The sequence below is a fragment of the Heterodontus francisci genome, chromosome 8 (genome assembly GCF_036365525.1).
Source record: "Heterodontus francisci isolate sHetFra1 chromosome 8, sHetFra1.hap1, whole genome shotgun sequence".
NCBI classification, from domain to species: Eukaryota; Metazoa; Chordata; class Chondrichthyes; order Heterodontiformes; family Heterodontidae; genus Heterodontus; species Heterodontus francisci.
In genome coordinates this window covers 17,403,403-17,475,491 of record NC_090378.1, presented here as the reverse complement: position 1 = coordinate 17,475,491, position 72,089 = coordinate 17,403,403, and the positions used below count along the sequence as shown (strand labels likewise).

At 43.6% G+C, this 72,089-nt stretch overlaps 1 protein-coding gene across 1 annotated transcript; it reads left to right on the top strand.

Annotated features, from left to right (window-relative positions):
- The first annotated feature begins 16,411 nt into the window (after window positions 1-16,411).
- LOC137372480 (calcium-activated chloride channel regulator 1-like) lies at window positions 16,412-54,391 on the top strand. Its single transcript, XM_068036351.1, has 14 exons — window positions 16,412-16,573; window positions 16,775-16,918; window positions 18,463-18,619; window positions 23,576-23,678; window positions 27,610-27,775; window positions 29,769-29,990; window positions 30,375-30,599; window positions 30,675-30,852; window positions 38,456-38,562; window positions 38,659-38,880; window positions 39,491-39,752; window positions 43,316-43,483; window positions 49,483-49,710; window positions 53,638-54,391. The coding sequence occupies exons 1-14, from the start codon at window positions 16,412-16,414 to the stop codon at window positions 54,027-54,029; spliced, it is 2,736 nt and encodes a 911-aa protein (XP_067892452.1). The 3' UTR covers window positions 54,030-54,391.
- Window positions 54,392-72,089: the final 17,698 nt, after the last annotated feature.

Sequence of the window (72,089 nt, the reverse complement as noted above, 5' to 3'; positions counted from 1 at the left end):
AGGACTCGGGTCAATATCAAAACTCCTAAGCAAACCTTTCAGAGTTTTGGCTTTCTGATTTTGGCTTAGACTGTCTGAATGCTCACTTGGTGTGTACCCTGCTAAGAGAGAAGCCAACCAGCTCATCCTTTTCCACCTGTTTTGAAAATCTTCTGAGAATCCAGTGTGATAGCTGAAACCACTAATGCAGTAATTCTCCCGAAAAGTCTGCAAGACTACTCCTCAATGTCTTTCAACACACCATTAACATATTGTTTGCCTTTGCTGCATGAATACCAAGGAGCACAGAATACTGGGGGAGATAGATAGCATGAGAGTAGGGAATAGTAAGTTATTAGGTGGGGTCACAGTAAGGGACAAAGTAATAAAGTCTAAATCAGAGTTAATGTGCATGTATATGAATGCATGGAGTGTGGTTAATAAGACTGGTGCAATAATAACAGGTGCAGATTGCCATGTGGAAATATGATGTTGCGACTATAACAGAGACCTGGTCCAAAGAAGAGCAGGACTGGGTGTTAAATATTCCCGGATACAAGGTGTTAAGGAAAGATAGGAAAGGGAAAAAAGGGGGAGGGGTGGTGGTATTGATTAAGGAGAGCATTGCAGTGCTGGAGAAAAAGGATGTCCCAGAGAGGTTGAGGACAGAATCAATTTGGCTAGAGCTAAGGAACAAAAAAGGTATGGTTACATTGCTCGGTGTTGTCTATAGGCCACCAGCTAGTGGGAAGGATGTGGAGGAACAAATTTGCAAGCAAATTGCAGAGAGGTGCAAAAAGTATAGGGTAGTTATAATGGGGGACTTTAATTATACAAACATAGACTGAGATAATAGTAGTGTAAAGGGCAGTGAGGGACAAGAATTCCTAGAGTGTGTTCAGGAAAATTTTCTACAGCAGCATGTTGCTAGTCCAGCAAGAAAAGAGGCATTTCTAGACTTGGTTCTTGGGAATGAGATGGGTCAAGTGGATCAAATATCGGTAGAAGAGCATTTGGGGGATAGTGATTATTGTATCATAATCTTTAGGCTGACTATGGAAAAGTATAAAGAGCAATCCAGGTTAAGAATAATTAACTGGGGAAGGGCCAACTTCAATGGGGTAAGAATGGAGCTGGGGCAAATAAATTGGAGTCAAAAACTGGCAGGAAAACCGGTAAATGAACAACCTCCAAAGAAGAGATAGTTTGGGCACAGTCAAGGTATGCTCCCTTGAAGGGGAAAAGTAGGGCAAACAAATCCAGAGCTCCCTGGATGACAAAAGAGGTACAGATTAAGATAAAGAAGAATAAATGTGCTTATGACAAATGCCAGGCAGAAAATACTATTGAGAACCAGGCTGAATATAGAAGGTCCAGAGGGGAAGTGGAAAAGCAAATAAGAGAAGCAAAGAGAGAGCATGAGAAGAGACTGGCAGCAAGCATTAAAGGAAATTCCAAAGTTTTCTATTGGCATATAAATAGTAAAAGGGTGGTAAAAGGATGAGTAGGGCCGATTAGGGACTAGAAATGGAAGCAGAGGGCATAGCTGAGTTATTAAATGAATACTTTGCATCTGTCTTTACCAAGGAAGAAGATGTAACCCAGGCAATGTTGAAAGAGGAGGTAAGTCTGACACCAGAGGGGCTTGAAATTGATAAAGCGGAAGTATTAGATAGGGTGTCTAATTAAAATGGATAAAACACCAGGGCCGGATGAGATGCATCCAAGGATTCTGAAGGAAGTGGGGGTGGACATCGCAGAGGCACTGGCCATAATTTTTCAGTCTTCCTTAGACTTGAGGGTGGTGCCAATGGACTGGAGAATTACAAATATGGCACTCTTGTTCAAAAAAGAGTGTAAAGATAAACCCAGCAACTACAGGCCAGTCAGTTTAACTTGGGTGGTGGGAAAACTTCTAGAAAAAGTAATTTGGGACAAAATCAATAGTCACATGGATAAATATGAATTAATTAAGGAAAGCCAGCTTGGATTTCTTAAGGGAAAATCATGTTTAACTAACTTGTTGGAGTTTTTTGAGGAGGTAACAGAGAGGGTTGATGAGGACAATGCTGTTGATGTGGTGTAAATGGACTTTCAAAAGGTGTTTGATATAGCGCCACACAACAGACTGGTGAGAAAACGTGTAGCTCATGGATTAAAACGGACAATAGCAACATGAATACGAAATTCACTGAGTGATAGGAAACAAAGAGTAGTGGTTAACGGATGTTTTTTGGGCTGGATGAAGGTTTGTAGTGGAGTTCCCCAGGGATCAGTGTTGGGACCCTTGCTTTTCCTGATATATCTTAATGTACAGGGCACAATTTCAAAGTTTGCAGATGATATCAAACTTGGAAGCATTGTGAACCATGAGGAGGATAGAGTAGAACTTCAAAAGGACATAGACAAGTTGGTGGAATGGGCAGACATGTGGCAGATGAAGTTCAATGTGAAGAAATGTGAAGTGATTCAGTTTGGTAGGAAGAACATGGAGAGCCAATACAATAAAGGGTACAATTCTAAAGGGGGTGCAGGAGCAGAGGGACCTAGGTGTATATGTGCATAAGTCATTGAAGGTGGCAGGACAGATTCACAGAGCGGTTAATAAAGCATACAGTATCCTGGGCTTTATTAATAGGGGCATAGAGTACAAGAGCAAAGAAGTTATGTTGTATAAGACACGAGTTCGGCCTCAGCTGGAGTATTGAGTCCAATTCTGGGCGCTGCACTTGAGGAAAGATGTGAGGGCATTGGAGAGAGTACAGAAAAGATTCACGAGAATGGTTCCAGGGATGAGGAATTTCAGCTATGAAGAGAGATTGGAGAAGTTAGGACTGTTTTCCTTGGAGAAGAGAAGGCTGAGAGGAGATTTGATGGAGGTATTCAAAATCATGAGGGGCCTGGACAGAGTAGATAGAGAGAAACTGTTCCCACTCGTGAAAGGATCGAGATTGAGAGGGCACAGATTTAAAGTATTTGGTAAGAGATGCAAAAGTGACATGAGGAAAAACTTTTTTACACAGTGAGTGGTTAAGGTCTGGAATACGCTGCCTGAGAATGTGTTGGAGGCAGGTTCAATTGAAGTATTCAAAAGGGAATTAGACAGTTATATGAAAAGGAAGAACGTGCAGGGGTACGGGGAGAAGGCAGGGGAATGGAACTAAGGGAGTTGCTCTTTCAGAGAGCCAGTGCGGACATGATGGGCTGAATGGCCTCCTTCTGTGCTGTAGTGATTCTGTGATTCTGTGACTACCACAATGGCTACTTTTGATGTAAGTGCATTTGTGCAGCAGTCTGGGATAATTATGATTCTTTAAAGGCAATGTTCGCTGACGAGCTATTAAGTGTGGCAGAGCGCTTGAAGTTAAATATTAGACCCAAAGCTTGGAGACCTGAAATTCGGAAACTAGCTGGAAAGCTGAAGATTGAAGGGAAAGAGCCTGAGGGGTGAGTAGAATCAGAAGAAGACAAGGTAACATTAGCACAGATTCAGTTGGACAGGAAGAAGTTAGAGCTAGAATTTCAGAGTGAGGAAAAGGAGAGAGAAAGGGCATTTCAAAGTGAGCAAGCAGAGTGGCAGGAGAGAGAAAGGGCAAGGGAAAGAGATAAAGAAAGAGAAGATAAGGAGAGAGAAAGGGAATATCAGCATAAAAGGCTGGAATTAAAAGAAAAGGGTGGCCTTGACTCCAGGGAAAATTCTGATGAGGAATAATCTGACTCCAATCCAGGACCCAGTGGGGAGCTGTTTAAATTTGTGCAAGCTCTCCTGAAATTTAAGGAAAGGGGCTTTGAGGCATTTTTTATTTCTTTTGAAAAGATAGCTAAACAGATGAGGTGGCCGAAAGAAAACTGCTCGCTGCTCATGCAAAGTAGGTTGAAAGGCAGAGCTCATGAAGTTTATGTCATGGTTTCTGAAGAGGCTTCTGCAGATTATGAGATGGCAAAAAAGGCTATTCTCACTGCTTATGAGTTGGTCCCTGAAGCTTACAGGCAGAAATTTCAGAACCTCTGGAAACAGCCTGGGCAGACTGATATAGAATTTGAGAGGAAACACTTAGTCCTCTGGACCTCATTCCCACCCTCAACACTTTCCTTCTTTCCTTTTTTGCCTGAGGAGGAGATCCTGGTATGTTCCCAGCTGTTCCTTCTCATCCCTGGCCACTTGCCTCCCTTTCACCCTCCCACCTTCTATCCTTCTCAGGCTTGTGGGGGTGACGGAAAATGGGTTTGCACTTGTGGACAAGCTCACAATCGTCAGCCATCCCAGCTGCCTGTCTGGATGTTGAAACCTTCTGCTTCTCTACATGGATTCTTACTAATAGAGGGAGTGAATTTTCAAATTCCTCCAGGAGAACTATTTCCCTCAGGGTTGCATACGTGGCCTCTATCTTTAGTGCCTGCATCCAATGATCAAAGTTAATTTGCTTTACATTGCCACAAGGTAGCACATCTTCGTGCAGAATGCTGGAAGTTATGGGGTAAACCCATGAGACTTATAGGAGTGCAGAGAAAGGGGCCTTGACAGAGAGTACGACAGAGCAAGCTGTAGCTCTGTCTGCAGCTGTAAGGCCAAGCAAAAAAAACCTCTGTGAGTGCGAGGGATGTTAACAAGATATCTGAGAGCTATAGGGAATTCTTGTCAAAAGGAAAAGTAACTCCTTATTCCCCAAGTGAGGTAAACCTATACTTAGGGATACAGGAGCCACCCAAATGTTCTTGCTGGGAAAAGGCATGACATTTCCTCCAGAGAGCGCATTGAATGCCAAGGTTTTAGTTTTTAGTACCTTTGTATCGGGTGCACCTGAGTGTGACCTAATGTCTGGAACATAGGAGTTGTCCATAGTTTGCCTGTAGACTGAGTTGACCTACTCCTGGGGAATGATTTGGCAGGAGTGAAGATATTAGCTTCTCCAGTAGTGACAGAAATACCAAGTGAAGTCAAGAGTCAGATCAGTTGCAAGAAAAGGTTTGAGGAGTTTTTCCTTCATGTGTAGTAACACGAGCAATGGCGAGACAAGTTCCATCGTTGGAGGTCAAATTAGGACCTCAGACAGATAGTTGGCTATCTGAAACTTTTTTAGGGGATTTGTATAATATGAAAGAAATGTTCAGTAAGTCTTCTCTGATTGAGGCTCAGCATGCTGATCCAGAGTTAAGTAAAATGGCACAATCGGCTCAAACCGAAGCTGAGGCAAAGGGAGTTCCAGAATGCTAGAGTATTAAAAATGGGATTCTGATGAGGAAGTGGAGACCTCCTCATAGACCTGCGGACAGAAAATGAATGGTTATTCACCAGATAGTGGTACTGCCCAAGTATTGCCAGGAAATATTAAGGATAGCCCATGAAATTCCAATCGCGAGACATGTAGGGATCCAGAAGGCCCAATCACGTATAGGTCGCCATTTTTAGTGGCCAGGTCTTCACAGGGACATGGTGCAGTTTTGTAAAACTTGTCATACGTGCCAGACTGCGGGAAAGCCGCAAACCTCAATAAAACCAGCACTTCTAATTCCCATATCAGTTTTTGGGGAACCGTTTAGTAGGTTGTTGGTAGACTGTGCGGAACATTTACCGAAAACAAAAGCTGGACACCAATACATACTCACCATCATGGATATGGCTACTTGGTTCCCAGAGGCCATTCCCTTGAGAACAATTTTTGCTAAGGTAGTGGTAGAAAAGCTAACCTTCACTCAATATGTGCTACCGATTGAGATCCAGTTGGATCAGGGTTCCAATTTATTGCTTAAATTTTCCAGGAAGCCATGAGTAATCTGGGTATAACACAGTTAAAGGCCTCAATGTACCATCCACAGACACAAGGGGCTTTAGAACGGTGCCATCAGACCCTCAAAATGATGATCAGGGCATACTGTCATGAATATCCCCGTGATTGGGACAAAGGGCTGGAATTTCTTTTGTTTACCACCAGGGATTCACCTAATGAGTCTACCGGTTTTAGTCCTTTTGAATTAGTTTATGGACATGAGGTAAGAGGTCCTCTGAAACAAATCAAAAAAAAGTTTTTAGAACAGAGGGACGAATCTTCCATGTTAGATTATGTATCCGTGTTCCAGGAGCAGCTCACGAGAGCCTGCAGAATGGCTCAGGAACACCTTAAAGCTTCCCAAACTACCATGACAAAATGGGCAGACAAGCATGCCAAAACCCTAACATTTCAACCAGAGGATGAAGTATTAGTATTACTGTCTTTAGAGGGTGAACTAAGAACAGGGCACTGTGTATTCATATATGTAGCTTCCAGTATGTGCAAATGCGCCACACTGCAAGCCCTACTGACAATCTTAAATTGGTTGTCAGTGTAATTTTTAGCGTACTCTAGATTATTTAGTAAATATTGTTCAATCGTGGAATCACATCTAATGTTGGACACTGTGTTTTGAGTTTTGCAAGAAGGAATATGTACAAACATTGCGCTCGTTTCAGCTGAACAAAATAAGTAACAGCCATTTGCTGGTTCATTCCTCAGGGCAATGCCTTGACCAATCAGAGTCAAGCTGCCTGGTTTAAATTTCAAACAAAGCTTGGCAGTTAACTGTCAGTCACCGTAAACTGGTGCATTCTCAATGGCAACGCCTCTACTAATCAGACTTCACTTGCCAACCAATCAGCACTCCCTTCTCATGCAGCATAAGTTGTTGTTTTCCCTTACATTGGTTATTCTTGCAATTGTCCTGAGGAGTACAAGATGAAAACTTTAACAACATGTCTCTATTTTCAGCAATACTCAAGTTCTGTACTACTAAACGACTATTCATAGCAACTGTTCTAATAACTAATATATGCATGATGCTCTCCCTTCCTGCTTTTTGCTATGAAATCACATTCTTTTGACCATTCTGGATTGAATAATATCTTTCTCTTTGACATTTTGAATTGGTGAATGGTGGAGGGAGCGGTGATGAGGATAATGCCAAGATTTTTTATCACAGGCACTTGCCGATCTGGAAATGATACTCAGTAATTGATATTGATATTAGCCAATGAGGCTGGTAGGACAGCATTGCATAACATTGAGTTCGGCATCATAATTATTCAGGACAGTCCAATAGGACATTGATTCACGGGCGCTCACTGACCTGGAAATAATTCCATGACCGACATTTAACCAACGACTTAGGTTGGGCCATTTTGGAACCACCCGGCATCTAATTAGTTGATTTTGATATCATTCATTTTAAATCATCTCCACATTGATCAGCGAGTGCCCACGAATGAACAGACCGTCCCCTCAGACTGGGCCGTGGCTTTGAGAACTTCAAAATACCGGACCTAAGGGTGTCCAGTACTGGAATGGGGTCAGATACGCTGACATTTGGACTGTCCGGTACAAAACCAGATGAATAGCCATCCTGACGAGTGGTAATGACCGGGAACTCATTCCCTACAAGGGTAATGGAAACAGAGATGATCAATGATTTCAAAAGAAAATTGGATGGGCATTTGAGGGAAATAAACTTGCTTCTATTCCCTTCAACGACCTTATTTGCTGATGTACAATTTCTGTTAAACTCTCTGTCCCTTCCTATCCCATTCTGCTTGTCTTTACCCACAATGTTATGCTGTTCCGATGCCTTGGCCTTTCTCTTTGGATTTCTAAACCTCACCTCTCCCGAACCCTCCCCCCCACTCTGTTAATTCACAACCTCTAGTCTGACCTACTGGCTCACTCCTGAGTTTGTATGCACTGTCCCTTCCTCTCACACCCTGATTATCATTATCCTTATTGCTATCTTGCTCTCGTGCCTTCTCCTCTCTCTTTAAATGATCACATCTTCCCTCACTTGATCTCTTGCCTCCACTATTTAGTTTAAAGCTCTCTCTACTGCCCTAGTTCTATGACTCGCCAGAACACTGGTCCCAGCACAGTTCAGGTGTAGACCTTCCCAACGGTACAGCTCCCATTTTCCCCAGCTCTGGTGCCAGTGCCCCATGAATCAAAACCCATTCTTCCACACCAGTCTTTGAGCCATGCATTTAACTGTCTAAACTTATTTGTCCTACATCAATTTGCTCGTGGTTCAGATAATAAGCCAGAGATTATTACCTTTGAGGTTCTGCTTTTTAATTCAGCCCTTAGCTGCTCATACTCCCTATGCAGAATCTCTTTCTTATCCTATCCGTGTCATTGGTACCCACATGGACCACGACAACTGGATCCTCCCCCTCCCACTGCAAGCTCCTCTTCAGCCCCGAGCAGATGTCCCAAACCCTGACACCGGGCAGGCAACACAGCCTTCTGGACTTCCGCTTTTGGCTTCAGAAAACTGTGTCTATCCCCTTGACTATACCATCCTCTACTACCACTGCATTCCTATTTACTCCCCCTACTTGAATGGCCATGGTTAGTTTGCTCATCCACCCTGCAGCCCTTGCTCTCATCCATACAAGCTGAAAGAACCTCAAACCTTTTGGACAATTGCAAGGGCTGAGTCTCCTCCACTTCTGCCTTCTCAGTCCCCTTACCTACCTCATTCACAGTTACACCCTCCTGTTCCTGACCACTGACCAAATCAGAAGACCCTATCTTATGGGGTGTAACTGCCTTCTGGAACAAAGTTTCCAGGTAGTTTTTACCCTCTCTGATGCATCGCAGTATCTGTAGCTGGGCCTCCAGCTCACTGACTATGAGCCGAATCTCCTTGAACCTTAGCTATTTAGTGCAGACATGTTTGCCGTGGATCACACTGGGGTCCATGAACACCCACATACTGCAGCTGCAACACATCGCCTGCCCTGCCATCCTGATTGTGGTTTAAATAGCTGATTAATTATTTACTTAATTAATTAATAGGAAATATTTACCAGCCAATCTATTAAGCTTTACTACTATTCGTAAATAAAACCTTACAATTAGTAAAATTATCCGAGTTTTGAAAGATAAGTCATAAAAAAACTCACCAACCAATCAACTACCTGTTTTACTGTGATCTTACACTATGAGTTTTTCTCTCTCCTCAGAACAAGGTCGGTCCACTCTGGTAGTCTAGATTGGCCCAGCCTAGACTGGATAGCTTTTACACTGCTCGCTGGTCCCGTTGTCTCTCACACTCTCTCGCTCTCTCTGTTTCCCACCGCTGCTCTTTTACACTGCTCGCTGGTCCCATCATCTCTCTTTCTCTCTCGCTGTCTCTGCTTCCCACCGTCACTCTTTTACACTGCTCGCTAGTCCTGCTCTCTCTTTCTCTCCTTCCTGCCGCCATTCTTTTACATTGCTCGCTGGTCTTGCTGTCTCTCTCTCTCTCTGGTTTCTCAGTGTCAGAAACATTTTTCAGCAGCAAGTATGAACTTTGTAGACCATTACAAATCCAGTTATGCCTCACACAACATGGTGCAACTTTTTCAAGGGTTTTTACAACATAAGTATTATTGTAAAAGGGCACGTTCTTGTCAGTTCAGTGATTTCTAATTGATTGCAGTCTGGGGGGGGGGTCTTCAACAGCTGAACCTGGCAAAGTGCAGAATCACTGACAGCATCATCTAGATTTCTGGGTTTAACTGAGCATGTGGGACTCCAAAAGTTGTTGTCAGCTTCAGAGGAGTATCTATCGCAAACACTGACAGTTTCTCCATCATTACCACTACAAAAGCTGGGCCATAGTTTCAATCATAATGATGTTTGTCTATTTCTTGGTGAAGGTGTATTTCATTGTTAAAGATTTAAATTGACATTTTAAACGATGGAAAAGCATTCTGTTTATGCACTGTAAAAGATTTTGGCATGTTTTAAGTTATCTCTTTCGCACATTAAATCCTATGTTTATCCTTTCAATAATGACCTGTAAATTACAGGCTTTTTATCCTGTTATGTAACAATTTTATTCTTGCCATCATCCTATTTTACATCATCCAATTACTATTTAAAAGATAAATGTGCCCATATCCCACAAATGGAAAAAAAAAATCAACACTGATTTTTCAAATCCGCTCCTCATTTATATAATAGACCTGCCTTGTGGAGAGGTCCAAGGTTTAATTTCTGGTCATTGTTTGTAGCTGTTCTGGGAACTGGGCCTGTCTGAAAATTCCCAGATGTCAACAACTGAATTGGCCTATATCTGGTGCTCATGGTATGGATATCCGGCTTAAGCATTAACAACCCTTGTGATGTTAAAATAACCTCATTTTTACTGCACTTGATGGTCAATTGTACTTATTGCAGCTTCACAGCTATTGTAAATCAAATGCAGACAAAAGCGGCTTGGATTTTTCTCAACCTGCCTCAATGCTGAGCCAGGAAGTAGCAAAGGTGATTGGAAAAAAAAAACTAGCAAATGTTTCTCGAGAAAATATCTGCATCATCAGCAACTTTCAAATGCTCTACAGAGCATATATCCACCAAACAATGGAACATTGTTTTCATGTTTGGAAGGCTGCCAAGAAAATTCATCTCTTGCTCAAGCAGTTGGCACAATTGAAAATTACACCGAACAATGGACTCCAACATCACCTTGTTCCTGCCACAGGCAACATGTAAACCAATTAAAATGAAATATAGGTCATTTCATTCAAAGCATTGATCATAGCTAAAAGTAAACATCTCCGCCCCCGTACCACTCCCTCTCCTTAAAGACACTCCTTAAAATCTACCTCTTTGACCACGCTTTTGATCGCCTGTCCCAATATCTCCTTATGTAGCATTGTGTCAAATTTTGTTTGATTACAGTCTTGTGAAGTGCCTTGAGATGGTTGGCGATATTAAAGGTGCTATATAAATGAAAACTGCTGTTCACTGAGCCCTCCCACTTGCAAATACAGCCCAGAAACAATTATAAACTTTGATGTCGAGCTGACCAGAGTTCTCAGTCGTTTACAATATTCTGACAGGTGTAGCATCACAAGGGTTGTTAATGCTTAAGCCGGATATCCATACCATGAGCACCAGATATAGGCCAATTCAGTTGTTGACATCTGGGAATTTTCAGACAGGCCCAGTTCCCAGAACAGCTACAAACAATGACCAGAAATTAAACCTTGGACCTTCTCCACAAGGCAGGTCTATTATATAAATGAGGAGCGGATTTGAAAAATCAGTGTTGAATTTTTTTTCCATTTGTGGGATATGGGCACCGCTGGCAAGGCCAGCATTTGTTGCCCATCCCTAATTGCCCTTCAGATGGTAATGGTGAGCCTCCTTCTTGAATTGCTGTAATCCATGTGGTCTAGGTACACCCACAGTGCTGATAGCAAGGGAATTCCAGGATTTCGTCCCAGCGACAATGAAGGAACATAAATATATTTTTGTGTCAGGATGGTGTGAGACTTGGAGGGAACTTACAGGCGGCAATGTCCCCATGCATCTGCTGCCCTTGTCCTTCTAGGTGGGTTTGAAAGGTGCTGTCGAAGTTGCTATAGTACATCTCATGGATGGTACACACTGCTGCCACTGTGTGGCGGTGGTGGAGGGAGTAAATGTGTAAGGTGATGGATGGGGTGCCAATCAAACAGGCTGCTTTGTCCTGGATGATGTTGAACCTTTTGAGCTTTTGTCAGAGCTGCAGTCATCCAGGCAAGTATTTTATCACACTGCTGCCCCCTGTGCCTTGTAGATGGTAGAGAATATTTGTGAAGTCAGGAGGTGAGCTACGAGCCAAAGAATACCCAATCTCTGACCTTCTCTAGTGGTCGTGACATTTCGGTGGCTGGACCAGTTAAGTTTCTGGTCAATAGTGATCCTCAGGATGTTGGTGCTGTGGAACCCAAGATGATAAGTTAAGGGGAAGTAATTATGCTGTCTCTTGGAGATGGTCATTGCCTGGCATGAATGTTAGTTGCCAATTAGCAGCCCGATCCTGAATGTTTTCCAGGTTTTGCTGCATGCAGGTACATGTTTCATTATCTTAGGAGTTTTGAATGGAACTGAACACTATGCAATAAGCAGCAAACAACCTTGCTTCTACCTAATATTGGAGGTAGGATCAGTGATGAAGCAGCTGAAGACGGATGAACCTAGGACACTGCCCTAAGATACTCCTGCAATGTTGTCCTGGGACTGAGATGATTGGCCTTCAACAACCACAGCCATCCTCTTTTGTCTAGGTATGACTCTAGCCAATGCAGATTTTTTCCCGATCTCCATTGAACTCAGGGCTACTTGGTGTTATACTTGGTCAAATGCTATCTTGATGTCAAGGGTAATCACTTTCAGCTTACTTCTGGTATGCAGCTCCTGGGCCCATATTTGGACCAGCAGCAAAGGTGTCTTGAGCCAAGTTGTCCTGATGGAGCCCAAACTGAGGATTGGTGAGCAGGTTATTGGTCAGTAAGTGCCACTTGCTAGCACAGTCGATGACACCTTCCATCACTTCACTGATGAATAGGCTCATGGGACAAAAATTGGTGAGGTGATTCAATTTGGTAGGAAGAATGAGGAGAGGCAATATAAATTAAAGAGTACAATTTTAAATGGAGTGCAGAAACAGAGGGACCTGGGCTATATATGCACAAATCATTGAAGGTTGCAGGGCAGGCTGTGAAAGAAGTTAATAAAGCATATGGGATCCTGGGCTTTATAAATGGGGGCATAGAGTACAAATGCGAGGGAGTTTATGAACCTGTATAAAGCACTGGTTTGGCCTCAACTGGAGCATTGTGTCTCGTTCTGGGCACCACTTGTCGGGAAGGATATGAAGGCATTAGAGAGGGTGCAGAAAAGATTCACAAGAATGGTTCCAGGGATGAGGAACTTCAGTTACATGGATAGATTGGAGAGGCTGTGTTGTTCTCCTGGGAGAAGAAAAGATTAAGAGGAGATTTGTTAGACATGTTCAAAATCATGAGGGGATTCCAGACAGAGTAGCTAGGGAGAAACTGTTCCCATTGGCAGAAGGATCCAGAACCAAAGGACACCGATTTAACGGTGTCATGAACACGTGCTGTGCCGAATGATGATTTTTTAAAATCCATTGGCTGGAAACCTGAATTAAATTTTTTTAAAAGGTTACTGCTAGCAGCTAAATTGGCCACCAAACCCCTGCCTGCTGGCTGTAACCACCTAAGCACATCACAGCAGCAGACAGAGACCATGTGAAGGAACCCCTCCACATTGCTGTTTTCCAAGAGGACCACTCAATCTGCTGGCCACATCTACAAACCGGAAGCCTCAGGATAACCAAGTTCATCTGGAAAAGAACCGAGTCACCGACTTCCACAGATTGTATACGCCTTTTTTATTGCTCTGGACTTTAATCTGAATAATCTATCCTTCCCTACTCTGTAGTGTGTGTGTGTGTGTGTGTGTGTGTGTGTGTGTGTGTGTGTGTGTGTGTGTGTGTGTGTGTGTGTGTGTGTGTGTGTGTGTGTGTGTGTGTGTGTGTGTGTGTGTGTGTGTGTGTGTGTGTGTGTGTGAGAAAGTTGGAGCATAGTTTATTATTTTACTTACGTCAGTTTAACTGCACTAAAATGAACCTCTTTCTTTGTTAAACTCAAGAAAACCTGTCTGATTAGTTATTTTATGATCATAGCACGTATATAGTGAAACACTCACTGAATGGGAAAGTGTATTCACTTTAAAAAAGAAATAAACCCTGTTGTGGTCAAATAAGGGAAGGGACAGGATGACCCCTCCTCACCTGATCGTAACAAGTGATTGGGAAAAAAAGCAATGCGGTATGAAAAAAAACTTTTTTACAGCGAATGGTTAGGCTCTGGAATGCACTGCCTGAGAGTGTGGTGGAGGCAGGTTCAGTGAGTGTTTAGGATCTGGAATGCACTGCCTGAGAGCGTGGTGGAGGCAGATTCAATTGAGTCCTTCAAAAGAGAATTGGATGATTACATGGAGAGAAAAAACGTTCATGGCTACAGGGAAAAGGCGGGAAATGGGACTAGGTGAGTTCCTCTTAGAGAGCAGCCACGGACATGACAAACTGAATGGGCTGTTTTTGTGCTGTAACCATTCGCAGCACAGCGGCGCAGTGGTTAGCACCGCAGCCTCACAGCTCCAGCGACCCGGGTTCAGTTCTGGGTACTGCCTGTGTGGAGCTTGCAAGTTCTCCCTGTGTCTGCGTGGGTTTTCTCCGGGTCCTCCGGTTTCCTCCCACATGCCAGAAGACTTGCAGGTTGATAGGTAAATTGGCCATTATAAATTGCCCCTAGTATAGGTAGGTGGTAGGAAAATATAGGGACAGGTGGGGATGTGGTAGGAATATGGAATTCGTGTAGGATTAGTGTAAATGGGTGGTTGATGGTCGGCACAGACTCGGTGGGCTGAAGGGCCTGTTTCAGTGCTGTATCTCTAAATAAAAAAAATAAAAATATTCTATGATAAATGTACAAGAAAGTCTGAGCAACATAATGATCTCAGTATGCTTCATGGTCTTGCATATAATTTCAATTAACATTTGTTTCTCTCGTCTTTAATATTGTTTGAGTTTCTAAATTGGAACTGGTTTTGTTTTTGGAACCTTGCCCATAATTATTGTTTTAATTGGGTCTCAATGCTGGAGAAGAGGGTCTGGTAAGTAGATCATTTCCAAAGCAACAACTGGTGTTTATGTGGTTCACCTTATATAAAAGAACATATACCTCACAACGTTCTAAAGGAGAGAGAGATATACACTGAGCAGGGAATTTGGGAACAACAGCATGGTGAAAGAGGCAAACTTTCTCGTGGCACTTCAAAGGCAGACATGTATGTAACTGGGGAAAATGGTTTTGGAAGAGAATTGCATAGTGCAGGGCATAATGACTGAAGAGTCTATATTCAATGGTGAAGTGAAAGAGTAGACAGGAATGGCCTGTTTCCCCTAGTGGAGAGATCAATTACCAGGGGGCACAGATTTAGGGTGATTGGTAGAAGGATTAGAGGGGACATGAGGAAAAACTTTTTCACCCAGAGGATGGTCTGGAATTCACTGCCTGGATTGGTGGTGGAGGCAGAAACCCTCAACTCATTTAAAAAGTACCCGGACCTGCACCTGAAGTGCTGTAACCTGCAAGGCTATGGACCAGGTGCTGGAAGGTGGGATTAGACTAGGCGGCTAGTTTTTTTTCAGCCAGTGCAGACACGATGGGCTGAATGGCCTCCTCCTGTGCCATAACTTTTCTGTGGCTCTATGGTAGGGTTGGGAATGAGCAATAATTCAGGATCAGAAAGGCAATGAAAGGAAACAATGAACTGGCAGTATCTCCAGGGAATTAGCATCATAAAAATTGTTCCAGCTGCACTTTGTCTAAATATCATCACCCACAGAAGGATCTAGGTTATCAATCCAGTCTTCCCTTTCTGTACTTGATTTGACATTGAAATCACCCACTCTAATTTACACTTCCTTCTCAGTCCTTGTGCACTCCTTCTCTCTGATCAGTTCAAGAGATACAGTTGCTCGCCCTGTTCACTCAGGTGTCAGATGCCCATTTTAACTCACTGCACTGCTTTCCATTTGCATTTCCAGCAACTTTCCAAGCAATAAAATTAAAAAACCTAAATGGGAAGGGCAAGTCTAACTAAGAGCAGGCAATAGTAGAAGCCCTGTCACAGCAAATTATGGCCCAATAGAACACAAGCTACTCAGAGGGCTGTGGACGCTTGTTCATTGAGCAGATCCAATATGGAGGTCGATAGATTTTTGGGCACTAATGGAATCAACAGAAAAGGGAATAGGTCGGGAAAGTAGAGTTGAGGCCGCAGATCAGCCGTGATCTTATCGCATGGTGGAGCAGGCTCAAGGGGCTCTAAGGCCTACTTCTGCTCCTTTTTCATATGTTCTTATGTACATGGTTGAAATTGGTATCAAAACACATCTTGTCATCTGAAACAATAGCTCCAAAATAATTGCATGCTTGTTTGTGTGTCTACTTGTGAGTGAGATGAAGAATACTTGATCGATCACTATTTTAAGCCAATGTATATTTATTTAGCAGGACTGAGCCAGCTGGCTGGGTTTTTTTCCCCAAGTTCCAAAGTAGAATGACAAGCTAAGGCAAAAAGCACTTTCCACATTGTTGCTCCATTGCAGTATTGTTGTGCAGAGCATGTGAAGGTTGAAGGTTTTGGTTATCATTATCCAGTTATCACTTTATCTGAGGTCCATAAACCTTGGTGAGCAAGACTTTGACCTTGATGAGACTGAAATCATAAATCAAGTTAATCCCACTTGACTCAATTTGTCCCTCAAAATAGCACTTTGCATGCCCTTGTATGGACTTAATACAGGAATAGACTTACTTTTTCTTGCCGATCTGGTAGCTTTAGTTTTATTCCCGATCCAACTCTCTGTCATTTAAGCCTTGCAAATTCTAAGCATTTGGAATAGGCTGGAACCTCTGGTGCAATTTCACACCCTTTTCTTAGTACATGTACAACCCTCCATTAATTCTTTTTAATTCATTCTCAGTATGTGGGCGGCACTGCCAATATGTTATTTGACATGCGGGAAGCATTCTTGAGCAGACCAAAGCCTGGGTGCAATGATGTTGTTCCAAAAACCCTTTGGCTTCGTGTTCAGCTGTTTCCTGTCTGCTTGTATTATAAACTGTTCTGAAGTAAAACTGGAGAATAATGGATATAGAGACATAGTTATTGCTATTAACCCTAGAATCCAATATAACGACAAGCTTATTGAAAATGTTCAGGTGAGGTATTGACCTGCTGTCTGAAGAGAACTAATAGCTGTTGCTTTGTGACATTGTATTTTATTCATGTTGTATTTTATTGTTTAGAATTCAGGATTTGGTGAGAGGAGGGAGAGTTAAAGCAATATGTTATACCATTTTCCCCCTCACATTTGATTAATGCAATGACATATTGATTTTAAACCTGTGTTTTCCTTACAGGAAATGGTGACTGAAGCCTCCTCCTACCTGTACCGAGCTACGAAAAAACAGGTTTATTTTTCAGATGTAAAAATCCTGCTGCCTCTTACATGGCCCATTAATTCTAGCCTGGTTCAGAGACCCACGACTCAATCCTATGAGAAGGTAAGAACTGAGCGGTGAACACTGACAATCTCCTTGAGTCTGTTCCCTTTCAGCCACTGTAACTCCTCCTGAAAACCCCATTCACACATGTAAGTGGGTTTTTATGCCAAACATCTACCAAAGGTTAAGCGGCGGAGCAGGAGCAGCTCCAAGGAAATTTCTGGTGGTCTCTGACATTTTCTAAAGATTTTCTTTACTGTGCATTTTACCCTGAAGATTATCTATGACTTAACAGCTCTCCCACAGAGAGGCTGGAATACTTATTTGACAACAAAAGAGGGAATTATACTTCGTGATAAACAATCATATTGCCAGAGTCAGTGGTGTCAGAATAAGGTCTGTTTTTAATACGTGGTATTGTAGAATTTGTGCTGCTTTCGGGTTTGAGTTCCACAATGTCTATTTTATCATGAAGTGTAGGTTTGAATAATGTTACATTTCCTTTATCGGTGTGTTAGATATTTCTCTCTTACCGATTTGAAAGTCTAGCATACATAGACTCACCAACGCTGGGGACTGGGTGGTGGGATCCTGGAGAAGTTACGGTGAGTTGGGTTTTAGTAGCATTGGGAAGTAGTTCTGGGGTTTTCCAGGACTGTAGAGGGTGTATCTATGGTTTGGTGAGATTGGGGGATGGAATGTTAGGTTGGCAGTAATGGTGGAAGGAAGGTATATGATATTTGGCAATAGTGGGAGGAGTGGGGGTTTCAGCTGATGGCAGCACTGGGGGGAATGGCAGTATTGGAGGAGGTTTTGAAAGTCGGCAGTATCTGGAGCAGGTGTCAGGCTCTGGCAGCATTGAGTGTGGGAGATACCAGGATCTGTCCATTTGCAGGCACGGTGTCCTGGGAATCATTATTACTAGGCAAAGAGTCTCAGTAGTACTGGGGGAGTGTGTAGTGTCTGGGAGCATTAAAAATGGAGCTTATGGCATAGGGGAGCATTGGAGTTGAGGGAGGTACTAGGAGCATTGAATTGGGGTTACCACAGGATCTTAGAACAGAGGGAATGTCAGAGACCTGGGGGGAGATCTGACATTAGGAAACTGGGGAAGGACTCAGAGGATTAGGGAATGAACTATTGGGCCCCAGGGGCATTGACAAAAAAATACTTGTGTCCAGGAGCATGAAGGGTTGGGGGCCTGAACAAGGATACAGGAATATTAAGAAGGTGGGATCTAACACCATTGGAGAGGGGAGCTTGAGTCAGGTAGTGTTGAGGGAGAGGAGGGACCCAGATGATCTAGATTGATCCTGGACTGTTCCAGGCCACCAGGCACTCCTGTACAAAGTTCTCAGACTATGATTAATGTCCAGCCGGATTATAGCTGCTGACTGTGCACTTATTCCATAAATAACACAGCTATAATTCATTAGAATATTTACATTTGGACATGACAGGCCAAAGTTATGGCAACAGATTGGGAGAATCCCCATCGAAATTCAACCCCAATTACTGCATTGCTGCTGTAGGCAGTGAACTCCTTTGTTGTGTGTGTTTATTGCTGAGATTCTCACATGGAAACATCAATTGTCTTTTCCTAGGCTGATGTTATCATTGCTGACCCATACCTTAAATATGGAGATGACCCGTACACTCTGCAGTATGGTGGATGTGGTGAGAAGGGGCGGTATATTCATTTCACCCCTAACTTTATATTAAACAACAGTCTGATTGCTGTTTATGGCTCAAAAGGTAAAAGTTAACACCATTGTAGCATGTGCTTTTCATGCAAACAGGAGTAGGCCATTGAGCCCCTCAATCCGGTTCTATAATTCAACGAGATGATTGCTGTTCTGTATCCTAACTTCATTTATCCACCTTGGCTCCATATTTCTTAATAGACTTGGCCAGCAAAAATCTATTGATCACATATTTAAAATTCTTAATTGAGCTAGCATCTTTTGCTTTTTGTAGGAGAGAGCTTGAAGAATTGTTACCAAAATTTTCTCCTGAATGCACAGAGTCTGATGTTAAGGTTATGCCCCTTTGTCCTAAAGTCCCCTACCAGGAGAAAAATTTTCTGTCTGAATACCCTATTAATTCCCTTCAAATGCCTAAAGAGTTCAATCAACTCACTTCTTAACCACCTGTATTCCAGAGAATATGAACTTAGTTTATCATAATTTAATCCTTGAAGCCCTGCTAACATTCTGGTGAATCCACACAGTACTCCTTCATAGGCCAATATGTCCTTTATAAGATGTGGTGCCCAGAACTATAAACAGTTCTCCAAGTGTAGGCTAACCAGAGCTTTGTATATCTTTAGCAAAGCTTCCTCCCCTTTATATTCTAGTTCTCTAAATATAAAGGTAAATATCTCACTAGCCATTTTGATTATTCTTTGTACCTGAGCAGTGCATTTTTTTGATTTGTGTGCAAGGATTCCTAAATCTCTTTGCAACTCCTGACTTCTCATAATTGTTACGACTAGGTGAGAAAGGTGTCTAGGGTTCCCTCTCAGCCTTCACCTGGTCTTACTGTAACAAGGTTTTATTTTAAACACACCGTGTTTTTAACTCCCCCTTGGTGAAACGTTGCTCACTGCTTTCCAATTATAAGGCAAAGAAACCAACACAAACAGGTTTTCTTAGGGTTAAAGAAGAAAGGTTGACATTTATTAAACTTAAACTTAAACTCTAATTCGGTTAACGCCTACAGATACACGACACGCCCATACTAGCATGCATACGCGATACACACATGTACATAGAGACAGAACAGAACAGAAGAAATAAAGTGGAAAAGTTTGAGACAATCTCTGAAGAGGGCTTTTGTTACGGATCTTCGAGCTCACTTTAGAGTCCTTGCTTGTAGGTAGATCTTGCTTTTCATTGGGGTCCAGTATTCTTCTTAAACCTTGTTCGCTGTTGGAGACTTTTCTCTCTTTTTGGGGTTCATGGGTCTTCAGTGGATTTGGAGTTCCGTGAGAAAGAGATGGGAGCAGAGAGGAGAGGCTGTGGTGAGCCAGTCAGGAGAGACCTTTTCAGTCCAGGAGCAAATAGACACCCACAGTTCAAACTGTTTATACAATTCTGAAAAACCACAGTTGCCAAGCAGGTTAGTCATGTGACTAGCTGGTCTGCCCACGTCTGTTTGTGGATTCTCTGGTCTAAGCCGACCCTGGAATGCCTCTTCTTACACACAGCACCTGGTGCTTAAAGTCCATGGTGGGTTAAATTGGAGCAGGGAATAGCCCCTTTGTCCTTCCAAGCACCGTCTGTTGGTATGCAAAAATGTTTTTCCAGCCAAGGGCCTGGTGATTTTTTTTAACAAGTCCTTTCTTCACTTCAGCAACACTTTGAAATCTAATGTCCATATGGCAAAATTAATATGCCTCATTCTTGGCAGGTTGGGGTTTAGCATGACACCATTCAAAAAATACTCACATGCATCCTTTATTGATCCAAAATGCACGACCTTACATTTAGCTGCATTGAAATCCATCTGACACTCACTTAATCTATCAATCTCTCTTTGTATTTACTATACAAATGATATTTGTGCCAGTGGCAAACTTAAATAAACTGCTCTCTTTTGTGTTATCTCAATCATTAATAAGCATAATGAATAGCTGAGGCCCCAAACACAGATCCTTATGAGACACCACTAATCAGTTCCTTCCACTACGAGTACATAACCATTATCCCTACTCTCTGTCTTCTCCCAACCAGGCCAATAATTTGCCTTCAATTCCATGAGCTTTAACTTTAGCTAACTGTCTCTTATGTCGCTCCTAGACTACATTGATAGATATTCCCTTACCTAATACTGTTTGATTTGTCCCACTGTTTGTACAACATCCAATATTGGATGAGGAGCAATTCCTCCAAATACATATTGGGAAGAGCAAAGCCATTGGCTTTGGTCCCTGCCACAAATTCATTCCCTAGCAATCAACACCATTCCTCTCCCTGCCCCTTATATGAGGCTGAAACAGACTATTTGCAACCTATTTGAAGCTGAGATATGCTTCTGACTCCATATCGCCTCCATCATCAAAACCGCCTACGTCCCCCTCCATACCATCGCTTGTCTCCGCCCTTGCATTAGCTTATCTGCTGCTGAAACACATTCATGAATTTATTACCTCTCGACTTGACTATTGCAATATTCTCCTGCTGGCCTCCCATCTTTTCTCGCCCCTGTTTCAAATCCCTCCACAGCCTCACCCCTCCCTACCTCTATAACCCCCTCTAGTCCTATCACCCTCTGAGATCTTTGCACTCCTCCAATTCTGGCCTCTTGAGCTTTTCCGATTTTAATTGTTCCACCATTGGCGACTGTGACATCACCTGCCTAGGACCTAAGCTTTGGAATTCCCTCCCGAAGCCTCTCTATTTCTCTCTCCTCCTTTAACTCGCTCCTTAAAATCTTCCTCTTTCACCAAACTTTCAGCCACTTATCCTAAAATCTCCATATCTGGCTCGGTATCAAATTTTGTTTAATTGCATTCATGTAAAGTCCCTTGGGACATTATGTGCTTTATAACTGCAAGTTATTGTTTTTTTGTTACTTCCTCAAAAATTTCAGTTAGGTTCGTTCGACATGACCAACCCTTTACAAAACCATGTTGGCTCTCTCAATTCAGCTCAAATTTCTCTAAATGCTAAATCACTCTGTCCTTAATTATAGATTCCAATAACCTCCCCACAATAGATATCAGACTAATAAGTTTATATTTTCCTGGTTTCATCTTGGGGGGAATTTTAACACCCAAGAACAGGAAATGAAAATAGAAGAAAATTGAAACGTGACCACAACACGGTCCAAACGCGCTGACCTCTCAGTTTAACTTTGGTGTGTTAGATCACATGAGTATCCTACTCGCCAGAGTCTGTGAGATCAATAGCGCAGGTGGGTGGGCAACTAGCACATCATTTAACAGCATAGTTACATGGAAATGAGGGATATTTCAATTTCCTGTAGCACAGGGATCCCAGGGCTCGGGGAACTCACTGGTGAAATGGAGGTGAGATTGAGGTGTGCTTCACGAGGGTCTTTAAAGTTCAGATTTCTCGATCTCAATCATGCTCTGTGCTTGCAACTGCTTTGTCTGGCAAACATTTAGCTGAGAGTTCTTGCTTTGAGAGGTTTTGTTTTGAGAGGTTTGGAGGCTTTCAAACAGACGCCAGCAGAATAGAAGGCACTATGGATACCTTCGCGACTACATCAGATAAGGAAGTCAGTCGCTATCTACACTAGAGATGATATGCTGTGCGAAGATCAGCACAAGAGAGAGACACATAGGAGAGAGGTGCACAGGAGGGAGGTACACGGGACAGAGGTGCAGAACAGCAGAGAAGAGACCAGTAGAGGTGCTGAGGTTGCAGAAGGGATTTACTACAGGAGTGGGTGTATGGACAGAGGCTCAGTTTCCTAGACCGACTTGAAGAGCAGAGCTTCTGCCCGCTCAGATTATCATGACAGGTTTGCTGAGATCTGTAGCCTACTACAGGAAGAGCTGCCCCCTGCTGGACCTGTGTCCACTCATTGTCCGTTGCTGTCAAAGTCACCATTACCCTCAATTTCTTTGCCACTGGCTCTTTCCAGTGCGCTACTGGAGACAACTCAATTGTCTCTCAATTGGCTGCCCACAAATGTACATGGCAGATCACAGTTGGGTTGTTTGCCAGGGTGTCGACTTATGTCACTTATGCCAGCTTTCCTTGGAACGACAATGGCCAAAATGAGTGGATACACACATCCACTTCTCCAGCTGGATTCCACAGGTACAAGGTGTCATCGATTGCACAAACATGGCAATTCAAGCAGCACCACAGCAAGCCAGGTCTTAAGCCTGCATCCTGGAACAAAAAGGTCTGGCATGTTGGATTGCCTCAGTATGAAAGCATCATGACAGCTCCCAGGGTATCTGGCACAGACCTGCATGATCCTGTCCATGTGGTCGCACACCAGCTGCAGATTGATGAACGAACATCCGTTGCGATTTACAAAAACTCTTGGCCTAAGGATTGGGGTGAATTGCAGTGGTGGATGGATAAATGAGGAGGTGAGGAAGTACCTAGAAAGTAAAGGATGGGCGGTGCTGAAACTAAGATGGGTCTGAGGAGTGATATGATGGAACACGAGAGTGAGGGCTTGGGGTTATACAACACAGGTTATAGGTGAATCAGCAAATGTACTCATTTTTCTTGACCTAGTTAGGTCATTAAACCGCTTCTGCACTGCATCTAAGACCGGGTCACAATGCGCCTGCTACTCAACTCTTCGACCTCCTCCAACCACACCTTCCTGGTGAGAGCAGCAGGTTTCTTCCCCCCATTTCTGGGAAAAAGTAGATGCCACCTCCTCCTGACTGCACCAAATAAAACAATACATTTCGAAGCTCCTCTTCTATCAGGTCATGGAGCACTAGAGTTTACAGCTAAATCTTTTGACACACTAATTATACTCCATACTCAGAGAAATTGCAGGCAGAAACCGGCACCACTGCTGACACATGGAAACAGAATATTGATTTTTTTGTGATGTCACAAAATAACTTCATGCCACTTAGTGTCTTTTACATACATGAGGGAACCATGCCAGTATTTGAACTTTCTGAAGTATCAGTACCACTTATATCTCACAGAGAGTGAAAGCATTTGGCTTCACGATTTTGAATAAAAAATACATCGCTTTTTACAGGTCGAGTACTTGTTCATGAATGGGCTCGTTTTCAGTGGGGTGTGTTTGAAGAATATAACAATCTGGTGCCTTTTTATATATCGGAGGATGGTGTCTCTGAAGCAACGAGGTAGGACAGTTCTAATTGAGTGACTTTGTTGTGAAAAAACTCTTTTGGGATTTCTAGGCAAAAGTACAATACCTGAAAGAAGAAAGGAAGACTTGCATTTAGATAGCACCTTTGCCGACCTCAGGACATTGCAAAGCAAACTACAGTCAATTAATTACTTTTTGAAGTGTAGTCACTGTTTTAATGCAGGAAACGTGGAAGAGAAATTTCTGCACAGCAAGATCCCACAGGCAGCAATTTGATAATGAACAGATAACTTTTTTTTTAGTGATGCTGATTGAGGAATACTTGTGCCCTTCTTTGAAATAGTGCCATGGGATCTGTTACCTTCACCTAAGAGGGTCTTGGGTGAACATCCCACTAACAGAGAAATGCCTTTCCATTGTGCAACCTGCTGCAGGAGATGTGTTGACGCAGTTAAGCCAACAAGTCGTTCAGGTAGCATGATGGTTTAGCATGTCATGGATGAGAAGGAATAGTGGATGTGGGTTCCATCTCCGAAGACCTGCCTCCAGCAGGTGTAGCACCGTTTTTCTGGGCAGCACTGCACCTCCAGCCATTTCTGGCACAGCCCATGTGGCGCATCCTCTTGAGAAGGCACCCCAGGGTCTTCCAGCAGGTCGTGAAGGAGCGTATCTGACGTCACACAGCCCAACTGGCTGGTGTAACGCCAGAATACCTAATTTGGACTCTGCAAACAACAAGCGCTAAGCAACAGGATGGGCCCCAGACCAGCATTCCTTAAATGACCAGATGCACAAATTGCAGGTAAGATCATTTTTAAGAATGTTTGCTATTGCTGAAACTGCTCTGGGGTATTCTTGGAGATGTTGTGGTGGATTCCTGGATCTGCCTGAGAGTGTAGTTAAATCCTCACAGAGAAGGCAGAAGAGTGGGTGAGCTGTCCACACAAAGGCTACAACAGGTATGAGGGCAGCAGTGGCGGTACCTCTGGGTCTGCAGCATGGAGCAGAGAAAAGAAAGATGTAAATTTATATAGCGTCTTTCACAACCACCAGTCGCCTGAAAGCACTTCATATCCAATGAAGTACTTTTGAAGTACAGTCACTGTTGTAATGTAGCAAACACAGCAGCCTCCCAAAACTGCACAGTGATAATGACCAGATAATCTGTTTTTGTGATGTTGATTGAGAGATAAATATTGGCCAGGAGACCAGAGATAATTCCCCTGCACTTCTTTGAAATAGCACCTTGGGATCTTTTATGTCCAGTTGAGAGGGTAGGCAGGACCTCAATATAACCTCTCATCCAAAAGATGACATCTCCAACAGTGCAACACTTGAGTGTGTCAACCTAGAGTTTTGTACTCAAGTCCTGGGGTGGGATTTGACCCCAGAAACTTGGGATTTAGAGGTGAAAGTGCTACCAACTGTGCCACAGCTAACACAAAGAGGCTGTGGAAATGGCACTGTCTATGTGATGCCCTCTGCCAAGTTAGAGCTGGACTCCCCTATGCCAGCCAATGCAGCCAGAATCGTGGAGTTCATGTCCATCAGCGTTCTCCTGTATGTCACCACATGTGCCTTTACAGCAGAACTCATCTGCAACCTCACCCTCCAGGGAGCTGCCAAAAAAATTATCCCTTCCCCCGGCCTGGCTGCAGCCCACTCGCATCAGAAGATTCACGATGTTCTGATTCCAACTCTATACCAGTATCTAAGGTATGTGCAGTGGTGGTATCCAAGTTGATGACTGCGAGTTTCAGATCAAGTGACAGGGCCTCTCCATCAGTGCTTTGCTGTTGCTTTCTCTCTTCCTCCTGGGGTTGCTGGGGTTGGGCAGGCGGCAGTTCTTGGGTGTCTGAAAGCAGTAACTCAAAAGGGGAAGGTTGGAGTGAGGGAAGGGGGATGGGCTGAGGAAGCAAGAAGTCCATGGTCACACCATCAGCAGCTTGCACATCATACCAGATAGCAGGATGATGGTGTGTTGGGGGTTGAGAGGGGGTATAAATCAGGAACATACCATCATCCTCAATGTTCTTAGCGACGTCGGATGCCAAGGGCTCTGTCGTAGCCAGTCCCATGATTCAGTGAACCATCATCTGCATAGGGCTCAGGAGATGCAGGCCCCACTAGTTCTCCTCTGCTCCCTAATATTGTGGGGCACCTTGTCCTGCAAGACAAGAATGCAAGAATGTCAATAACCATGTCACACTGTAGTTGGCTGATGTGCTTGTCATAGCTGAATAGCTGTAGGTATTTGGAGGCAGTGAGTGGTGGATGTGTGAGGGTGAGGTGGAGTATCTGGATGTTAGGCATGAGTCCTGAATGCCAGGGAGCAATTGGGGTATGATGCATTGTGCAGTGTGAGAGATTATTGGTATGGTGGGTAGGAGATGTCATGTAAAAGTGCATTGACTGATGTTGATCACCTACGTGAGGTCATTAGACTTCTTGTGGCACTGCTGCCAGGTCCTTGGGACCAGACTTTGGGAGTTGACTTCACAGGCCACCTGCTCCCACTCCCTTCTGAGGGTGGTCCTAGAGGCCTCCTGGCAGCACCCCTGTGGAACCATTGTTTCTCTGCTCCACTCCACCTCCACCACTGAGGCCTCCAGTGCCACATCCATCAACCTGCAACCCTCTCTCTGCCCTGGTGTTCTTTTTCCATGTTTTAAATTGCAGCAACATTATTCCATGCAGCTTCCCTTTAAGACGGACAGACTGCCTTTAAGAAGAGCAGGCTGTCTGAAACATGAACTCTCAACACATGCTGCTTGGTCCCTTATGGCGTGCAGAGGCAGCCAGCAGCACAGAACCCACTCAGTCCTGCACTACAATCATGGTGATGAGGTGGGAGCACCAAATTTGCGTGCTGCCCACCTCCAACAGAACTGGCATGGGCAGGTTGCAAATCCTGACACCTGGCCCAAAAAATGGAGCTGAAGACTTTTTAGTCCAAGGATTCTGGCAACAGCAGCCAACAAAGGTAGTGACATTCTTCCCAGCTAGTATAGAGGTGTTCAACTCTTTAGAGCAGGATTGGGAGTGGGAGTAGGAAGGGCTATAAATGATGAAAATGTGAAAATGGGCCTCAAAGGTTTTCCACTCCTTGATCTTTTCTAAATAAACACATTGGCCGGGATTTTATCCGGGTGATGGGCATCTCAATGTCTGGAAAAAGTGACGCTGAGATCCCTGCGTCGCCTCTTCTGTGGAAGGCCCACCGAATCTAATGCCAATTTAGGCAATTAACTGGACAGCGGCGTCACCACGGTGACAGAAATCCCGTCTTCTGAGAGCTGCCGGCCAATCAGAGGCTGGCAGCTCTTTAACTGAACAATGTCACTGCGGAGGTGATGGCTGCTGGTGGAGCACCTACCCAAGGTCCAGGAGTAGCGCTGGACCCAGGCCACAGATAGGTCAGGGAGGGAGGGGTCTCGTGGGGTGGGGGTCGCGTGGGAGAAGGGGGGTGTAGGAGGGGCCTGCAGCAAGGGCAGGGGGGTGGCTCTCCATGGCCCCCTTCCCCTTCCTGATGTTGGGTCCCTCATTCAGGCACCGTGCCTTTTAACGAGGTAACCCCCCCCCCCCCCACCCCACACCCTGAGCTGGCAAGCAGCCTGCATGGTTTTTCCCACCATGCTTCCCGTGCAGCGACAGGGCCACCCGCCGCACAGCTAATTGCAGTGGCAGTGATGGGATGAGGCCCTTAATTGGGCATTAATTGCTCAGTTAGGGGCCTCAATTGGTGGCAGGACGGGAAGGCCATTAATAGGCCTTCCCGCAACGGACTTCATTTTGGAGGAGGCACCCCTCCCCCGCAACCATCCCACCTGATTATATCCTCTCCCTGCCTTCAAACCCACTGCAGGGCAGGGCATGAAATTCCCCCTGTTTAATCTCATTAAATAGTCTCTTCTAATAAAAATGTTACTCAGAATAAAATACATTTCCTATTATCTGACTTTCAGATGTTCAACAGAAATAACAGGAATGACTGCTGATTGCACAGGCACCTCCTGCTCACCATGTGACATTGATCCGAACACAAGGTTGCCGATTGGTGATTGCACATTTTTCCCAGAGAAGGGTCAGAGTTCATCCTCTTCAATAATGTATCTACAGGGGCTGCCAAATGTAAGTGGTTACGAGAAGGTGCTTTTCTCAAATATTGTTAACAGTTTTGTTCCAGCAACTGTTACTCAGCTTATCGTATTAGCCCCAGATCATTGCTCCAGGATATCCTAAGGCCAACTAGGCCCAACTATCTTCAGCTGCTTCCTCAATAATCTTTCTTTTATTCTAAGGTCTGAAATGGAGTTGTTTGCTGTAATGTTTAGCTCAATTTGTAATTCCTCAAATAACAAAGCAGTCCTTGCCCACATGCAGCAAGACTTGGACAACTTTCAGGTTTGGGCTGATGAATGGCAAACAGCATTTGCATCACGCAATGACCATCTCCAACAAGAGATAATCTAACCATCTCCCCTTGACATTCAATGGTATTACGATTGCTGAATCCCCCACTATCAACATCCTGGGGGGGCAGTCACCATTGACCAGAAATCTAACTGGACCAGACACATAAATACTATGGCTATAAGAGCAGGTCAGAGATTGGTAATTTTGCAATGAATGGCTCACTTTGTTCTCGCCCAAAGGTCTCTCCATCACCTACAAGACACACGTTTTTTTTTATCCGTTCATGGGATGTGGGCGTCGCTGGCTAGGCCAGTATTTATTGTCCATCCCTAATTACCCTTGAGAGGTGGTGGTGAGCTGTCTTCTTGAATCGCTGCAGTCCTTGGGGTGTAGGCACACCCATAGTGCTGTTAGGAAGGGAGTTCCAGGATTTTGACCCAGCGACAGTGAAGGAATGGTGATACAGTCAGGAATGTGATGAAATACTCACCACTTGGAGGGGTACAGCAACAACACTCAAGAAACTTGATCCTTTCCAGAAGAAAGCAGCCTGCTTGTTTGGTAGCCTATCCACCACCTTACCATTCACTCCCTCCACCACCCGCCCACCAAGGCTGCAATGTATACCAGCTACAGGATGCACTGCAGCAACTTGCCAAGGCTTTTTCAATAACACCTCCCAATCCCATGACATCCTCCACCTGGGAAGGGGAAGCTGGTGCATGGGAACACCCTCCAAATCCCATACCATCCTGACTTGGAAATATGTCACTGTTCCTTCATCAGCTCTGGAGCAAATAGTGAACCTCCTGCCTAACTGCATTGTGATTCACAACATGGACTGCGGCTGTTCAAGAAGGCAGCTCACCACCACTTTCTCAGGGGCATTTAGGGATGGGCAATAAATGATGGCCTTGTCAGTGACACCCACATCCTAGGAATAAATATGAATATATATGAAACAATACATATATTTTCTTTAAATGGTGTCTTTGTATTGGTGATGTTGCTCTGGGACAGCTTCACTTTACTGGAGAACCGCAATCTCTGAGCATCACTGTCCCCTGTTCACTGCAGATTAGGAGTGACTGGTCTCCATTAGAAGGCCAGTAGAAAATCCCTGCAATTTCCATGCCTCCAGCTTCTTCTTTCAGGATGTGTGGAGTCGGGCCCTGGACAGTGTTAACAGAGTTTGCCACTTTTACATTATCAGATACCATTGGTTGGGGGAGGACAGTGTGCACCTGTTGTTGTGAGCAAGTTATTAACTATAACCAGGGATTTCATGAAAAGCATTTGTTTTGCTTGTTTACAAATACATATTCGAATGTTATCAACACATTATGGGGTAAGTTTTCAACTTTGCGCCCAGGTGTACACCAGGCATTGAGGAATCCTTCCTGTTCAAGAACCCACCTGATCTCCATTGAAATCAATGGGATGCCAATCCAGTGGGTTCTACAAGGGGTGGGTGATGGCTCTGACACATTAACCCCCAGGTGTAAAATGACCCCCGTTATGTGTCAGTTTGGTTCAATGGCAGCACTCGTGATTCTAAGTCAGGAGGTCAAAATTGAAGCCTCACTAAAATTTAATACATTGTAGATTGTTATGTCTCACAAGACTTTGCTTAGTATTTTTAAGCTGAGCTGTTTTTTCCCAGTTCTAGTCACAGCCCCTTTAACCCATCGTTTATTTTAATATCCAGGTGTTTGAATTCTGTAATGATCAGACTCACAATCCTGAAGCACCAAACATGCAAAACAAAATGTGCAATTACAGGAGCACTTGGGATGTGATCAGCAAGTCAGGAGATTTCAGAGACAATTCCCCACCCCATATTGGTTCAGTGTTGCCGACATTTACACTTCTACAGGCCAAAGACCGTGTGCTCTGCTTAGTCCTTGATGTTTCTGGAAGCATGAACTCGGTAAGTCCTTTTGTAAAGTTTATTTCACAGAAAGTGTTCATTTGGACTCCAGTCTGTGCTGTTGCATGGCTTCACACAGCAAACTAGAGGAGGTCAGAAGCTGGTTATTCTGTGGTGAGTGGTCACCTCCTGACTCCCAAATCCTCTCTGCATCGTACAAGGCACAAATCAGGAATGTTCTCCACTTTCCTGGATGAGTGCAGCTGAAACAACACTGAAGAAGAAGCTCGACATCATCCAGGGCAAAGCAGTCTGCTTAATCAACAATAACTTTAAATTAATTTTTACATACCTTATTTTTTTAAATACAGTCTATAAAGAAATCAAATAAATGGCTGTGTGCTAGACACAAAGCATTGCATTTGTCTTCTTTCTATTAAATAGGACAATCGTATTAACAGACTCCAACAAGCAGCTGAGATATTCTTACTGCAGATCATTGAAGCAGGATCACAAGTTGGAATTGTCTCTTTTAACAGTTATGCAACTCTTCATACAAGTTTGAAAGCAATTGTTGATGATGAGGTGAGGAATGAACTCGTACAACAGCTACCTACATCAGCTAATGGAGGAACAAATATCTGTGCAGGAGTTCGGTCTGGTTTTCAGGTAAGATCTGAAAAGCACAAGGACATTTTAATAATTGCATTTTTCCCAGGTTAATGATAACTAATTGCTTTGCAGGTACTTGGTGGTGATGACAATGCTACAAGTGGTGATGAAATTGTCTTGCTGACTGATGGGGAGGACAGTGGAATAAGCAATTGCTTCACAGAGGTGGAAGAAAGTGGTGCTGTTATCCACACTATAGCATTAGGACCAAGTGCAGCTGCAGAATTGGAACAGCTGTCAAATATGACAGGTAATTAGCACTGACGGCTAATTATGCCTTGGGAGACCAACATGAGAACACTTTATGGGCTGAATTTTACACCATCCCAGCGGGTGGGATGGTGGCATGGGGGTGGCGTAAAATTGAGCGGGAGGATCCGGGACGCCTACCCACCCCGCTCCTGCCTCCAGTCAATTTTACGGCAGTCGGGCGGGGGGTGGGAAACGGCCTGCCCGCCCACTTAACGGCTACTTAAGGGCCCTCATCCGCCTCCACGGGTATTTTACCCATGACAAGCGGGCGTGCTGGTGACATGAAAAGCCACCCAGTGATAGCTGCTGCCTTTCCATACGCCCTCGGGGGCCATGGCAGTCGGGCACAGGGTGCCCAATTGAGGGTTGCCTCCATTTACCAACCCACCCCTGGGACCATAGACGCCCCCTCCCCGCAAACGACCACTCCAGCCTCACCAGGGAAGGACCAATCTGCCTTGTGAGGTATGCCCAACTTACCTTGTCTCCTGGCTCCATCTGGTTGGCTGGGCTGCAGTCCCACCAGTGACCAGCACTCCCGGTGGCGCTGCTGCGACTAAGAGCTGCCGGCCCACTGATTGGCCAGCAGCTCAATGAGGCGGGACTTCTTCCCTCAAGCAGGTGGAAGTCCTGCCTCAGGACAATTAAAGCCCGGGAACCCGTAAAATGCGGGACGGATCCCCGGGCTAGGCGGAAGCGGGTTTGCCGCCGACTTTTACGTCGGTGGCGAATTCCCGTCCATCTAAGGTAAATTCCAGCCCTATGTCTTTGTTTCAAGTTCTTCCTCCTTTTATTGTGGTGGAAGCAGTAACAAGTTTCAAATAAATTGGCCAGAATCTCAACTAAAATAGCAGACAACGGAATTTCAGGTGAATGCATTCCGATTACTGGGCGGACTCCCATGGGAAGTTGGTGGGACTTTTTTCCCTAATTTTGGTCCTGATGCTGCCCCCTTTTAGCCACAAACACAGCTCACAAGAAGGAAATTGAGCCCAGTGTATTATTTAATTTATCAGAAGCAATGTTAATAAAGCATTATAAAACTAACACAATGGACAGCCTTCAGTCGAAATGTTCATATTACAGAAAGATTAGTGGTATAGTATTACACAGTATTTACAGCAAAGGAACAGTCCATTCAATCCCAACAGTTCTATATCAGTGTTTCTACTTCACATACGCCTCCTCCAACCTTCTTTATCTGACGCCAACAATATATCTTTCTATTCCTTTCTCTCTTGTGCTTATCTAGCTTTTCCTTAAATGGATCTAAGCTAGTCACCTCAACTATCCCTTGCAGCAGCGAGTTTCACATTTTCACCAGTTTCCCGGTAAAGAGGTTTCCCCGTTGGATTTATTAGGGACTGTCCAGGTTTTATGGCCCTTAGTTTTGGTCTCCGCTTCAAGTGGAAACATCAAGCTGAATTTTACAGATCCCCCCCCCCCCACCCGCGACATCAGGGGTCATGGCGTGGGGGGTAGCGGGGGGCGGGGGGTGGTGCTGGAGAGTTCCACCATGAACCACGACACCCGGCCCGGCCCAACATTGCCAGTGGCAGCGAGGCCTCATGGCGGCCCCCTGCCGCTTGGCGATGGGAGCCCAATTTAAATATGTAAATTAATTCACATAAATGAATTAATTACTGTCGCGCTCCCGCCGTCCGTCCTGGAGTGGTATTGGTGCTGGTGTTTGGCGCTCCCGCGCCACGGGGATCTGAAGTGCAACACTCTTGGGGAGGGGGGAGCAGCTAAGTTTTTCAGTGCAGGAATGGGTGTAGCGGGGTCAAACTCATTTCATTGGTGTAGAGGATGGTGGGAAGGGTTACAGTGCACATTTTATGAACTTTGTGGAGGGAAGGTCAGGTGCACAAACTAAGTATTTTGGTGGGGGAGAGGGCAAGGAATTAATTCTATGGTTATTAGAAGGGTGGCGAAGGTCAAGATCAATTTATTTAATTTTTTTAAAACAATCTAGCTTTAAATACTTAAATTGAAATGTAGGGCTCAAAGCCCTTTAAAAATGGCGTCAGCGTCTGCGCAAAGGAGGTTGATGCCATTGCCAGGGACGGACAGCATGCCCCTTCCACGTCATCGGGGTGGGTGATCCGCCCAGCTACTTAAATGAACTGCCGCAGCGGCTCCACAACATCGGGCCCACGCGGGCAGACTGCCATTGTTTACATCGATTAAGGTGACGGAAGTATAAATTTCAGCCCATCTTTTCTACATCTTAAAAAAATTCTTTATTAAATTCCTTTCATAATCTTAACTCTCAGTTTGGTTTCGAGAAAAATTTTCTTGTTTCGAGGAAAAGCCCCAGCCTTTCCTGATGGGTATAATCTCTCCAATCTGATATAATGCTAGTAATTCATTTTTACCTTCTCCAGTGTATCTATATCCTTTTGATAGTCTGGAGACCAGAACTGTTCACAGTACTCTGTGTGGTCTGGCCAAGGTTCTATACACGTTTAACATAACTTCTCTGCTTTTCAATCCGATCCCTCTGGAAATAAACCCCAGTGCTTTGTTTTTTAATGGTCCCATTAATCTGCATTGCTACTTTTAGTGATCTGCATGCCTGTACCTCCAGACCCATCTGGTCCTCTACGCCATTTCCAAAGAGTATGTGGCCTCCTTACTCTTCCTACTAAAATGTACCACCTCACTTAATTATATGGAAGTTTATTTGCCAATTACGTCCCCATTCTGCCAATTCATGAATGGCTTCCTGTATTTTGTCGCTGTCCTCCTCTGTATTAACTGTAGCATACAGATGTAAAAGGTTAATACCGAAGACAGTTAGAGAGACCCCTCTCACTGTATGAGTGATGATGTAACAATCACATGAGATAGGCTTGAGAAGAGGAAGGTATAGCAGCATGGAGGATGCTAACTTAGGTGGCTTGCTGAGAGCCTATATAGTACTCACAAGAAAAAGAACCAGGAGAGTTTTTGGGAGAAATCAGTAATCCAGACCAAGATTTCCAGACAGCAGACATCTACGTGAACGGACACCTCACGAATTTTAAGCTTGACTCAAGGGCTAGTGTCACGGTATTGATTGACCAAGAAGCTTAGGTGGAGATATTACCTGCAACCAACAGATAGACAGTTGCATAGTCCAGGCGGGATGCAACTGCGAGTAAAAGGCAAATTCCAAGTAACTCTGTAGCATAAAGGAAGACAACTGACAGAGACCTTATACAGATGTCTTACGCAATCAAGAATTTTCCTAACTGAGCAGGAATGCATGGTTGAAACTGCAGTTGATTATAAAGGTAGCCAAAGTCAAGCAAACAAAGGTAAACAATTCCTTATTATCACCAGCAAAGTTATTAATGGGAAGGAAGTTAAGAAACTACTTCTAGTATTGCCTCAACAATTAATGCCTGGATTAAAGAGTCACGAATATGAGAAAGTGCGAGAAAAAATAAAACTCCTACTGAAGGAAACAAATCAGGAATTACAAGAGGGCATTTCGAACAAGAAGCTTACCCAAATTAAACAATGGTCAAAACATTTGGATGTGTGACCTGTAACAAAAAGGTACAGTAATCCATAAACATGAGGACTATCAGCAATCGCATGTTATATGAACGAATGAAGGGAACATATGAAGGAATCGGAAGAATATCATTCCTATTCCACAAAAGCAACAGCTAGTAATCCATCTGCTAGTTCCAGATGAAGATGAACAAACCCAAACCAAATGAAATACTACAACCCATTGAAATGAAAAACCAAGACAGCAATCTTTGTACTTCTTTCAATTTAGTATACTGTATTCGCTGCTCACAATGTGGTCTCCTCTACACTGGGGGGACCAAATGTTGATTGGGTGACCGCTTTGCGGAACACCTCCGCTCAGTCTGTAAGCATGACCCCGAGCTTCCGGTTGCTGGCCATTTCAACACCCCCACCCACCCCATCCCACTCTCATGCCTACATATCTGTCCTGGGATTGCTGCAGTGTTCCAGCGAACATCAATGCAAGCTCGAGGAACAGCATCTCATTTACCGATTAGGCACGCTACAGCCAGCTGGACTGAACATTTAATTCAATCATTTCAGAGCATGACGGGGCCCCCCCCCCTTTTTATGTTTAGTTATTTTTTCTTTTTTTACTTTTTTCTTTTTTATTTGGTTATTTTATTTTAGCTTTTATTTTAGTTTGGTTAGTTTGTTTCTACTGTGCCTACCCACTGTCTGTTTGTTTTTATTTTAATGTTTGTGCTTGGAGTGCTTTGTGCTTTACAGTCAATTAACACTCTCTCTGTATTAACACTCTGTCTTTCAGAACACTATTAACATACCGTTTGCCTTTGTTCCATGACCTTTTGGTCAGTTATTCTCTGTGACCTGGTCCTATCAACAGCTCTTTTGTTATCTCTTTCCCCACCCCCCGCTTTACTTGCTTAAAACCTTTTACATTTCTAATATTTGTCAGTTCTGAAGAAGGGTCACTGACCTGAAACGTTAACTCTTCTTCTCTCTCCACAGATGCTGCCAGACCTGCTGAGTATTTCCAGCATTTCTTGTTTTTATTTCAGATTTCCAGCATCTGCAGTATTTTGCTTTTATTATACTGGTTGGTAGATGCTGTTTGGAGAGCAGAAGTAAGTTCTGTGGCAAGCAATAAACAATCTCCACCAAAGCATCCTGGTCTCAGTGTCTTCTTCACAAACAGGCTTGGAAGTTTCTCTAACATAAGGATGTAAAGGGTTAATACTGAAAACTGTGAAAGTGACACCTTGCACTGTATGAGTTATGATGTAACAGTCACATGAGATAGGCTTGAGAAGAAGGTATAGCAGCATGAAGGTGTCTTGCGGAGAGTGTATGTAATAACTGTAAATAATAAAGGGTTGTTAGTTAACCTTTACCAGAGTCTAAGACTTTCTCTGGAATGCCCTTTCTCTGGAATCCAACAACGCAACATTAACTATGCCCCCAATTTGTTGTCGTCTGCCTATTTTAAAATTGTACTTTCAATTCCTGAGTCCAAATTGTTTATGTAAATAGTGAGCAACAGTCCCAGCACTGATCCTTGTGGAACACCATGGGCTGCATTTGAAGACTAGCGGCGCATGTAAAAAAATGCGGCCAGTGCGCATGGGTCCCACGTTACAGAGCCCCTGCAATTTCAAACACGGCGGCTCATTTGCATGTCCATGGTGCCCGCCCTCCTTCAATGTACAGGCGCCGGTGTCATTTTTAAAGGGCTTACAGGCCTCAATGGACATTTAAAATTTAATGGGCCACGTAAGTTACACTGAAAAGAATTAAATGACCTTTCCATGCATTTTCCCACCCCACCCCCCCACTGGCATTTCAAAACATTCCTGCCCTTTCCCCCCCACCCCCATAATTCCTATACTGAGAATACTTTATCCCCCCGCCCCCCCCCCCAAAATTCGGCACCTTTGTCCTTTACCCCTTCTCATCACCACCCCACCCCGACCAATCTGCAGTGTTGTCATCCCGCTCCCCCCCTCCTGCGCAGAGAAAGAATCCTCCTCTCCCCTCCCCACAGGTGGCACGCCACGTTTCCCCGAATGGGGATCCAAAGGCATGGCACTGTCGGCCACCCGAATAAAGATTGGTGTGGCGATTAAGGAGGTGACAGGATCCTCATTAAATCAGGTATGTAAATTAGTTTACATACTGAAATGGAGCCCCCGTCACCAAGAGATCGGTCCAGGGCCTGCCGCTGTCGGGGTTGGTGGCGGGCCTCCACCGCACCGATCTTCATTGCCCCCCCAATGCCACTATTCCCAATGATGGAGGGGCTTTAAAATCCAGCCCCACTTCTCATCTTTGCCAGTCTGAGTAACTACTTAAGCTCTATCCTCTGTTTTCTGTTTTATTGCCAGCTTGTTATCCATTGTACTAATTGTAAGTAATATAGACAGGAGCATAAAATTACAAAGTGACATTGATAGATTAAGTAAGTGGGAAATACTGTAGCAGATAGATTTCAATGCAGGTAAGTGTGAGGTCATCAATTTTAGATCAAAAAGGGCCAGATCCAAGTATCTTTTAATGGTGAAAAGCTAGGAACAGTGGAAACCCAAAGAGGTTTTGGGGTTCATTTACACAGGTCTTTAAAATGCAGTATTCAGGTATAAAATATAATCAAAAAGACTAACTGAATGTTAGACTTCATAACGAGAGGGCTAGAATATAAAAGGAAGAATGTTTTGCTACAGCTATGCAAAACCATGATTAGAGCACATCAGGAGAACTGTTTACAGTTCTGGGCATCAAACATTGCAAAGTATATATTGACCTTGGAAGGAATATAGTGCAGATTCACCAAGAGTTATATTATGAGGAGAGATTAAATAACCCATATTTGTATTCCCTGGAATACAGAAGGTTAAGGAATGAGTTGATTGAGGTTTTGTACGACTTTGAAAGGAATTAATAGACTGGATAAAGAGAAACGCTTTCTGTTCATGGGTGAGTCTAGGACGAGAGGACATACCTTAAAATGAGAGGCAGGCCATTCAGTAGAAAAGTTAGTAGATACTTCTTTAAATGAAGTGTGATAGAAGTGTGCCACTCCATCCTGCAAAAACAATTGATGGTAGCTCAATTAATAATTTAATATTTTAGATCGATAGCTTTTCGTTAGCCAGGGGTATTAGGGATATGAAGCCAAGGTGGCTGGATTGGATTGGGATACACATCATCCATCGTGGAACAGGATCAAGGGCTTAGTCATAGAGTCGTAGGGTTATGCAGCACAGAAACAGACCCTTCGGCCCACCATATCCGTGCCAGCCATCAAGCCTATCTATTCGAATCCCATTTTCCAGCACTTGGCCTGTAGCCTTGTATGCTATGGCTCATCTACATACTTCTTAAATGTGGTGAGGGTTCCTGCCTCTACCACCCCTTCAGGCAGTATGTTCCAGATTCCAAACACCCTCTGGGTGAAATTAATTTTCCTCAAATCCCCTCTAAACCTCCTACCTTAAATCTATGCCCCCTGGTTATTGACACCTCCGCTAAGGGAAAAAACTTCTTCCTATCTACCCTATCTATGCCCCTCATAATTTTGTATATCTCAATCAGGTCTCCCCTCAGCCTTCTCTGCTCTAAGAGAAACAACCCTAGCCTATCCAGTCTCTCTTCATAGCTGAAATACTCCAGCCCAGGCAACATCCTGGTGAATCTCCTCTACACCCTCTCCAATGCAATCACATCCTCCCTATCGTGTGGCGACCAGAATTGTACACAGTACTCTAGCTGTGGCCTAACTAGCGTTTTATACAGCTCCATCATATAACCCAGGGCAATACTTATGTTCCTATAATGCGTGAGCATATTTCTGATCTGTTAAACCTCTTGTTAAGATTGCGGGTGGTGGGAACAGAGTGAATAGTGCCCAAATCCTCCACACATTGTTACACTGGATGGGTTGGATTAAAATCAGGACTAAGATGTTTAATAGTTTTATTTCCAATGGCTTTTCATTGGGCAGTTTCTGTCACATTGCAGAAATCCATGATGCCTATTTCTTAATTTAGTTCTTAACTGGCATTGGCCATGAGCTTTATCTATGTTTATAATATATTTTCCTTTTCATTCTTTAGGGGGTTTACAGTTTGCTGCCACTGATCATGTAGATACAAATGGATTAATCGATGCCTTCACTGGATTAGTATCAGGAAATGGGGACATTAGTCAACAGTCAATTCAGGTTTGATTACCCTTCAGAGAAATGAATTTCCAATTATTCTTGTGCCAACCGCATGCTTCACAGTAAAGTATAATAATTCTATTTGTTTGGTCCCAGCTTGAAAGTTCTGGAACAAGGATTGTGTCCAACAGTTGGTTGAATGGTACAGTTTTTATCGATAAGACTGTTGGGAACGACACGTTTTTTGTAATTATGTGGGAGATGCAGACACCAGATGTGTTTGCAAAAGACCCCAGTGGAAAGATGTACAACAACAGTGACTTTGAGATTGATAAAACTGTACATACAGCTCGTCTGAAGATTAATGGAACTGCCCAGGTATGGATCAAAATACATCCTTCAATTCTTCATGTTTTGCAGTCTATTACCTATCAATCTAACCTTTTTTCCTGGTACTATTGTCTAAGTGCAGCCTGCTTACTGCCATCCCTCCTCTATTCAGATAAGATCTAATTTCCTACAACAGTCTTTCTTGTGTTCTCTGTCATTAACCAGTTGATTACACAGTCCAAATGGAATAAAGCAAATGGTTTCTTTTCCTGGCTGTTCCCACATTGTGAAATGTATCACTTCTGAATGGTACAGCTTCCAGTGCATTGGTGAGAAAGCTGGGTACGAAGAAACATTCATTCAATTTGGATGACAGCCTTGGGACTTAACACATGGGAGGCATCACAATTAAGTCTAATCCTCAGTTCATTACTTTCACACAGAAAGGTTCTAGCGATGTTTTCTGGATAACAATTAGGAGTAGATGTCCTGACCATTCCTTCCCTCCTCACCATGTGGCACTGAAGCCAAATGTAGATCCTCAGTGGAGATCAGCTCAGTCAGCAATCGAATTTGGGACTTTCCTGAATTGTATGGAACAAGTCATTGAGGGAGCTCCTACCTGTCCTACAATTAACATTGAATATTTGTTTCCCAGACAGGACCTTGGATGTACAGTATCCTGAATCCTGGAACCGAACAGGTTATAACCATCACAGTAACATCCCGAGCAGCAGATGAGAAAGTTCCCCCAGTCACTGTCAATGCGTATATCAGCAGAAAGGATTCATTTAGCCCGATGATAATCTATGCAGAAGTCAGTCAGGGATTTTTACCGGTCCTGTTTGTGAATGCAACAGCTATTATTGAATGTCCGACTGGGTCTCCAGTTGAACAGGATCTTTCTGATGACGGCCTAGGTAGGATTCATAACATGACCCTGTGAAATAGAATGTATACTTATAAGTATCAGAAATATATCCAATATAATTTTCCTTTCCATAGAAAGTATTCCTAAGAAAGTACAGAAAGGCTTTATGAATGGGTTCGCGTTGGCAGGTCTTTGCATTTTTCATTACTGATCCAATAATCTGGCCTTGTGAGAGTGGTGCCTCCCCTCACTCTAGCAATGCATTAAAATAAGGAATGAGGCATGACTGAGGACTGGTGACACCTCGTACATTAGGGAGTCCTGTGCCCCTGCCCTCAGTCAGGACCTGGTGTTGCATCGGCAGAAATTTGCCTGATATCACCAGGTATATCTCTTGAATAACTGATGGAAGTGGGGCCCACCTGAGGGTCCAGGTCAGAATTGAAGATGAGGGGGACAAAATTGTTTTTGTGATGTCGCAGCAAGCTCCCAGGATCGGTGGGTACAGCCTCTGATCCTTTTGGATGGCTCAGGATGTTCAGCATTCCATATCTGCTCTCCCTCCCGGTCAGGCAACATTGCTGGGGGCCTGTACTTTCTGCAAGCATTGACCTGTGCTTGCAGAAAGTACAGGCCCCCACAGCAAGGTGAATGAGGCATGAGCAAGTTTTCCCAGCCTCCTGCCTCATTCTCTGGTTCATTGGCTAGCTGGCTGCCTCAGGGCAGGATTGCTGAATAAAGTGCTGTGGCCTGCAGGGATCCCGGGAACAGGCTGAAGAATTCCAGGTCAGGTCTGTTTTCTTTTTTTTTTAAAGCATCCACCCCCTCAAATTATTAAAGTTTATCAGGACGTTATGGCTGCTAATCTGCCTCATCAGCTAGAATGTCCCAATTTTTTCCCCCAAAAAATATACTTTATTCATAAAAATCTGTAAAAAAAAAAATACATTACAAAACAGTTCAAAACAGCACCAAGTTGACATTCCAGAAAGTGCAAAAGAAATCAGTTTACTTCAATACAGGAGTGAGTTGCCTCACAACCCTTCCATTCCATTTTACATGCCATGTACATTTTACAGCAAAACCATATTTGGTGTATACAGCCATGGGTCCAGACCCTCGGTTCACTATGGCGGGAGGACCTTACACAGTGGTCTTTCCCCATTGAGTCTGCCTCAAGCTTTAGTGCATCCCTCAGCACGTAGTCCTGGACCTTGGAATGTGCCAGTCTGCAACACTCAGTCGTGGACAACTTTTTGCACTGGAAGACCAGCAAGTTTCGGGCAGACCAAAGAGTATCTTTCACTGAATTGATGGTCCTCCAGTAGCAGTTTATGTTAATGTCGGTGTGCGTCCCTGGGAACAGCCCGTAGAACACAGACTCCTGTGTTACCGAGCTGCTTGGGATGAACCTTGATTAAAAACTGCCTCCGCATGCTGCCCTCGAGGTAGCTGTGGTGGGGAAGAGACTGTTGCCCACTTCCTTCTAGAATGTGCCATTGCAAAGCAGGTGTGGAAAGAGATGCGGTGGTTTTTGTCGAGCTTCATCCCAAGCTAGAATGTCCCAATATCTAAATCCAAGATACGCCATGTAATTTGCCTGGGATAAGCTATCACTGATTTCCTGAGGATGACCAAAAAGAGTGCACTTCAGGGAAACAATTCCTATCTAGAACCTTAATGAGGGGAGGCAGGAGAGTCTGCCCTTTTCTCTTTCCCTCGTTCCATAGTACATTTGAAGCTGAGCATTAAACTGCCTCATAAATGACCCCCAATGACATCCTTCCCTAACCATAATGCAAATAAGCTCATGCCAAACAACAACAGTAACTCTGATTTTTTATTTAACAGTTCAAAGTACTGAAAAGAAACATTTGCTTTTGTTGATACTTCATCTTCTTGCGCCTTACATATTATATAGTACTTAAAGCACAGAAACAGCCGATGGCTGTTCATTCAGCCGATCATTTTTTTTATTCATTCGTGGGATGTGGGCATTGCTGGGTAGTCCAGCATTTTATTGCCCATCCCTAAGTGCCCTTGAGAAGATGGTGGTGAGCTGCCTTCTTGACACTAGTGAGTGAGTTGAACTCCTCCATCCTCTCTGCTATTGTGGAGAGCATGCTTGGCATGTCTGTCAGTACCTGGCTACGTTCCTGATGTAACTCTAGTATTCTCCTTCTCAACAATAGACCCCAGGGTTCAGCATCTATGTCCAGCTGAGTAGAGCTTGGAGAGGATTGTGTGACTTGACACAGTCTTCTCTCACAGCTGTGCCTACCACAATTGTCTGCTTGTGCTCACTCATGAACTAGAATTAACAGGTGAAAATCCAATCATCTCTCTAAACAGGTTCACTGAAGTGAGTATCTGTGCTGTTGTACCACTTTACCTCCCGTGAGGGTGAACCTGCAGAAGAATTGAGTTTCTTTGAGGAATCATCCTCATAGATATCCAGCGATGCTGTACATGTGCAGGCTATGGAAGACAAAAGAAATACTTATGATTTTGTCGTGGAAAAGTCACAATCTTGATAATGACCTCAGTCTTCTCATCATTCAGTCATTGATGAAATACGTCCAGCGTATGTGTGACAGAGATCTTTGTAATTCTGTCACCAGCTATCTGTGAGTTCCCTGTCTCCCCATCTCCAATTGGGTGAGGCACAGATGTGCCACCTATCCCCAAGGCATTCTCTTCTGCTTCAGTGAGCTGGATTATTTGTGGAGACCCACCTCAAGTCCTGTCCCTTGTCCTTGTGCTTTGTCTCCTACAAGGGGCAAAGAACAGACCTGAGTGAGGTTAGGTGTTCACCTGATGGATGCAATGCATTTGGTGAGGATGACTTATGAGACACATGCATCATGTTTCATAAGGATTGGTGTGAGTTCCAACTGTGAATAGATAAATGGGGAAGTGGTGAAATGACTAGAAAGTGAAGGCTGGGTGCTGCTGAAAGTTGAGCAGGTGGGAAGACTGATGTGATGGAGAATGCTTGACAAATCAGAGTGAAAGTGGGTGGGGGCTTAAACCACAGATGTAGTTGAATCAACAAATGTACTCACTTTTCCTGACCTGGTAAGGCCATTAAACCACCTCCTACATTGCACCCATGGCCTGAACATGTCACCTCCTCAGCTGCCTCCAACCATGTCTTCATGGTGAGAGAAGGTTTCTTCCTGCCATTGCGAGGGAAAAGTATTTCCCTCTTAATCCTGACTATACCCAGCAGTAATTTCAGTGAAGCATTATTGAATCTGAGTGTTGCCCTTGCTCATTGCCTCATACAGGTGCACATCACGCTCACTGTGCAGCTCGGAGTTGCAAGGGCCACTGAGTTGAATTCTGGGTTTCCCCATACAATTTAACCAACCCCACACCCCCACCACCACCCAGCTCAACAGCTGCCTTCATGTTAATATCGAAGCATCACAGATATAGTAATTCATAGAACAAGGAAAGAGTTCTGAGTTTTGAAAGTATGTCTTGCCCTGATCATTTTACTTTGCAGGAGCTTCCATTTTGTGGGATTTAACACGTGCTAACCTTAGTGCAGTATTAGTATTCCATGCTCCACTCAGTCTACAGCTTTTTACCCTTTCTTGCCTTTAGGTGCTGATATTGTCAGGAATGATGGTATTTACACTAAGTATTTCCACAACTTTACTGGACATGGAAGATACAGCCTTAAAGTGCGTGCACAGGGAAAGAAAGGGACTACAAAGATGACAATCCGAATAGCAGGAAATACTCTGTACTTACCAGGATACACTGAAAATGGTAATAAATACTCGGCAATGTCAAAGGAGATTATGTAGAGATGCCACAACAGTGGTGAGGGTTTTGTGTCAGGGTGAACAATGAGTTGTAAGTTTGCTATTTGAACTGAATGCTATTTGTCTGGGTTCTTATCTGCAGCTGCCCAGATAACTTACATAATGCTCATGTTTTCTCATAATAAAGCGCAAGAATTTATATCACTCCTAAAAGCCCATATAAAGTCCCAAGGTAAATAATGGTACAGGGGATGGTGGGGAGGAGGAATGATCTGATGTGTGTCACTTCTCTTACCGATAGAGAGCTGTGCCATTCTGTGTTACCGATGTCAACCAACTTTGTACACTCCCTGAACATGTTAGCTTCAAAAAAAGGTGCATTTACTGAGACATTTTCTGTTGGGGTTCATGCCTCTTATGCAGGGAAAGTGATAATGAGCAGACAGTGTTGGTCTTGTATAAGATATTGTCAAATATCGTTATTGCCTTTATGTGGAGATACTATAGAATATTGTCATACATTCTTTACCTCAAATACAAGTTGGATGAAGTAGGAAACACAGATAATGCTTATTTATTAAATAAGCATATCCTATTTATTAAATCAATTAATGAGATAATTATTTAATAACCCCTTAAATGCAGTGTAGATGAGATATTGGTACCAAGTCTATTCATATTCATCAGGAGATTGCAAATATGTAATCCTAATTGCATCATGATGAGATCTAAAAGTCCTCAGGATGACATGTGTTCATGACATAGAAAAATAGGGGAATTGAGTATAAAAGTGCAAGAACACAAGAAATGGCAGCAGAAGTATGGCCCATCGAGACTGCTCTGCCATTCAATAAGATCATGGCTGATCTTGGGCTTCAATTCCTCTTTCTTGCCCACTCCCCATATCTCTTGATTCTCTGTGAGATCAAAACTCTATCTATCCCAGCCTTAAATGTATTCAATAATGGAGCATCCACAACCCTCTGGGGTAGAGAATTCCAAAGATTCACAACCCTTTGGGTGAAGTAATTTCTCCTCATCTCAATTGTGAATGATTGACCCCTTGTCCTGAGACTGTGTCCCTGTGTTCTAGATTCCCTGACCAGCTGAAACAATCTCTCAGCTTCTACCCTATTGAGCCCTTTCAGAATCTTGTATGTCTCAATTAGATCGCCTCTCATTCTTCTAAACTCCAGAGATTATAGACCCAATTTACTCAGCCTCTCATCATAGGACAACCCCCTCATCCCAGGGACCAATTTAGTAAATCTTTGCTGCACTGCCTCCAGTGCAAGTATATCCTTTCTTAAATGTGGAGACCAAAACTGCACACAGTATTTCAGGTGCGGTCTCCCCAATGCCCTGTACTATTTTAGTAAGACTTCTTTATTTCTGTACTCCAATGCCCTTGCAATAAAGGCCAACATGCCATTTGCCTTCCTAATAGCCTGCTGCACCTGCATGTTAACTTAGCGTGTTCCTTGTATGAGTACACTCAAGTCTCTCTGAACAACAACACTTACCTGTTTCACACCTTTTAAAAAATATTCTGCTTTTCTATTTATATGACCAAAGTGAATAACTTCACACTTCCCTACATTATACTCCATTTGGCATCTTGTTTCCCATTCACTTAACATGCCTCTCTATGTCCTCCCCACAGCTTACCTTTCCATTAAGCTTTGTATCATCAGCAAACTTAAATGTATTACCCTCTCTTCATCATTAATATAGAGTGTAAGTAGCTGAGGCCCCAGAACTGATCCTTGCACATCCCACAATCTTCAGCCAGAAGTGCCAAGTTGATGATCCATCTCGGCCTCCTCATGAAGTCCCCAGCCTCACAGATGCCAGTCTTCAGCCAATTTGATTCACTCTGTATGATATCAAGAAATGACTGAAGGCACTGGATAGTTAGTTAGTTAGAGATACAGCACTGAAACAGGCCCTTCGGCCCACCGAGTCTGTGCCGACCATCAACCACCCATTTATACTAATCCTACACTAATTCATATTCCTACCACATCCCCACCTGTCCCTATATTTCCCTACCACCTACCTATACTAGGGGCAATTTATAATGGCCAATTTACCTATCAACCTGCAAGTCTTTTGGCATGTGGGAGGAAACTGGAGCACCCGGAGGAAACCCACGCAGACACAGGGAGAACTTGCAAACTCCACACAGGCAGTACCCAGAATTGAACCCGGGTTGCTGGAGCTGTGAGGCTGCGGTGCTAACCACTGCGCCACTGTGCCGCAAAGGCTATGGGCCCTGACAATATTCCGGCAATAGTACTGAAGACCTTTGCTCCAGAACCTGCCGCTCCCCTAGCCAAATTGTTCCAGTACAGCTACAACACTGGCATCTACCCGGCAATGTGGAAAGTTGCCCAGGTATGTCCTGGACACAAAAAGCCAGACAAGTCCAACCTGGCCAATTACCACCCCATCAGTCTAGGGCCACTTAGCTCCTGACCTCATTACAGCCTTGGTTCAAACATAGACAAAAGAGCTGAACTCAAGAGGTGAGGTGAGAGTGACTGCACTTGACATCAAGGCAGCATTTGACCGAATATGACATCAAGGAGCCCTAGCAAAACTGGAGTAAATGGGAATCATGAGGAAAACTCTCTGCTGGTTGTTGTCATGCCTAGTGCAAAGGAAGATGGTTGTTGTTGCTGGAGATCAATCAGCTCAACTTCAGGACATCACTGCAGTGCTCCTCAGGGTAGTGTCCTAGGCCTAACCATCTTCAGCTGCTTCATCAATGACCTTCCTTCAATCATAAAGTCAGAAGTGGGGATGTTCGCTGATGATTGCACAATGTTCAGCACCATTCCCGACTCCTCAGATATAGAAGCAGTCCGTGTAGAAATGCAGCAAGACCTGGACAATATCCAGGCTTGGGCTGATAAGTGGCAAGTAACATTTGCGCTACACAAGTGCCAGGCAATGATCATCTCCAAAAAGAAAAAATCTAACCATCTCCCCTTGACATTCAATGGCATTACAATCACTGAATCCCCCACTATCAACATCCTGGGGGGGTGACCATTGACCAGAAACTGAACTGGAGTAGCCATAGAAATACCGTGGCTACAAGAGCAGGTCAGAGGCTAGGAATCCTGCGGCAAGTAACTCACCTCCTGACTGCCCAAAGCCTGCCCACCATCTACAAGGCACAAGTCAGGAGTATGATGATACTCTCCACTTGCCTGGATGGGTGCAGCTCCAACAACATTCAAGAAGCTCGACACCATCCAGGACAAAGCAGCCCGCTTGATTGGCACCCCATCCTCAAACATTCACTCCCTCCATGTTGTGCAGACCCGCACCTGCCAAGAATGAGGCACATTAATTTCACCACATGGACATTAAATTTCAAATTGTTGCTGGGAAGAAGAGAAGGCCTGTGACAAGGGGTTGCCAAGCCCCTGGCTGGAAAGTCATTTTTGCATATTAACAGACAGTGCTTGGAACAAAGGAGCTATCCCCTGCTCCAATACAATCCACAAACAGATGTGGTCAAACCAGTTAGACACATGACTAACCTGCTTGGCAGTCTGGGTTTTTTTCTGAATTGTGCAGTTTGAACTGAGAGTCTGCAGAAAGCTGTTTACTCCTGGATTGAAAAGACCTTGCCTGGCTGGCTCACCACAGCGTCTCCTGTCTGCTCCCATCTCTTTCTCACGGAACTCCAAAACCCTCTGAAAACACATGAACCCCAAGAGAGAAAAGTCTCCTACAGTGAACAAGGTTTAAGAAGAATACTGGGCCCCAACGAAAAGCAAGATCTACCTACAATCAAAGACTCTACAGTGAGCTCGAAGTACAATAACAAAAAACCCTCTTCAGATATCGCCTCAAACTTTTCCACTCTATTTTTCTTCTGCTCTTTTCTGTCTTTATCTGCATGTGTGTATCACCTATGCATGCTAGCGTGGGTGTGACATGTATCCATAGGCATCAACTGAATTAGAGTTTAAGTTTAAGTTTAATAAATTTCAATCTTTCTTCTTTATACCCAAGAAGACCTGTTTGTGCTGGTTTCTCTGCCTTATAATCGGAAAGCAGTGAACAAGGATTCACCAAAGGGGGAGCTAAAAAAACACTGTGTGTTTGAAAATAAAACTCTGTTACAGTAAGACCAGGGGAAGGCTGAAAGGGAACACTAGACCTCTTTCTCACCTCATCATAACAGAAATTTGGGTGCTTGCATCTGGAATTTTACCCACAGACAAACGAGAGAAATTGGAAGTGGGAAGCCAAATTGTTCCCAATCAAAAAACAGCAACATTAATACTGGTTTTCTTGTGGTTGTGTGTGATTGAATACTAACATGTCTGCAGCTGAAGCTAGTAGCTCCCCAGGCCAGGGTGAACTAATTTGGGATAAGTTAAAAGCAGTGTCTATGGAGGAGTTGAGGAAAATGGCTGAGCAGTGTGGGATCACTGTATGTGGCAAGGCTAGGAAGTTTGAACTCCTAAGACTAGTGGTCAACCATTTTTCATTTGAATCTGAAGAAGCAGAAACAGGGTTAGAAGCAGACTCCGACAGGGTATTGTGAACAAAGATACAACTGGAACAGAGGAAACTTGAATTTGAGGAAAGAGAGAGGGAGAAAGAGCTTTCCAGAAGGAACGTGAAGAAAAAGAAAGACAGGAGAAGGAACAAGAGAGAGAGGAGAGAGAGAGAGAGAAAGAATATTCGAGAAAGAATGCAAAGAGAGCTGAAGCAGCTTGAGTTAACTAGGTGGCCTAGTTAACCCCAGTGAAAGCATGGCCAATATGGAGGAGCATAATCCAGGTCTGGATACAGAATTGTCAAAATTAGCTCAATTAATTCCAAAATTCAATGAGGAAGACCGTAGAAGGATTTTTTGTGTCCTTTGAGAAACTGGCAAGGCAGCTAAAATGGCCAGCTGAGACCTGGTCACTTTTACTACAAAGCAAACTAACTGGAAAAGCGCATGAGGTTTATTCCCTGTTGCCAGATCCTATGTCATCAGCTTAGGTGTTTCTGTTATCTGCAACCCTTTGAAGTGTATGCCTTTGATATCTTATTTCTTCAAATATTTATTGCAAAAGAAACATATTTCCTTATTTACATTGCAGTAAATTTCTTCTTGGCATTGATCCTTGCTGTAATAAAAGACTACTATAACTGTGTGACTTTCTAAAGTGCATTTGAACCTAACAACTCCACCTCATTATTATATGGCTCTTATATAATGCCAACTAGCTTATTCTAGTTCACAATCTATATGCATCAATTCTGGGACAGTCATCACAGTAAGATTTTGATGTACTTCAGCTAATTTTGAACCATAGCAGACAGTAGGATCTTACAAATCATGGTCAAATATTTGTTGTTAAGATTCTTTAATACTAATAATCAACACCAGTATATCTTACAATCCCATCTGAGCATTTACAGTATTATAAAAATAACTTTGTCCCATAAAAGTGTACATGGAACTATCTGGAAGGTTTACGTAGCAACATCTGTGGGGAAAAAAAAGAGTTAATGTTTCAAGTCCATGACCTTTCATCAGAATGTGCTCCTTGACCTACTGGGTGTCTCCAAGCATTTTAAGTTTTTATTTCAGATTTCTAGCATCTGCAGTATTTAGCTTTTTGATTTAGAGGAAGAAGATAGTCCGGATAAAATAGTAAAGAGGAAAAAGTCAGAATAAACTAGATCTTTGGGCCTTTGTTGGTTGTTCCCTAATTATAAGAGAATCCAAGGGTGGATCAAGCTGCGATTATCCCTCCCTCTATGACTATCACTAATCTCCAACTCCCAACACTGTTTATCCAAGATCAGAAACTTGTCCTGAGGGAAATTACAAGCAAGTCCTTTATGCCAAGACCTAGCATGGACTCAATGGGCCGAATAGCTTCCTTCTGTGCTGTCATGACGCTATGTACAATTTGTTAACAGGCTAGTTAAGTCTATGTAGCTTGAATCTAAGAGATACATGTCTTTCTTTTTAATTAGGCAAAATTCACACAAATCTACCAAGAGTTCCAGTCAATGTGGATGACCTTGAAGCTAAATTAGATGACTTCAGCAGGGTCCAAGCAGGAGGAACAATATCGGTTCCTTCAGGAACACCTATTTTTGACTTTCCACCATGTAGAATCACAGACCTACTAGCAACAATAGTTCAAAATAAAGTTGAGCTGGAATGGACAGCACCAGGAGAAGACTATGATCATGGAGCAGGTAATTGTTACTGAGTTCAAGTTACTTAGAAGGAATTTTTTCTCTCTAGGAGTGAATTGAACAGATAGTTGATGAATGTTGATGACCAGAAGATGTATCACACACACAGAAGAAAAGTACTTACCCACAGGAAGAAAGGGACCAAGAAATATTGAAGATCAAGTATGGTGAATTTGGCAGACAAACTAGAGGCATTGGCAGTTCTGGTTTGAGGAATTATTTATAGTGTATGACATGAGCTGTGTGCATAGCAAAGCTTGACAAACAGCAGGGAGATAAATGACCAGTCTTGGTAGTGTGGAGGGTTAACTGTTGGTCAGAACACCTGGGGAACTCCATTACTCTTCATCAAATAGTCCCACTGCATATTGCTATCCAACTGAAGAGGCAGATTAATGTTTCATTTGAAATATAGTTTCTCTGACACTGCAGAATGGACAAAGTAGTGCACCAAAAATGTCAAAAGCAAAATATTGCAGTTGCTGGAAATATGAAATAAAAACAGAAAATACTTGAAATATTCAGCAGGTCTGGCAGCAACTGTAGAGAGAAAAACAGTTAAAATTTCAGGTCCGAGATCGTTCATCAATTTGTTAGAATGTGGCTGAGGAAAATACTGAAGAAGAACAACAGGCAATGAAATGGGTGTACAAGGAGTTGAAATTAACACCTGAGGTTGAGAATTATGTTCCGACATGCAACAACAATAACCTTCATTGATATAGTGTCTTTAGTGTAGTAAAACACTCCAAGGTGTTTCCCAGGACCATTATCAAAGGGCAGATGCCAAAAACCTCATCAAACAAGTAGATTTTAAGGGACGTCTTAAGGGAGAGGAGAGAGCCACAAAAGGACACGTTTACAGGAAATACGTGGGTAAAAGCAATGCTGCATTCGCCACAAAAATTTATCAAAGAATCATAGAATCATAGAATGATTACAGCACAGGAGGAGGCCATTCAGTCTATCATGTCTGTGCTGGCTCTCTGTAAGAGCAACTTATCTAGTCCCACTCCCCCTGCCTTTTCCCCCGTAGCCCTGCAAATAGTTTCTCTTCAGATAATTATCCAGATCTCTTTTGAAAGCCTTGATCGAATCTGCCTCCACCACAGTCTCAGGCAGTGCATTCCGGATCCTAGCCACTCGCTGCGTAAAGAAGTTTTTCCTCATGTCGCTGTTGCTTCTTTTGCAAATCACTTTAAATCAGTGTCCTCTGGTTCTTTTCCCTTCAACCAAAGGGTTCAGTTTTTCCCTGGGTGAAAATTTAAACAATGGTGCTATGTTCCTTTTTTCTGATTCACTGAAGACAAAACTTGGAAAGTTTCAGGAGAATGAATGCCATGTTCCAGATTTCGTTTTGTTGTATCTTCATCACAGTTCAATGTTGAAAACCCTGGTACAATTTCTCAGGTATGGAGTTCAAGGCCACTTGCAGACACTGCCCACTTGTAGTTTAAAAATGGTGTTCTTAGGCAGGGTCCTCCTTCTTCCGTTGAGGCAGATGGAATTTCTCCCTCTGGTTCTGCTTTTGTCTGCCCAACATACACTTTTATTAAGTGCCTTATCAGACCCCTGATTTCTGTTATGTGACCATGGCTTCTCTTTACCATTGTCCTTATAAATGGTGTCTGATGGTGGGGCCATTGTTAGACAATGGGGTCTGGGTGTCTCCCATTTTCATTCCATTTTGATAAAGTGGAGTTTTTTCACACCCATTCATTTGAGTTTGAATTTGGAGATACCATGTCTGCCATTCCATTGTTAACCCAAAAGTTTGGCGCGACGTCGCCATTATCATAGAATGTATCATTTATATTTCTATGCCTTCTCCAAGGCTGATCCAGACATGAAGATTGAGTCAGAGTCCTTGTAGTTCCAAGTGTATTGACAGTACAGGATAAGGTCACCTGACCTCTTGACTCAATTAAGACAGATGCAAAGTACTCATTTAGAACCTCAGCTATGCCCTCTGCCTCCATGCCTAAATCCCCTTTTAGGTCTCTAATTGGCCCCACTCCCATTTTACCACCATTTTACTATTTATATGTCTATAGAAGACTTTTAGATTCTCTTTTATGTTAGCCGCAAGTCTCTTCTCATACTCTCTCTTTGCTTCTCAATTCTTTTTCCACTTTCCTTCTGAACTTTCTATATTCAGCCTGGTATTCTCCAGCTGACACCTGTCATATGCACCCTTGTCCTGCTTCATCTTAGTCTCTATCTCTTTTGTCATCTGGGGAGCTCTGGATCTGTTTGCCCTACCTTTCCCCTTCGTGGGAATGTACCTTGACTGTACCTGAACAATCTCCTCTTTTAAAGCAGCCCAATCTTTGATTCCAATTCACTTGGGTCAGATCCATTCTCACTCCATTGAAGTTGGCCCTCTAACAATTATTTGTCTTTATTCTGGATTGCTCCTTGTCCTGTTCCATAGCTAATCTGAACCTTATGATGCTATGGTCACTGTCCCCTAAATGTTCCCCTACTGTCACTTGATTCACTTGACCCACCTCATTCCCCAGAACCAGATCCATCAATGTCTCCTTCCTCATTCGACTGGAAACATACTGATCAAAATAATTCTCCCCTGAACACGCTCGAGAAACTCTTGCCCCTCTCTGCCTTTTACATTATTACTATCCCAATATTTGTCCATTTGTGAACACCCTTTCAGTGCAATCTACAGTGGTTTATGGCGATAGGATTGGGTTCAGCTACTTTCAAGAATCAGAGGCAGTTTGGGCACAGCCCACAGCAGACATCATTTTGGTGAGGGCGTTAGCACGCACCAGAAGTGTCCAGAGTAGGCATATTGTGACGTCAGTTGATGTGAAACACTGATTTGACTCTAGCACCGCCATTTTCAACCTCAACTCCCCAGATAACGCCCTCTCTTAAACTTGCTCAGCTGAACATGCATTCAACAGCAGTAAGAAACACCCCCCACTACCACCCCACCCCACCACCAACCCCCCACCCCCCACCACCCATCAGCCTTGTTTAAAGGCTACTCTCAGTTTAGTTGGTAACTGATTTCTACTGGCTCCTGCTGAGTTTGTAGAAGTGCTGCCAGTTTTGTACTGCTGTTTATAGTTGGTTAAATCTGCAGGGAGTGGTGTTGCTCGTGGTGAAGGCCTTGGTTTTGACTTCAAAGTTTCTGCTCAGACCATTCATTCCCAGTCATGGGTGCTGTAGTTTCCATCCCCCTTGGCCTGTAGCATGACAAGGGGAATGAGCAGAGGCAACACAGAGGATGACAGCTGCTCAACGAGGGAGCAGGCGGAGGGGCAGAAGGGCTTTCAGCAGGTCACAAATGCCTCCACATGAGCTTCCTCCCAACACTCTTCATCTAACCCCAGCAACATATCCTTATAGTTTCTTTCCCTCATGTGTTTATCTGGTCTCCACTTCAATGCATCTATGCTGTTTGCCTCAACTACTCCTTGTGATAGTGAGTTCCACATTCTAACCACTCTCTGGGTCAAACAGTTTCTCCTAAATCCCCTATTGGATTTATTAATGACTATCTTATATTTATGGCTGCTTCACCCACAAGTGGAAACATCTTCTCCACATCTACCCCATCAAATCCTTGAATCAGCTTAGAAGCCTCTATCAGGTTACCCCTCAGTTAAATCTCCCCTTAACCTTCTCTGCTCACAGGTTCTCAAATCTCTTCACATAACTGCACTTTCTCATCCCCAGGACCATCCTGGTAATTCTCCTCTGTACCCTCGCCAAGGCCTTGACGTCCTTCATCGAGTGTGCTGCCCTGAATTGGATGCAATACTCCAGCTGAGACTTAAAGGATAGCTTGTTCTTGTACTCTGTGCCTCTATTTATGAAATAAAGGATCTTGTGTGCTTTTTCAATCATGTGTGAATACACTCATTTATTTCCAATGTTTTTTATTTCCTCTTTTCTTAGCGTCTCACTATGAGATGAGAATGAGTGGCAGCCTACTACAGCTGCGGGACCATTTCTCACAAGCTGCCCTGGTTAATTTGGCCAGCATGAATCCACAACCATATGGCTCCAGGGAAACAGTTACAATTATTCCTCAGAATACTGACATGCAAAATGGGGCAACGGTCTACTTCGCTCTCCGTGCATACGATAAAATCAATCAGTCCTCGGAAATGTCTAATGTTGCCAAGGTTTCTTTCCTTGTGCCTTTGGTTGAGCACTCAAAAGGCAACAATAGACCGGAGAAGGCTTGGATTGCAGCAATTGTCACAATTATTGTGTGTTTAACCGCTGGGATCGTGTATTTTGTTCTGCACAAAAAAAACAAAAGGAGTATATCCGTAGAGGTGTAATATCCTTGCAGTAGGAATCTACAGGCAGCATGCAGTTAGTGAGGCTCATAATTCAAACACTTTATCAGATTACACTTTATACACATATAGACTTGGTCGGGGGTTGAGGAGAGGAACCATGGGGCTTCTCCAGTATTTACGCCATTTTCCGGGGTTTCCAAGGCTCTGCTACCAAAGTTACAGCAGACAGTCGGGAGACCCACTGCAGAAATTCGCCCCCTAAGTATTTGCTTGACCTCCTGGGGAGGAGGAGAGATAGGAAGGCTACACAGTTTTAGTTGGTTATACTCCAGTGGTACCCCAGACACACTCCAGGGTGTCTAAACTTAGGCTGTCACCAAAGTACATCTAAATTCTCTGTATTTGGGAAATTTTGTGTGTTCTTACAAAGAAGGAACTGTATAATTGATTAATCTTGATATTATTTCTGTTTCTCTGCATTAATAAAAATATTTTATGTAGCGAGAGCATTGTTTTCTTTGAGTGGCTCATACCATCTTTCAAAAGTTCAAAAAGAGGGTCCCTGGAACAGTGTCATTATTTGGATCCCTCATGTATAAATGCTAAAAAAAAGTGTTTTATACAATTAAAGTTCCATTAGTGCCATCATTAACAACAATAACTTATATTTTAAATGTAGCAAAATATATCAATGAGGTTCACAAATGGAAATAAACAAGGCAAGGGAGGCTAAGCCATGGATGGAGAGACCAGATGATGATAAGCATGAACAAAGAGGTGTATTTGAGAAGGTTTTTAAAGGAGGAACAGAGAAGTGGAGCAACAAAGGAGTTTAGGGTGGGAGATCCAGAAAGTGTGACCAGGGCAACTGAAGACTCTTCTGCCACCAATAGTTCAGAGACGTGATGGGGAAACAACCAGAGTCTGGAACCAAAGACAGAATGGAATATATAAGGTTGGAGGCAGTGGTAAATAAAGGAAGAGGGACAGGATGTGGAGGAACGTGAAGTGGGTGGTGGTGGGGAGTGATAGGAAACAAGGAGCCAATGTAGAACAGTAAAAATGGGGGTGATGTGTGAACAAAACTTAGCACTGAATAAAGGTGGAGTCATTGTGCATGAGTTGGAGTTTGTGGAGGATAGGAGGCCATTGGAATAAATATGGCCAGAGATTACAAAGACATGAATATGAGTGTCAGTGTGGAGGAGGACAGGTAGGAGAAGGCGTTGTCATTGTTACTCAACTGGAAAAAGACAGTCTCGGTGATGGTTAGGATTCAGGGTTTGAAGCTCAGCTCAGGGTTGAACAGGATGCTGAGGTGTTCCATGGTCTGGTTTAACCTGAGCTCGTGGCAGGCTGGAGATGGAAACTGTGGCAATGGAGCTCCCTTGATGATTGTGGCTCAAAGTGATGCATTCACCCTTCCTCATGCTAATTTCAGGAACGCTTGTGATTCCGCCAATACTAGCTGTCTGTTAGACAGTCTAATAGTTTGCTGTAGTCTAGAGAGGTGGTGGAGAGGTAATGTTGGGTGTCATCAGCTGATCCTGTACCGTAGACGCTTCCACAAAGGGGCAGCAGAAACAGAGAAGATGCAGGGAGGGTAATAAGGTAGAACTTTAGTTAACTCCAGAAGGTGCAGTCTGAGGCTAAGAAGAGAAACCATTCCTGGAGATGTAATCACTGTATTCATGTAGACTGGACTGGATTCTCCCATGGAGATACAAAACAATGCAGATGTGATGGAAGGGGTTTGTGTCATCCTACATTATGACAGTGACTACAATTCAAAAAATACTTCATTGGCTGTAAAGAGCTTTGGGACATCCTGAGGTACATACAAACATATGAACTAGGAGCAGGAGTAGGCTATTCGGCCCCTCAAGCCTGCTCCACCATTCTATAAGATCATGGCTGATCTGTTTTTGGATTCAACTCCACTTTCCTGCCTACCCCCGTACCCTTTGACTCCCTCATTTGTCAAGAATCTGGCTACCTCTGCCTTAAAAACATTTAATGACCCTGCCTCCACCACTCTCTGGGGAAGAGAGTTCCATAGACTCACAACCCTCAGAGAGAAAAAATTTCGCCTCATCTCTGTCTTAAATGGCAGACCCCTTATTTTTAAACTGTGCCCCCTAGTTTTAGTCTTTCCTACAAGGGGAAACATCCTTTCAACATCCACCCTGTCAAGTCCCCTCAGCATCTTATATGTTTCAATAAGATCACCTCTCATCCCTCTAAACTGCAATGAATACCATCCCAACCTATCCAACCTTTCCTCATAAAATAACCCTCTCATCCCAGGAATCAGTCGGCTGAACCTTCTCTGAACTGCTTCCAATGCAATTATATCCTTTCTTAAGTAAGGAGACCAAAACTGTACACAGTGCTCTAGATGTGGTCTCACCATTGCCCTGTACAACTGTAGAAAAACACTTCTACTTTTATACTCCATTCCCATGCAATAAACAACAACATTGCATTTGACTTCTTAATCATTTGTAGTACCTGCATACTAAATTTGTGTTTTGTGTATTAGGACACCCAGATCCCTCTGCATCTCAGAGATCTGCAATCTCTCTCCATTTAGATAACATGCTGTTTTACTATTTTTCCAGCCAGAGTGGACAAGTTCACATTTTCCCACATTTCTCCACCTGCCAAATCTTTGCCCACTCACTTAACCTATCTAGATCCCTTTGCAGACTCATTGGGCTGGATTTTAAAGCCCCTATGCATCAGGAATGGTGGCAGGGGGGCAATGAAGATCTGTGCAGAGGAGGCCCACCACCGGCCCCATGGCAACAGGCCCCATGTCGATCTCGGCGTTGGCGGTGGCGAGGCCTCGTGGCAGCGGCCTGCCACGCGGTGACGGGATCCCCAATTCAATATGTAAACCAATTTACGTACCTGATTTAATGAGGGTCCCGTCGCCTCCTTAATCGCCACATCGATCTTCATTCAGGCGGCCAATAACACCGCGCCTTTGAATCCCTGTTTGGGGAAATGTGGCGTGACACCTGCAGGGAGGGGGGAGGAGTATTTTTTTCTCAATACCGGGGGGGGGAGAGGAGTGACGATGATGTGGAGTACTCGGCGGGGGGGTGATGGGAAGCGGTAAACGGCAAAGTTACCAAACTTTGTAGGGGGGAAAGGGCATGAATATCTGGAAATGCCACTGGGGCAGTAGCAAAATGAATTTAATGGTAATTTTATTCTGTCTTTTGGTGATGGAACTGACCTGGCCCTTTAATTTTTAAATCTCCATTGAGCGCGGTAAGCCATTTCAAAATGGCGGCGATGCCTGCGTATTGGCACCGGATGGCATTGCCGGCAACGGTTCGCCCACCCCCTCCATGTCATCGCAGGGGGTGGGCGCCGCGGACATGTAAATGAGCCACCACGTTTGAAATCCCGGCAGCTCCGTGACGTAGTGCCCGTGCATGCAGGCCGTAGTTTTTTACGTCTTTGGCGGCAGACTCATAGAGTCATAGTGTTATACAGCACAGAAACAGGCCCTTCGTCCCATTGTGTCTGTGCCGGCCAACAAGCACCTAACTATTCTAATCCCATTTTTCAGCACTTGGCCCGCAGCCCATTATGCTATGGCATTTCAAGTGCTCATCTAAATACTTCTTAAATGTTGTGAGGGTTCCTGCCTCTTCCACCTCTTCAGGCAGTGCATTCCAGATTCCATCCACCCTCTGGGTGAAAAAAAGCTTCCTCAAACCCCCTCTAAACCTCCTGCCCTTACCTTAAATCTACGCCCCCTGATTAGTGACACCTCCGCTAACGGAAAAACCCTATCTTTGCCCCTCATAATTTTGTCTACCTCAATCAGGTCCCCCCCCAAGCCTTCTCTGCTCTGAGGAAAACAACCCTAGCCTATCCAGTCTCTCTTCATAGCTGAAATGCTCCAGCCCAGGCAACATCTTGGTGAATCTCCTCTGCACCCTCTCCAGTGCAATCATGTCCTTCCTATAGTGTGGTGCCCAGAGAAGTACACAGTACTCCAGCTGTGGCTTAACTTGTGTTTTATACAGCTCCATCATAACCTCCCTGCTCTTATATTCTATTCCTCGGCTAATAAAAGCAAGTATCCCATATCTGACCCTCTGTACTTCCTAGGGTCCTACCATCCATTGTATATTCACTTGCCTTGTTAGTCCTCCCAAAATGCATCACCTCACACTTCTCAGGATTAAATTCCATTTGCCACTGCTCTGCTCATCTTACCAGCCCATCTATATCGTCCTGTAATCTAAGGCTTTCCTCCTCACGATTTACAACACCACCAATTTTCGTGTCATCTGCGAACTTACTGATCATACGTCCTATATTCACGTCTAAATCATTAATGTACACTACAAACAGCAAGGGTCCCAGCACCGATCCCTGTGGTACACCACTGGTCACAGGCTTCCATTCACAAAGTCTACCCTCGACCATCACCCTCTGCTTCCTGCCACTAAGCCAATTTTGGATCCAATTTGCCAAATTGTCCTGGATCACATGGGCTCTTACCTTCTTAACCAATCTCTCATGCGGGACCTTATCAAAAGCCTTACTGAAGTCTGTGTAGACTACATCAACTGTCTTATCCTAATCTACACATCTAGTCACCTCCTCGAAAAATTCAATCAAGTTTGTTAGACACGATCTCGTCCCGACAAAGCCATGCTGACTATCCCTGATTAATCCCTGCATCTCCAAGTGGAGATTAATCCTGTCCCTCAGAATTTTTTCCAATAGTTTCCCTACCACTGATGTTAGACTCACCGGCCTGCAACTATCTGGTTTGTCCCTGCTACTCTTCTTGAATAATGGTACCACATTCGCTGTCCTCCAGTCCTCTGGGACCTCTCCCGTGGCCAGAGAGGATTTGAAAATTTGAGTCAGAGGCCCTGCTATCTCCTCCCTTGCCTCACATAACAGCCTGGGATACATCTCATCTGGGCCTGGGGATTTATCCATTTTTAAACCCATTAAAACAGCTAATACTTTGTCCCTTTCAATGCTAATTTGTTCATCACAATCCCCCTCCCTGATCTCTACACCTACACCCTCCTTCTCCATAGTGAACACAGATGAAAAGTAATCATTTGAAACCTCCCTTATGTCCTGCAGCTCCACACACAGATTGCCTCTTAAAATGAAGCCCCTTATGCCCTCTTTACAACTTACTCTCCTACCTATTGTTGTGTCATCAGCAAATTTTGCAACCATTCCTTCTGTCGCTTCATCCAAGTCATTGATAGAGATTGTAAATAGTTAAGGTCCCAGCACTGATCCCCATTAGTCATGGCTTGCTAACCTGAAAACGACCCATTTATGCCTACTCTCTGTTTCCTGTTAGCTAACCAATCCTCTAACTATGCTAATATGTTACCCCATACACCATGAGCTCGTATATAATAAAAGCAAAATACTGCAGATGCTGGAAATCTGAAATAAAAACAAGAAATGCTGGAAATACTCAGCAGGTCTGGCAGCATCTGTGGAGAGAGAAGCAGAGTTATGAACTCTTATTTTGTTTAGTAACCTTTGATGTGGCACCTTGTCAAATGCCTTCTGGAAATCCAAGTACACCACATTCACAGGTTCCCCTTTATCCACATTGCTTGTTACTCCCTCAAAGAACGCTAATAAAGTAGTCAAACATGATTTCCCTTTCACAAAACCATGTTGACTCTGTCTGATTGCACTGAGATTTTCTAAATGACCTGCTATAACATCCTTAATAATGGCATGACAGATTTGAAGCTAACTGGCCTGTAGTTTCCTGCTTTCTATCTCCCTCCTTTCTTGAATAGTGGGCTTACATTCACTATTTTCCAATCTGATGGGATCTTTCCAGAATCTAGGGAAATTTGGAAAAATAAAACCAATGCATCTACTATCTCAACAGCTACTTCTTTTAAGACCCTAGGATGAAATCCATCAGGACCTGGGGACTTGACAGCTTTTAGTTCCAATAATTTTCTGAGTACACATTCCCTGGTGATGGTAATTGTGTCAAATTCCTCCTTCCCTTTCAACTTTTGATTCACGATTATTTCTGGATGTTATTTGTATCTTCTGCAGTGAAGACAGATGTGAAACATCTGTTCAATTCCTCCATCATTTTCTTATTTTCCACTATTAACTCCCTCGACTCACTCTCGAGAGGACCAAAACTCACTTTACTTACTCTTTTCCTTTTTAAATACCTGTAGACACTCTTACTATCCATTTTTATATATCTAGCTAGCTTTCTCTCATATTCTAATTTCTCTCTCATTATTCTTTTAGTCATTCTTTGCTGTATTTTATATTCTGTCCAATCATCTGACCTGCCACTACTCTTGGTTGAATTGTACACTTTTTCTTTCAATTTAATACTATCCTTAACTTCCTTAATTAGCCATGGATGGTGCGTCCTTCCCCTAGAGTCTTTCTTTCTCACTGGAATATATCTTTGCTGAGTGTCATGAAATATCTCCTTCAATGTCTGCCGTATGTCTGCACGGTTCCTGCAGATTAAAAGGTAGCAAATGTCACCCCACTATTTAAGAAGGAAGGGAGAGAGGAAACGGGGAACTACAGATCTGTTTGCCTTATATCCGTACTAGGAAAAATGTTAGAACCTATTCTAAAGGATCTGATAAATGGGCACTTGGATAATAATGATCTTATTGGGCATAGTGGACATGGTATATGAGTGGGAAATCATGTTTGACAAACCTTTTGGAGTTTTTGGAGGACGTTATGAACAGAATTGATAAAGGGGAGCGGTGGACGTAGTATACTTGGATTATCAGAAGGCTTTTAATAAAGTCCCCCACAGGAGGTTGGTTAGCAAAATTAAAGGGATAGGAGGTAATATACTGGCATGGATTAAGGATTGGTTAACATGCAGAAAGCAGATAGTAGGAATAAGCAGGTCATTCTCATATTGGCATACTAGTGGGGTACCGCAAGGATCAATACTTGGGCCTCAGCTGTTCACAATATTGTCATAAAGACCCTACCTGCCATGAATGAGGCATATTAATTTTGTCTTATGAAACATTAATTTTAAACTATTGCTGGACTGAAGAGATGACTTGTTTAAAGAGATCAGCAGTGGCTGGAAAAATTTGCATCCTGAAGAGACAGTTACCTAGGAAACGACAATGGAACTGCTCCTTGATCCAATTAACCCAAATAGATTTTGATCACCAGACATTGAATGTGGAACAAGCCAGCATTCTATCTGTGTGTGTATGTATCGCGTATGCACGCTAGCATGGTTGTGTCGCGTTTTCGTAGTCGTTTTAACCGAATTAGAGTTTTAAGGTTAATAAGCTTACACCTTTCGTGTTTAAATATACTAAAATCTGTCTGGTTGATTTCTTTGCCTTATAATTAGAGAGCAGTGAACAAGGATTCACTGAGGGGAGCTAAAACCCCGGTGTTTTAAAAATTAAACACTGTTTTGGTCAAACCAGGCAAAAGCTGAGAGGAAAACCCTAGACCCCTTTTTCACCTGGTCGTAACAATATATATCAATGCTTTGGATGTGGAGACCAAATGTAATATTTCCAAGTTCACAGATGACACAAAACTGGGTGGAAATGTGTCTTGTGAGGAAGATGAAAAGCAGCTTCAAGGTGATTTGGACAAACTTCGTGAGTGGGCAAAAATATAGCAGATGGAATATAATGTGGAAGAATGTAAGGTTATCCATTTTGGTAGGAGGAATAGATGTGCAGAGTATTTCTTAAATGGTAAGAGATTAGAAAGTGTAGATGTAAAAAGGGACCTGGGTGTCCTCGTCAATAAGTTACTGAAAGCTAACATGCAGGTGCAACAAACAATTAGGAAGGTTAATGGTATGTTAGCCTTTATCGCAAGAGAATTTGAGTACAGGAGTAGTGAAATCTTGCTTCTATTGTACAGAACCTTGGTTAGACCACACCTGGTGTACAGTGTGCAGTTTTGGTCCCCTTACCTTAGGAAGGATATTATTTCCATAGAGGGAGTGCAACGAAGGTTCACCAGACTTGTTCCCGGGATGGTGGAACTGTCCTATGAAGAGAGATTGGGGAAACTGGGCCTGTACTCTCTAGAGTTTCAAAGAAAGAGAAGTGATCTCATTGAACCCGACAAAATACTGAAAGACAAGATAGATGCAGCTAAGATGTTTTCCCTGGTTGGGGAGTCTAGAAGCAGGGGACACAATTTCAAAATAAGGGGGAAGCCACTAAAGACTAAGATGAGGAGAAGTTTCTTTACTCAGAGAGTTGGTAATCTTTGGATTTCTCTACCTCAGAGGGCTGTGGAAACTCAATCATTGAGGATGTTTAAAGTAGAGATTGACAGATTTCTAAACACCAATGACATTAGGAGATATGAGGATAATGTGGAGAAAAGGCATTGAAGTGGATGATCAGCCATGATCGTATTGAATAGTGGAACAGGCTCGATGGGCTGAATGTCCTATTCCTGCTCTTATATTTTCCTATATTCCTATTGCATCTCTATTGACTTAGTCCTTAACCTAATTTCCCAGTTTATTTTAGCCAGCTCTATCTTCCACTCTTCCTACCCTCAAACTGAATGCAAAATGCAATCATGTTGTGATCACTGCTACCTAGGGGCGTGTTTACAATGAGGTCATTAATTAATCCTGTCTCGTTACACATTACCAGAGAGCCTAGTTGGCTCTAGTGCATGCTTCTCTAAGAAACTGTCCCAAAAACAATCCATGAGCTCATCTTCCAGGCTAACATTGCCAATCTGATTCATCCAATCTATCTGTAGATTAAAATCACCCATGATTATCACCGTGCTTTTCTCACAAGCCCCCTTTATTCCCGTCATGAAAAGTCCTTATAAATGCAAGTCTTTTCTTTTTGTCATATCAAACGCTATAAAGAGGTTGAGGCAGACAAAGAGAGACAGCACACCATGATTGCACTCACAGAGAACATCAGTTGTAACTTTGGTCAGTTATTCCTCTAAAAACCTTCTATATGATGTGATTTCTGCCTCAGTCAAGAACCAGTCCAGCTCCCTTTTGAAGATGTTCAGAGAATCCACACCATACACACCAGCCAGCAATATATTCCAAACTCTTAATCACTTGATTTGCCATTTTCACTAGGAGGTCAATTTAACCCAAGTTCAGTGTCCTATAAAATGTCATTAGATATGATCTAAGATCTATAACAGGGTGGCCATGAGAAGGTTGTCGGCATCCACTCCAGAATCTTCCTTATCTGGTTTTATAGCCTTTAGCTCCTTACAATTCTCTTTACAAAGTTTGTTCCTCTTCCTTAGGGCCAAAACTTACATACGCATGAATAAACATCTTATTGTTTATCTTTTGATCCAACTTCTTGCCTTCTAGCCACACCAGCAGGGCTCCTGGCACTAGATCGTAAAGACAAGGGGAAACTCTTCTCAAACTTTTGGGGGCTCTTGGCACAGTTCAACAGTGTTCAGGCAATTAATTGGCAGGCATCTGAATCCTCGTTCCCTTAAGGACAGGGATTCTCCTTCCAAGAGCTGCCGGCCAATCAGAGGGCTGGCAGCTCAGTAGTATTGACAACACTGCTGGGAGTGGTGGTCACTGTCAGTACTAGAGGAGGGCTAGGACCAGGTCCCAGTGCAACAGACTGGGACGAGAGGGTGGTGAGGTGGTTGCTGGGGCCAGTCTGACAGACCCTGCTGATAGGGTGGGAGGTGGGGGGGGCGCATTTGGAGGTGTTACAAGAGGCGGTGTTTGCTGTCGGGGGTCCTCCATGGGCCATAGATTGCACACTGAGGAGACCCCCCCCCCACCAAGCTTCATTTCATTGGGCGATCGATCTGTGTGGCGGACGCCCCACCGGCCCCACCATTGGTTTAATTCCAGTGGCTAATAATTGGCCACTTAAGGGCCTCAATTGGCCTCTGGGTGGGAAGGCCATCATTGCCCTTCCCCTCCCTGACCTAATTGCGGTGTGATGGGGAGGCGACGGGCGCTTCATCCCCTGCCTCCCGTCACAATTCTATGGGGACCCCTGCGGCTCCCAGTCCATCTCCGGGGGGTCTGCTCAATCCAGCTTTCCTCTCTCCTAGTTCCATGGACCAGTGTAATGTCTGGTCTAGTGCTTGAATTTTCCTAGGTTTTTAGATGCAACACATTTAATCATATAATTGTATATACCATCTACTGGTAGCTCACGTTGTAATGCATAAGCGACTTGGCGTGAGTATCAACCACAGATACGCGGGTAACAAAAGTGCACCCAAGCACCCTCCACCCTCTGACATCCCCCTACAAGGCACCAAGTTGTGACAATCTGTAACGTGAGATACTGCTTTGTTATCTGAAGCCCATCTTGAGCACCAATTGTAAAGTAAATAACACACTGTGTCTCTCAATATAATTTTATTTCAGGCCTGTCAAATCAGGCACGTGTATATTTAAAAATATATTTAATCTTTATTTCTGACAGATATCATATATACGAGAGAAGCAGCAATATAACTATAGCAGTAAGAGGACATTGCCCGATGTTCCCACAATGGGGCCACTTTACCAACAGGACACAGTGATTATCTCCATCTTCAGTACTACACCAGCTGAAGTTTCTTTCTCAATGGAGGATTTTCTGTAGCTCCCTGTCTACGTGTCGCCCCCTCTCCCCTTATATACTGTCTTATCATTGCTATGTGACAGCTCTGTTGCATCTCCCTTTTGTTTCCCAGCCAATCTTTATTGTGTTTCTCTGGACAGATGATTCCCCCTTTTGCTGCTGATATTTTTGCTCTCAGCACTTGTAAACATCAACTATCTTTCACCCAGCAGATTCTCTCCCTTTCTGGTAACTATTCAATTTTAGGAGTAACCTAACTAACAGATCCACAGATCCCTTTCAGACATCCAGCCTCAGCATTTCGCACAAGGGCATTTGTACCAGTGTCTGATTTATTTCCACAGGTTACTTCCTCATCTGTCCAGAAATATTCCATACATTAATTAATTATGTGGATAAAACTACATCATTAGGTTCCTTGTATGGTAAGTTAACATTTCACAAGGTTACAATTTTATTAAAATTAAGCAGTATATCAATATAGTAGGTCTTTTCAGAGAATCAGTCAGGCCCACTGCAATAACCCTGCTGCTGTCCTGATTAACCCTTTCCATCCTAGGCATAGACGATACAGCACCAAGGGAGGCCATTTGGCCCATCGTGCCTATGTCAGTTCTTTGAAAGAGCTATCCAATTAGTCACACTCCCCTTCTTTTTCCCTATAAACTTTTCAAGTATAAATCTAATTCCCTTTTGAATGTTACTATGGAATCTGTGTCCACCATCCTTTCAGCAAATGCATTCCAGATCATAAGAAAGAGTGGGGGGTGTGGCATTGTTACTCAAGTAAAGTATTACAGCGGCAGAAAGGACGTTTGAGGACTCGTCTACTGAGGTAGTATGGGCCGAGGTTAGAAACAGGAGAGGAGAGGTCACCCTGTTGGGAGTTTTCTATAGACCTCCGAATAGTTCCAGAGATGTAGAGGAAAGGATAGCGAAGATGATTCTCGACAGGAGCGAGAGTAACAGGGTAGTGGTTATGGGGGACTTTAACTTTCCAAATATTGACTGGAAATACTATAGTTCGAGTACTTTAGATGGGTCTGTTTTTGTCCAGTGTGTGCAGGAGGGTTTTCTGACACAGTATGTGGACAGGCGATGCCACATTGGATTTGGTACTGGGTAATGAACCCGGCCAGGTGTTCGATTTAGATGTAGGTGAGCACTTTGGCGATAGTGATCACAATTTGGTTAGGTTTACCTTAGCGATGGGCAGGGACAGGTATATACCGCAGGGCAAGAAATATAGCTGTGGGAAAGGAAATTATGATGCGATTAGGCAAGATTTAGGATGTGTAGGATGGGGAAGGAAACTGCAGGGGATGGGCACAAACGAAATGTGGAGCTTATTCAAGGAGCAGCTAATGCGTGTCCTTGATAAGTATGTACCTGTCAGGCAGGGAGGAAGTTGTCGAGCGAGGGAGCCGTGGTTTACTCAAGAAGTTGAAGAGCTTGTCAAGAGGAAGAGGGCGGCTTATGTTAGGATGAGACGTGAAGGCTCAGTTAGGGCGCTTGAGAGTTACAAACTAGCCAGGAAGGATCTAAAGGGAGGGCTAAGAAGAGCAAGGAGAGGACACGAGAAGTCATTGGCGGATAGGATCAAAGAAAACCCTAAGGCTTTCTATAGGTATATCAGGAATAAAAGAATGATAAGAGTTAGAACAGGGCCAATCAAGGATAGTAGTGGGAAGTTGTGTGCGGAATCAGAGGAGATAGGGGAAGCGTTAAATGAATATTTTTCGTCAGTATTTACAGTAGAGAAAGAAAATGTTGCCGAGGAGATTACTGAGATACAGCCTACTAGGCTAGATGTGATTGAGATTCACAAGGAGGAGGTGTTAGCAATTTTGGAAAGAGTGAAAATAGATAAGTCCCCTGGGCCAGATGGGATTTATCCTAGGATTCTCTGGGAAGCCAGGGAGGAGATTGCAGAGCCGTTGTTGTTGATCTTTATGTCGTCATTGTCGACAGGAGTAGTGCCGGAGGACTGGAGGATAGCAAATGTTGTCCCCTTGTTCAAGAAGGGGAGTAGAGACAGCCCTGGTAATTATAGACCTGTGAGCCTTACTTCGGTTGTGGGTAAAATGTTGGAAAGGGTTATAAGAGATAGGATTTATAATCATCTTGAAAAGAATAAGTTCATTTGCGATAGTCAGCACGGTTTTGTGAAAGGTAGGTCATGCCTCACAAACCTTATTGAGTTTTTCGAGAAGGTGACCAAACAGGTGGATGAGGGTAAAGCCGTGGATGTGGTGTATATGGATTTCAGTAAGGCGTTTGATAAGGTTCCCCACGGTAGGCTATTGCAGAAAATACGGAAGTATGGGGTTGAAGGTGATTTAGAGCTTTGGATCAGAAATTGGCTAGCTGAAAGAAGACAGAGGGTGGTGGTTGATGGCAAATGTTCATCCTGGAGTTTAGTTACTAGTGGTGTACCGCAAGGTTCTGTTTTGGGGCCACTGCTGTTTGTCATTTTTATAAACGACCTGGATGAGGGTGTAGAAGGGTGGGTTAGTAAATTTGCGGATGACACGAAGGTCGGTGGAGTTGTGGATAGTGTCGAAGGGTGTTGTAGGGTACAGAGGGACATAGATAGGCTGCAGAGCTGGGCTGAGAGATGGCAAATGGAGTTTAATGCGGAGAAGTGTGAGGTGATTCACTTTGGAAGGAGTAACAGCAATGCAGAGTACTGGGCTAATGGGAAGATTCTTGGTAGTGTAGATGAGCAGAGAGATCTTGGTATCCAGGTACATAAATCCCTGAAAGTTGCTACCCAGGTTAATAGGGCTGTTAAGAAGGCATATGGTGTGTTAGCTTTTATTAGTAGGGGGATCGAGTTTCGGAGCCACGAGGTCATGATGCAGCTGTACAAAACTCTGGTGAGGCCGCACCTTGAGTATTGCGTGCAGTTCTGGTCACCGCATTATAGGAAGGATGTGGAAGCTTTGGAAAGGGTGCAGAGGAGATTTACTAGGATGTTGCCTGGTATGGAAGGAAGGTCTTACGAGGAAAGGCTGAGGGACTTGGGGTTGTTTTCGTTAGAGAGAAGGAGGAGGAGAGGTGACTTAATAGAGACATACAAGATAATCAGAGGGTTAGATAGGGTGGATAGTGAGAGTCTTTTTCCTCGGATGATGATGGCAAACACGAGGGGACATAGCTTTAAGTTGAGGGGTGAAAGATATAGGACAGATGTCAGAGGTAGTTTCTTTACGCAGAGAGTAGTAGGGGCGTGGAACGCCCTGCCTGCAACAGTAGTAGACTCGCCAACTTTAAGGGCATTTAAGTGGTCATTGGATAGACATATGGATGAAAATGGAATAGTGTAGGTCAGATGATCGGCGCAACATCGAGGGCCGAAGGGCCTGTACTGCGCTGTAATGTTCTAATTCTAATTCTAATTCTAATTCTAATTCTAATAACAACTTTTTGCAGAAAAGATATTTCCTTCATCTCCCCCTGGTTCTTTTGCCAACTATTTTAAATTTGTAATAAAAGCAAAATACTGCAGCTGCTGGAAATCTGAAATGAAAATAGAAAATGCTGAAAATACTCAGCAGGTCTGGCAGCATCTGTGGGGAGAGAAACAGAGTTAATGTTTCAGCTCGACGACCTTTCATCAGAACTGGCAATGGTTGGAATGTAATAGGCTTTGAGCAAGTGAATGTGGGGAGGGGGGAAAGAAGAACAAAAGGGAAGGTCTGTGATCGAACGGAGGGCAGGAGAAATTAAATGACGGAGATTTCACAGAATAAAAGGCAAAGGGAGAGCTAATAGTTGTAGTAAAAGACTAAGCAATAGTCCAGAGAGAGTGTTAATGGCAGAATAATGAACAGCTCTGTCCAAAAGCAAAGACAGGAACCACGGATAAAAATAAAATAAAATAAGTTAAAAGGCAATCCTGCTCCGAAATTGTTGAACTCAATGTTGAGTCCAGAAGGCTGTGGAGTGCCTAATTGGAAGATGAGGTGCTGTTCCTTGAGTTTACGTTGATGCTCATTGAAACACTGCAGCAGGCCAAGGGCAGTAATGTGGGCGTGAGAGCAGGATGGTGAATTAAAATGGCAAGCAACCGGAAGTTCGGGATCATGCTTGTGGACTCAGCAGAGGTGTTCCGCAAAGCGGTCACCCAATCTGCATTTGGTCTCCCCAGTGTAGAGGTGACCACATTGTGAGCAGTGAATACAGTATACTAAATTGAAAGAAGTACAAGTAAATCGCTGCTTCACCTGCAAGTAGTGTTTGGTGCCTTGGTTAATGAGGAGAGAAGTGGTAAAAGGGCAGGTAGTGCATCTCCTATGATTGCATGGGAAGCTGCCGTGGGAAGGGGACGAGGTGTCGGGGGTGATGGAGGGGTGGACCAGGGTGCCCTGGAGGGAATGATCCTTTCAGAATGCTGACAGGGGAGGAGAGGGGAAGATGTTATTGATGGTGGTATCAAGCTGGAGGTGGCGGAAATGGTGAAAGATAGTCCTTTGGATGTGAAGGCTGGTGGGGTGGAAAGTGAGGACAAAGGGAACCCTGTCGCAGTTCTGGGAGGGAGGGGAAGGGGTGAGGGCAGAAGTGTGAGAAATAGATCGGACACAGTTAAGGGCCCTGTCAACCACAGTGGGGGGAATTCCTCGATTGAGGAAAATGGAAGACATATCAGAAGCACTGTTGTGGAAGGTTGCATCGTCAGAACAGATGTGTTGGTGACGGAGAAGCTGGGACAATGGTATAGGATGGAATGCTCAGTGTGAAAGCATGATCCCGAGCTTCTGGTTGCTTGCCATTTAAATTCACCACCCTGCTCTCATGCCCACATTTCTGTCCTTGGCCTGCTGCAGTGCTCCAGTGAATTTCAACGCAAGCTTGAGGAACAGCATCTCATTTTCCAATTAGGCACTCTACAGCCTTCTGGACTCAAAATTGAGTTCAACAATTTCAGGGCATGACTGCCTTTTTTTATTTTATTTTTTAACCATTTGACTGTCTTAAACTTTTTTTTTCTTGTTTTTGTTTTTGGACAGAGCTGTTCATTATTCTGCCATTAACACTCTCTCTAGGCTAAAGCTGTGTCTTTTACTACAACTATTAGCACTCCCTTTGCCTTTTATTCTGTGACATCTCTGTTGTTTAATCTCTCCTGCCCTCCGCCCTATCACATACCTTCCCTTTTGTTCTTCTCCCCTCTCCCCCCTTTCACTTGCTCAAAGCCTATCTTCTAACCATTGCCAGTTTTGATGAAAGTCACAGACCTGAAACATTAACTCTGTTTCTCTCTCCATAGATGCTGCCCGACCTGCTGAGTATTTTCAGTACTTTTATGTTTACATTTCAAATTTATTCTTTGGTTACTGGCACTCCTGCCAGTTAAAACTGTTTCTCCCTATCTACTCCGTCAAGATTCTTAAACATTTTGAACAGCTCGATTAAATCTCCCGTTAACCTTCTCCACTTTAAGGTGAACAATCATTTGTTCTCCAATCTCTCCACATAACTGAAGTCCCTCAACTCCAACACTGTTCTAGTAAATCTCCTCTGCACCCTTGCAAGGCCTTGGCATCTTAATGTGTGCTGCCCAGAACTGGACGCAATACTCCAACTGAGGCCTAACCGGTAATTTACAGCAGTTTAGCATAACCTCTTTGTTTTCATACTCCATGTCATTCTGGAGATTGGTATGACTAATCCAACAGCTCACCAGTTGCCAGAGATACTCCAGGTCCCATATGGGCTGGAAAAGTGCCAGGCCAAAGTAAATACTAGCATAGACCATTTGGGCTGAATGGCCTTTTTCTGTGCTGAACTCTCTATGTAACTATATATCTTTGTTAACTCTCAGCTAGATTATTCCAATGGCCTCCTTTCTGGCTTTCCATCCTCCACAAACTCCAACTCTTCCACAATGGCCCCCGAGAACTAAATCCCATTCACCCATCACCCCCTTTCTCTCTGTCTTTCATCAACACTGTCCCTCTTCCACCACCAGCCTCCCCCCACCCCTGACACACCTCAAGTCCCTTCACATCCTTGACATAGCCTTTCTTTAAAATATTCTCCACCTTCCCTGCATCTTTGGTCCTTTAACTCTGGCCTTTTGAGCATTCCTCTGTGTCAGTGTCGGTATACCAGGTATAATAGCCAGGGTAAGCTTTTCTTATTGTAAAGCATATGTACACATGTATTAAGGAATAATTCTGCAGTATTAGCAAAAAGACCAATGTCAGGCTTGCAATACATTATGCATTATCTCATTGACCATTTACGGAATCACTAAAGTATATAGAGCTAATTATATGTCTACAAGAAAGAGATCAGATGGAAAAAGTCTAAACTTATGTCCATGGTTTCCCAGATAAGGAGAACAAAAAATAAGAAACAAATGTTGTTGCACAGGCATATTGAGAGGGATTGCTTAATGAACGTCACTTCAAATCATGATGTAGTACACTAGCGTATTCACATATCAACCAGACATAGGTAGGACATATTGGACATAGTAACATAATGTTAGGGGATAGAAACATATGAACATAGGAACATATGAGCAGTAGTAGGCCATTCAGCCTGTCAAACCTTCTCCACCATTCAATTAGTTCATGGCTGATCATTTACCTCAAGGTCACTTTCTGCATTATCCTCATATCCCTTGTTGTCATTAGTGCCCAGATATCTACCGATTTCTGTCTTGAACCTGCTCAATGACTGAGCTTCCACAGCCCTCTGGGGTAGAGAATTCCACAGATTCACCACCGTCTGAGTAAAGAAATTCCTCCTCACCTCACTCTTAAATGGCCTACCCCTTATTCTGAGACTGTGTCCCCTGGTTCTAGACTCACCAGCCAGGGGAAACATCTTATCGCCATCCACCCTGTCACGCCTTGTAAGAATTTTGTAAGTCTCAATGAGATTACCTCTCATTCTTTGAAACTCTAGAGAATACAGGTCCAGTTTCCTCAATCTCCTCATAAGACAATCCAGCCATCCCAGGGATTCGTCTGGTGAACCTCTGTTACATTCCCTCTATGGCAAGTATATCCTTCCTTAGATGAGGAGACCAAAACTGTACACAATACTCCAGGTGCGGTCTCACCAAGGCTCTATACAATTGCAGTAAAACTTCTTTACTCCTGTACTCAAAACCCTTTGCGATGAAGGCCATCATACCATTTGCCTTCCTAATTGCTTGCTGCACCTGCATGCTAGCTATTTGTGACTCATGAACAAGAACGCCCAGGTCCCTTTGGACATCAACACTTCCTAACCTCTTACCATTTAAGAACTACTTTGACTTTCTGTTTTCTCTACCAAAGTGGATCATTTCACACTTATTCACATTATATTCCATGTTCTTGCTATCTAGGTCCCCTTGAAACCTCCTTGCATCCTCCTCACAACTTACATTCCCACCCAGTTTTGTATCATCAGCAAATTTAGAAATATTACAATTGGTCCCCATATCCAAATCATTTATATAGAAACATAGAAAATAGATGCAGGAGTA

Coding starts and splice junctions, on each gene's coding strand:
- LOC137372480 (XM_068036351.1), top strand. CDS start 16,412: ATGTTGTTCCAAAAACCCTTTGGCTTCGTGTTCAGCTGTTTCCTGTCT. Junction 29,991..30,374: donor TTTCTGGAAGCATGAACTCG/GTAAGTCCTTTT, acceptor TCTATTAAATAG/GACAATCGTATTAACAGACT. Junction 43,484..49,482: donor ACCAGGATACACTGAAAATG/GTAATAAATACT, acceptor CTTTTTAATTAG/GCAAAATTCACACAAATCTA.